We start from the raw sequence: 72,089 nt of genomic DNA on the forward strand, positions 1-72,089 counted from the left end.
AAAAAGGGGAAAATTCTGAACAGAAGGGAGTGCAAGGGATAATGCTATAAAAAAATTACCTATGCATATGTACTGTCAAAATGTTATAATTGTAAAATTAATAATAAAAATAATAAAGAAAAAAAAAAAGAACATCCCAGCCACTTGGTGCATAGACATTCCTCATTCAGGGACATCTGACTTGTATGTTTCATTGAAACTTTGAGACAAGTTTACTGTTTCTAAATGGGCCTAAGAAGTATCACTTGTTCTCTCGTAGACTCCTATCCCAGCCGGTCCCTATAACTAGGGATGCTATTCCTGGTACATGAAACCTGCCCTACATTTTGGAGGGTGTTATTAGGGCCAATGGACCTGACTCTGTTTGGGAATCAAATGGGGCTCGGACCCAGGATGATGAAAACGGGAGCCTTAGCTTGAGATACCTTAGCAGGATAGGGGGTTGGGGCTCCTTCCTATCCAATTTAGGATGTTTCCTTGTTGTGGTCTGGTCCAGGTTGTGTTTCAGCCCTGTTTAAACTAAATTCAAGTACAGGGCATTTTCCCAGGGCTGGGACGATCAATGCCTCCTTAAAGCAAATTCTAATGATCTGTACGATATTCCATGCTGCTTGCTCTGTCCACTGGAATCCTATGGGTCCTTCAAGGTTGACCTCAAATGTCACCAGCTCCTTCATCTCAATCATCAGCAGTGCTCTCTCCCTGTTTTGAAATTCTAGAGTTCTGGTTGTACCTTTTAGGACCCTTAGTCCACAGCCTGCTGCACTGGACACATTCTGTCTGGTGCCGCGGGCATCTGAGGTTAAGGACTATCTTATATGTCTTTATCTTCTCTACAATTCAGAGAGCAAGCTTTGCTCTGTCCCACCATGGTGCCTTGTTTGCTCATGTAAGCATTTTAACATAATTGATGAGGAAGGATCTCCTTGGAATCCCGCTTTACAGGATAAACCTTTCCTGATCCTCCTTAATTCTGGTCTTTCCCCTCTATCAATTCCTATTTAACCATATCTAACCTACTTATTCATGTGTTTGTGACTCTTCCCCTTTAGATTGTGAGTTCCTTATGGGCAGGAATTATGCCTTTCTTTGTATCCTCAGTCTGGCAAAGAGAAAGCATTGAATATATTTATTAATTGGCCCATTGCCTGCTGGACAGTCAGTTAGATCAGGGCTTAAATGTCCTTGGACACTTGTAAATGTGAACTTGAACAAATCACCCAATTTCTCTGAACTTCAGTTTCTTCTTTTATAAAATGGGGAATATAATAGTACCACCCTTGTATACAGTTGTGAGGATCAAATGAGATAATATATCTACTTTGCAAATCCTTAATGTAGCTATTATTATTTTATATGGTAGTAATAAGTATGTAGTATGGGGGGGGGTGTATATCACATTGGAAAGAGTACTGACTTTGTAGTCAGAGATCTTGGGTTCAAACTTCATCTCTGCTTTTTTATCTTGGGCAAGTCATTTAAACTCTGCATTCACACTTTTTTTCTCTGTAAAATTAGGGATTTGAATCAGGTAATACTTCCAACTCTAAATCCTATAAAGACTATGACTTTTTGAAGGGAGAAATTGTCTTATTTATTTATTTCTGGAAACCACCCACTTCCACCCTCAAGGAACTAGCACTAGTCCTCAAATAGAGAAGGTGCTTAATAAAGTTTTCCTCAGGGGCAGCTAGGTGGGGCAGTGGATAGAGCATCAGCCTTGAATTCAGGAGGACCCAAGTTCAAATCTGGTCTCAGACACTTAACACTTCCTAGCTGTGTGACCCTGGGCAAGTCACTTAACCCCAGCCTCCAAAAAAAAAAAAAAAAAAAAAAAAAGATAAAGTTTTCCTCATTGGATTTAGTAGTTATCTAACCTAGACTTGTTGAACTGAAATGAATTTATTTAAAGTAAATACCAGACATATAACATCACTGTCCCTTCCTCCCCCTCCCAGCTTTGATCTGCATACTGAGCACACACACATACACATACATACCCCTTACAATTTAAAAAAAATCTTTATAGAAAATACAATATTTACATAGTACAATATCTCTGGAAGTTCCAGAATATTCTTCCTACTTTTCAATCTTCTCCTAACCATGACTCTTAGACCATGTAGTTAGAACACCCCAGAGGTCAGTCACAATAATCTCCACACTAACCACAATGCTGAGGTATTTAATTGCTGGAAGAGGAAGTTCTGGGAACAACCACTGCTGGCTCTGGTACTTGTCCTGGTGCAGGACTGAACTGGTGCTAGCTGGATACACTGACCAATTCTCTTCCTACCATCCACTCCTGGTAGAATGTAAGCTCCTTGAGAGCAAGGACTAAATTTTTTGGTCATCACATTTCTGCAGCTTAGCACATTTGTGACTGCTCAGTCGATTCAGTCCAGCTCTTCGTGACCCAGTGCACCTTCCTGTCCATGAGGTTTTCTGGACAAAGACACTGGAGTGGTTTGCCATTTCATTCCCCAGTGGATAAGGCAAATAGAGATTAAGTGATTCGCTCAGTGTCATGCATCTAGTAAGTGTCTGAAGCCACATTTGACCTCAGATCTTCCTGACTCCAGGCTCAGTGCTCTATCCACCGAGCCGTCTAGCTGCCTAGCTGAGCACAACTTTCCTAAATGTTTTCTTCCATAGAACTGAATTTACCAGTTACTCAATAAGATGCCAAGTCTAGTCTCTCCCTTCAGCCTCCAGCTGATGGAGCTGGCAAAATTCAAAAGGCAGAAGAGGAATAAAATGGAAAATGGATAAAATAGATAATTGGGAGTTGATTACATGTCCTCATTATCTACAGGTAATAATGTCATACTTATTGCTGTTTCCATTGTACATAGGGAGTAGCTTTTTCTACTTAGTATCCCAAAATACAGACAAAACCTAGTGGGAAGTCCTAAAAATCCTCTGACATTGGGCCTGGATTATTTGTACCGGAAAATCACTTAATTCCTCTGCACTTCAGTTTCCTTCTCTACAAAATGAGAATAATAATAGCAGCTAACTTACAGGTGGTTGTGAAGAACAAATGAGATAATTTGTGTACTTCAGAGCACTCCCTAAATGCTAATTATCATAAGAAGTAATTAGGTGCTCCCTATTATATCTCATCTGGAAAACTAGTACCTTCTCACCATGGGGCTAGTGCAGAAGACTAAGAAGCCCTGGGTTTGAATTAGTCCTGTCATTTACTCAGCTGTGTGAGAACTAGGACAAGGTGCTTCACCTTCCCGATCTGATTCCTCTCTAAAATGATGGATTTGATCCAATTTAATGCTCCATTACAGATGTACTCCAATATTCTATGTTCTAAGCTCCCCTTTTCCTTGGACATTCTACAATCAAAAAGCTCTTTGGGCTTCTATTCAGTAATGGTCTACATTGAAGAAACATTTCACAATCAAAGGAAATTCAAAGATTCCCTAAACTAAGTGTGTATCACTGTTGATTAATACCGCTCCAAACCTCATCTAAGAAACTTTTATGTAGATGTTGCCCTCACGTTCACAGTCTGCCATGTTAGGGGCGAAGGGCTGCTTTGGGCTCAGGTCACCCCCAGGGCTAGGCTTTAAATGAAGGGATCGTTTCCATTTCTCTGAGGTGGAGCCAGATGGATCTTTACAGTCCTGAGGACATCGGGGCACACAGATTTCTAGAGAAGACTCTTCCTCCAAATGGCTCTCCCCTAGGAACTCCACAGAAGGGGTCCTCTGCACCCCACTCTCTGAACTCTCCATCATTTCAGAGGGAAAAAAACTCGTGGCTTTTATAAAAGGATGAGGCAATATTTCTAGGACCTCAACCACACAGTTGCATTCTGTGTGCTGGGAAATGCCCAAGGGTGTGTAACTCCCATCTGTACTTGAACATCTCTTTAGGTGTCCACATAGATGGCATGTCAAGGTGGAATAGACTATACCATTGCTGAAGTCTAATTTGGAACAGACTGAGGACTCTGCAGGAGGGTCCCCACGCTTCTTGGCGCCCGGGGTCTCTCTCTCTGTGGTCTCCTGGGGCCTATTGGTCTTGGGGAGGCTGGAGGGCATGGGACTGTGCTGGCTTTTCTGAGGAAGAGCTTCTCCCAAATCCAGGCCAAAGGTGAACAGTGGAAGCGGGGGCACTTTCTCTAGCTCTTGGCAAGAAGTGTTTTCTGATGGCCTGGACCCCTCTTTTTCTTTTCCAGATTCAGACTCACCACTAGAGCTTTCTGCAGAGGTTTCTTTCCTAGAATCATTTAGGAGACTCACAAAGGACCGATAGCCAGATTCTTTGGGAAGATTAAAGCTAGCTGCCTTATAATTCTGGTCATTGCCTTGCTTTACAGCATTGTCAAAACAGCGGTAGCCTGATGTAGCTAAAATGGTGGGGCAAGGGACAGCTCCTTCTTGTCTGAGAACCCTCTGTCTTAGGATTTCTTCCCAGCTCTCTCCGTCTGACTGAAGCAAAGAAGATGGCTCATTGACACAGGAGGAAGGGATGTTAGAGCCCTCTGAGCAGCTTCCCTCACTCTGCAGCTCAGGATCTCCTGAAGTCATCTGTTCCTGTGAGTGGTCGGATGAGACTAAGGGAGGGCTCGGCTCTTCCTCAGTCCTGGGCACGGACTGGGCCAGGAGGCTGCTGAAGCTTCGATAGGCAGGGTTGTCATCAACGACTTGAAGTACCTCTGAAATGGATGTGTTTGCTAAGCCTGAGGCTGACCCAGGGCCCTGAGTTTGAGAAGATGAAGGAAACTGCCACTGCTCTTGCCGGGGCTCAGGAGCCTGTCCAGACTCAGGAGAAGCGGTCTCAGGAGAAGTGGTCTCCGTGCGAGGATTCTCGCAGGCAGTTCCAGAGCTCTTAGAAGTGTGTGGACCACTCAGGGAACTGTTCTGGAAAATGGGTGAACCCAGCCTGGTAGGGCTGTCCCAGCAGTGGCCTGGGTCTTTGCTTTCCTTAGGTGGTGACTTGGTTCCATCTGTGAAGTCCTTGTATTTCCCAGCTGGCTCGTCAAAAGAAGGCATAAAAGTCTCCTCTCCTAGGAGATCAAGGAACAGCGTGTGGACAAACCTGGCTGCAAGTGCTTCTTTGTTCTGTATGAAACTGCTCGCACTGTTCTCTGCAGATGGGCAGAGGGTTCCTTCATCATCAGCATCCACCTTCTCACTTTCCACCTCAGCCTCATAAAGCTCTAAGGACTGCACCACATTGATCTGCTCTGGCAGTAAGACAGCTCTGCAGGCTTCCATTGGCCAGCCTTCTCGTTTGCTGGGGAGAGGGAGATGGGGGTCCTCTTCTTTCCCTGCTGAGTTGTGGCTGAGCAAACAGGGAAACAACTTGGAAAGGCATGTTTTCCAATGCCTAATTTTTTTCGAGAGGAAAAAAAAAAAAAGATGAGTTAATAGGGACTTGTCCACTTCTAATCACTGTATATGTGTGCAACTACGTCCTATTTGTATAGTAGTATAGATTTATTTTGATTTATTTATTTATTTTTGCTGAGAAATTGGGAATAAGTGACTTGCCCAGGGTCACACAGCCAAGAAGTGTTAAGTGTCTGAGGTCAAATTTGAACTCAGGTTCTCCTGACTTCAGGGCTGGTGCTCTATCTCCTGCACCACCTAGCTGTCCCTATAGATTTTTCAAAGTGCATTTCTCATAGCCTAGTGATTAAGGCTAGACAAGAGTTCTGGGCAGCATGAGATGGCTGAATTTGAAGTCAAAAGTCCTGGGTTCTTATTTTCCCAAAGAAACTTATTGGACTGGGCCTGTTGCCTGATTACTATTAGCCTGTAGTTGAGCTAATATACTTACAGGAAATTTTTCTTTTCTTTTGTTTTAGGCAGTTTCCTCCATGTTGAAAGCTAGAAGAGAAGGAACAACAGAAGAGACATAGTCAATCTTGGCAAAGCCGGGGCCAACATTTCCCATTCATTTATAAACAAGTTCAGTGAATTGAAGATGGAGAATTGCTTCCCTGGATTAGAAACCGCATATGTACTTTCCTTTTAGTGTCAAGGGCAACGCCACCTTTCCAGTCTCCCAGATTCACAGCCGCCCTTCGTTCTTGACTCCTTACCTTCTCTCATCCCATCCCAGATATGTACTCAACTGCCAAATCTTGTCATTTCAGTCTCCATGACATCTTTTGCTTATAGCTTTTTCTCTTTACTCTACAGCCACCAGTCCAGTTCTAGTCCTAATTGCTTCTCATCTAGACAAGTCCAATAGCTTAATTTTCTGAGTGTGGGTCCTCTCTTCCTAATGATTATCATTCACACTTTAGTAGACGGTCTGTGGCTAAACCAGTTTATCATCTGCTGGCCAACCTTCTGATGAACTCTTCTGAGCTGCAGTAAGCTTATTCTCCAATGGCAGGTACACAGTTTGGTGCTAAGCATGTATTCAGAGCCTTTTTAGCCTGGTACCACCTGCTGGGCTTCCTGCTCCAAACTTGTCTACGCCCATGGCCTTATCAGCAGGAGCCCTGCCTAGATTTTGACTCACATTCTCTTGGAATCCTGATTTGGATCCCACACCGAGCTCAAATGATGGTGAACTAGCACATGAAGGCCATAGATAAAGGGTTAAACCACTGGACTACCTTTAAAGAATCCTAAATCATCTCCACACTATTATGAAATATCAGAAGACAACTCATTGTTTTAGTTTTAAATCAGTTGCTTAGTACTGTCTGACTCTTCATGACCTTATAGATGAAGCATGATCTTTTATCCTCTACGATCTCTTAAAGTCTGTCCAAATGTATGTTTTGTTGTTTCCATGAGACTACCTACCCATCCTCTGCTGTCCCCTTTTCCTTTTTGCCTTCAATCTTTCTCAACATCACAGTCTTTTCCAATGAGTCCTATCTTTTCATTATGTGGCCAAAATATTTAAGTTTCAACTTCAGTATTTGACTTATAGTCAATAACCCAATTTAATTTCTTTTTCCTCAGATAAATACATTCCTAAACTTATTCTTAATTGTCTATTTACATATTCTTCTATTTTCTTCATAGTTATATTCATGTGGACATCCAGACAAGCCAGGACATTTCAGTATTATACTCTAAAACTTAACTTTAATACCTCTTTCTGTGGCTCACTTTAGTAATTTCCCTGGGAATTTGATTTCTAAATTCATTTTAGCAATCCTCTAAGCTACTTAGGTCAACCCCACCACGGGCCTTACCTCTACTTCTCTCCAAGATCATGAATGCCCTTGTCAGCAGCTTCAGGAAGCAACTTCAGAACTATAGCCTCCTCCCAACTAACTAAGCTCTCCCTCAGTCAGTACTTCATAAAAAGATAACCAATAAACAACAATTACAGTGATATTTTTTATCCTCTATATTTTCCAATCAGTTATGGAAGTACAACTAAGTGATCTGTCATAAAAGGGTGTTTATGAAAAAGTTTGCTGTTCCCTTCTTGTATTTCATCAGTGACACCCTCCAGATGTATATAGATCATTCTCATAAAAACTTAATGGAGATAAGAAAGTAGGTACATGGATCAGTAATTACTGATGTATTTTAGTATTGGCTTAAACAAAACATACTAAGAGGAAGGTAAAATAAATCTATTGAAGAAGAAGTTAAGTTATAAACATATTCTAAAATACTGCTATCTTTGTATTACTACCCAAAATGCTTTTACAGAGAAAAGACGGAGGCGAAGTGGCCAGTGATGGGATGTCTTCAGAGTCACTTACCTGCTGGTTCTGAATAATGATGGCAGTTAAGTGACTGTGGGCTGGGTTGGGGATCTGATCCCACCACACTTTCTTAATCCTGTAAGATAAGAAGTTTCAAGTGTTTGTTGGTCATGTGATTCAGATAGTTTGACCTGAGAGGAGGGGAAGATCCCTAAGAAAAACTGGTGCAGTTAGGGCAGAGAAAGACATAAGGAATCAAGGAGAGAAGGACTCTGATCTCTTCTCATCTGGTCATTCTTCCCACAGTAAATCCTCAAGTGACAAGCTTTGTAATCCTGGGTGGGGGCATTACAGATTCATGGGATTTAAAGATGGATTTGCCCAAGATCACAAAATCACAAAGCCAAATGTGAACCCAACTGAAGTCCCAACTCAGCACTCTTTCCACTACACCATGCTACATAAGGGACTTTGGAGATCATCCAGTTCCAATCTTATAAAATACCTACTCATTTTACCACACAGAAAATAGAAAATCAGGAGGAAATAACGTATCAGGGATTGGCAGGGTTATGACTAGAACTTGGGTCCCCTGAAGTTTAATCTCATGTTCTTTATATTTTTCTAGGCTAAAGAAATATTTAATTTAAGGAGAAATAGCAGGACATTTGACAGAGATTCAGTTACTCCATAAGAGTTCAGTTCTGATCAAATAAACATAAAATTTTTTTGCATAATAATAACTCCTATTTATATAGTGTTTTAAGGTTTAAATACTTTCCCCAAAACAACTTATAGCCAACAGAGCAGAGATCATTCTCTCCATTTTTCGCAGATAAAAAAACTGAGGCTAAAGGAAGTGATATGACTTAACCAATATCACCTGTCTTTTATATGTTGGAGTTGGAACTAGAATCCAAGATTGTGTACTTTAACAAGACATTTTTTTCTATTATCATCATAATCCTAACTTCAACTGATCTTAGATACAACTTTTTTAGGTCATTCATTTGCCAAAGTAGAAAGGGATTGTCTTGACTGAGTGGAAATTCAACCTTGTACATTATATAATTCAAACCCAGAAACAAGTGTTGGAGATATTATTATGGGTCCTAATGAACTAAAAATAAGTTGGACCTTGATGGAGGAAGGCCTTAATTATAATGTTCTAAGGAAATCATTTTTAATTCTAGAGGAATTGGGAGCCACTGAAGATTTTTGAGCAGGGAAGTGAGATGGTCAAACACAGTAGACCTTAGGAAATTACTTCAGTCTCTTTGTGAAGTATTGGAGTATAGCAGGAGAGAGAGTAGAGATTAAGAGATGAGTTAGAAGGCTACTTTAAACCTAACCTAAGAGGCTAGAGACTGTAGAGGGGAGAGACAAGGGAGAGATGACAGAGGCAGAATGCACAGCCTAAGTAACCATCATCACATACCTTAGCCTAATATGGTTCCTATTTGCCCTACTAAAATGTCTTCTGACTAAACTAATATAAAGAAATCCACTTCTCCCACAAAACCATACTTACTTGATGACACTGAAATAGCACAGCAAATTGACAAGCAGGATCAGGATGCAGAAAATGGGCACTCCCAATTCCAAGCGATGCAGAAAAGATTGTTCATACTCTAGGAAGCAAAGAAACCAGTACAAAGTTACATTTTGCTATAGATTTTCAGCTGGGAATCTTTTGAAATAGTTCAATTCAACAAACATTTATTAAATGCCAGGTGCTGGGCTTAAGTACTGGGAATACAAAAACAGACAAAAAAGGCATTCCTATCCTTAAAGACCTTACAATCTATCATCTATAATTCACAACTAATTTTTTGAGTGCTTACACATGTGAATGAAAGAATGGATGGATGAATGTATTTAAAAGAAAAAAAAATTAAGTGCTTAATTTGTGGCTAGAAGAAGTGTGGTATAATGGATTAGGAACTAGTCTCAAAACAAGAAGGACCTTGGTTGTTTGACTCTGGGAAAGTCATTTAACCTTTCTCTTAGATCATAAATTGCAGAGAACGTGTCAAACTATGAGTGTAGGGAATTTCTTTACCCAGGATTCCTCTATCCAATAAAATCACAGGTCCAATCCCTATCCCTATTATGTGCCAAGCACCATGATAGGTACAAAGACAAAAACAAGAAAATCCTTGTCCTGGGGAGAGAGAGCATTTCCGTAAATAGACATAAACAAAATATGAACAAGCAACACAAAATAATCTTGGTGGAGGGGAAAGGAGCTGAAAAGGTTAGGAAAATCCTTCTGTATGTGGTGGTGGTGGTGGGGAACCTGCTGTGCTTTGAAGGAAGCAAGAAATTCATGATGTAGAGATAAAGAAGGAGAACACTGCAGACAAGGGGCACAACTTAGGCAAAGAACGAGTGATTGAGAATACCATGTACAAGGGTAGCAAATGGTCCACTTTTATTAGACCATAAAATAAAAGTTCCTGGGTGGTATTGTGGGAAGAACTTTAAACTGGGAATCAGTGGCTTTGCTACTTCGTATCTGCATAACATTAGGCAAGTCACTTCAGCTCTGGGTCAGAATTTCTTTCTCTGTAAAATCAGAGAATGGAACCAGATGATAACTTCTAAGATTTCTTTTAGCTCAACAACCAACTTTGGTGCCTTGGGAAAGAAGGATTTCCCTGAAGGTGCTCTTTTTAAAAATCATTGGGCAACCGTGGGAGCCCCTTGACCCTTTATAGCAGCTCAACTGATTACAGAACATTAGCACCTTCAAAGTCACCCAAACATTTGGATTTTAACTACTCACCATTAAACCACTCGACGGTGGGGCTCCAGTCACTCCATTGTCCATCATAGGTTAGCGGGTTTGAAACCTTTGACCTTACTCGAGCAGTGTAGGTACTTTTATTTTCCAGGTGGTAAGCAAGGATGGTCAGGTTGCGTTCTGTAAGGCTCTTTATTTTTTTGGGAGGCTGGAAGTAAACATAAGCCATCAGAAGACTATCTTGGTTTTGCCTTATTCCTGCAGGAAACGACTATACTCATTCTATGACAAGGTCAAGGAAAATGATTCCTTCTATGGTTACAGGGGACTTGTGTGTAGCAGCAATCCTGATTGAGGGATATGGAAGAAACATCACTAAGTGGTAGGAGAAAGATACAGGAAAAAAAAAAGACCAAAGGATTATATGGTTAAAGCTGAAAGGGACCTTAGAATTCATCTAGTCTAATCCCTTCATTTTTGTTAGAGTCCCTGCAGTTGTCTGACTCTTTATGACCCCATTTGGGATTTTCTAGACTAAGATACTAGAGATTTGCCATTTCCTTTTCCATCTCATTTTACAGATGAGGAAACTGAGACAAAAAGGTTTTGCGATTTGCCCAGGGCTACATAGCTTGTAAGTATCTGAGGCTGGATTTAAACTCAGGAAGATGAATCTTCTTGACTCCAAGCCTGGAACTGTGCACTATGGTCCTAGAGTTCCAGCTAATAAGTATCCAAAGCAAAGGACTAGAACTTAGTTCTTCCTCTCTCTAAATCCATTACTCTCTCTAGTGTGTCACTTAGCTTTGTCTTAGGTAGCTGTTTCCTTCATGTAAGGTGAGGGGAAAGAAGAAAGATATTTCTTCATTTTCTACCTAGCTATGGAAATTCCTGAACTTCTTTTGGGAATTCTTTGACAATGCTCTTGAATCAGGTACCTCCCAAGCACCTTATGTAGACTGTCTTTCCCCACTAGGTTATAAACTTCTTGGGAGCAGGGACTTCTTCCTTCCCCACACATTTGTATCTCTAAGCATTTAGCAGAGTTTTCCTCAGTAAACATGATAAATTTTAGATCCATAGAGTACTGTACATTATAGACTTGCTGGCAAACTTCCATTAAAAATCTTCATGAACATGGATGTTGTAGAAAGAACAATAGGTTTAGAGTTAGGAGACCAGGGCTTGAATCCCATATTGCTGTGCAGTTTCAATGTGACCTATGTACAAATCACTTAGACCTCAATTTTCTCATCTGTAAATTTAGAGGGTCACAGGACCATTGATTTGGAGCTGGAGGACATGGGAAGTTAGATGGCATTATGATCTCTTTACAAGGAAGCTGTGCTTTTAAGAAGTAACTAGCCTAAGATAAGTAGAAGTTAGCAAAACCAGAATTCCATTCAGGTCACTGTGTTCAATGTTTTTTCCTAAACCTTTAAGATTCCTCCCAGTTCTAAATCTTCTGACCTTATCATTTGTACACTGCTTGTTTATATTGCAATTCTGTTAACTTTTTTTTGTATTTCTGTAGGTTAGAAATCACTATAGGATTATAGGACTATAGGATAATGAATTGCTCCCTAGTGGCAAAGAGCAGTAAAATAAAGATATTTTAAGACCAGAAAGGGAGAAAAAAATGTAATATGTATAATTTGCTTTTCTTTCTCTAGATTTCATCATGATTTGTGATGGTGTTATTATATCATTTTGTTTTTTATACACTCTTTCTTTGTAAGCTAACCATCATCTTAACATTTATAATGTCTGCAAAATCTCATTTAATTATTACAACAAACACTCTTGGGGAAAAGATACTATTCATCATTTTTATAGATGAAGAAACTGAGGCAGGGGTTAAGTGACTGGCCCATGGCCACACATCTGGTCTGAGATCATATTTGAAGTTGGGCCTTCCTGGCTGCAGGTCCAGCGCTGTAATCCCTATGCCATCTAATGACCTCAGTATTGTCTTGGGATTCTGACTGTATTTTGATTAAAATTTAAACTTAAGATTTTTCAGAGTCTTCTTTCCTGAATTATTTCAGAATATTGCTAAAGGAGCTCCTTTGCATAAAGTTCCTGTTTGTTGCTACAGACAGCGGGTACCTGTGGTTCACAGGGTGTGGCCAATGTATGGTGGGGAGTGGATTTTAGCAAAGCAGGGAGGCAAGGCAACAGCTGTGGCCACTCACTCTGCAGCCAGAGCCAGCACCATTCCCACCCACCCTGATGCTGTCTTAAGTAAACAGATGTAAAGAGAAAGAGGAGCAGAGTAGTTATTTGTATAAATTCCTGTAAAGCAGTCACACAAGGGTCAGGAAATTTGGAGCTTCCCTTCCTCAATAAGAGAGCCAAGCTCCAGGGACCTGGGGTGTGGATGTGGGTCTGGGTTCTCCTCCTGAGGGATATGCCCGCCCTTCAGGGCACTTTTTGTGCCTGTGACAGTGCTGTCACTCTGTCCTAAGTTCCTAATTTCTGTGATGACTTAGGACCTCAGGCTCAAAGGAGTTTGTTCTTTCAGGGCACTATTTCTGACACCAGATCTTTTCCTACAGGGAGTAATTGGTAGGGCTTAATAACACAACAGTGAAGAGAGCTCACTAGTGACAAAAGACTAGAATAATGAGATTTGGGGATCCTGCTGCCACAATCCACATAAAGGAGTAGGAAGCATTTTGTATTTAAAAAAGAATCATCCACTTAAAATAAAAGAGGAAACTAAAACAGACTTTATTTATTTTGTAAATAGCAATAAGGGATTTTTTCTTTTTCTGTTACTTTTTATTGAAGGAAATTTTTTTTTTTAATGGAACAAGATTAAGGGGGCTATTTTTGTTCTTTTTTAAAAAGCAAAGAGAATTGCGTGTCAGGGATATGCTACAGCCAGGGAACTCTGTCTGCTCCTCCTTCACACACTAACTCCAATCTACTTTTTTGGACCATCTCTCACATGCTTACAAGCACGCAGGCCCGAGTCCCAAAGGACTGGCTCTAAGCTGCCAGATATAATAAAAGCCACTGCAATAGAGGCAACAGATTGAGGGTTTTTTTTCTTGTTACCCATTTCCTATTGCTTTGCTCTGCATTCCTCAGTCCCTATAAATCACCCACTTGGTACCTTGATAACAGTTTGCTTCGATTCCTACACTCTTCATCATTTGCATCCTTCTGAACCCTGCTTGTCTGCCTTACAGATACTCTAACTTTTGTTTCTCCATGAATGTGCACTATTTGGGGGATCCTGCTTCTTGCCTACAGACCTGCCACTATGAACAATAGAGGAGAGATGAGAGTTGACAGACTGTTGAAAAGTAACAATAAAGTAGAGAAGAGGAAGAAGAAAAATCATAGTAGAAATGAGTTAACGTGCAGAGATGGAGATTACCTTTGTGAAAAGATCTGGATTCCATTTCCTTCTCCACTACTTTACTTTCTGGTCAATTCCCTTTTCCAAGTTTAACTTTCTCCATTTGCAAAATGAGGGGATAGGACTAGGTAATTTCTAAGATGCCCTTCTAACTCTTAATCTTATAAGCCATGCTTTTGTCCAGGATATCCTCCATGCCTGGAATAGTCTCCTTCCTTCCAGTTTCTTGAAACTCCAAGTTTCCTTTAAAGCTCCCTTCAAGTACTTTTTTGATCCTCATCTACAATTACTCCTCATATATTCTGCAATATCAATGAAGAAAATGTCTCATGAGTTTTACTACAAATTTGATATTTATTATTTTTATTATAAATACTTATTATCAATTTGATATTGAAATAAAAACCACAATGAGTCAAAAGATGATTTTCTCAGAGTGCAGTGTTCTCAATCAGCCATTGATAGGAAATATGTCATTATTTAGTAAGCAGTATTTGGTATGCTCCCATCAATAACACCCTACTCAAAGCAGAATCACAGCTCAGAAAAAATGTTTAGTAGAGCCTTCTGATCAGCCATAGTCAGACACACTATATCATGATCCCAAGGTGATGTCATTTTGGTCCTCTGAAAATGAAAGACAACCAACCAACTAAGCAATATTTATGCATTATATAAAACAAAACAAAAAAAATGGCTATTCATTAAAACAGAGCTGTTTATACAAAGAAAAATAGAATAGTTGTTAAAGGAAAATGTCTCTTACTTGCTACAGGAAATAGATAAGGGAATTATCTTCTGAATAGAACTAGATTCACTAAATCAAAGAGAGTTGCCTGCCAGTTCAGACAAGGGAGGACAATCCAAGGACGCTGAAATCTTACTTTAGCAACTAAGTCTTTTTTGTACCAATAAAAGGAAGAAAGAAGACACTGAAGGACACTATCTGATGTTTATGAGGGGTCACATTCAGCAAAATGGCTGAGACAGAACGAGATGGAATCAGTTATATTTTCCACAAAAAACAAATTCCCTTTCAGCAAATGTGAGCATCTTAAGAGCAGGGACTATTTAGTTGTTTTTTTTTTTTTTTTTTTTAATCTTTTTTAGCCTCTTAAAGAACCTTGGGAACATGAAAAGTACCTACTCAGAAGATATCTTTTTGGGTTTTGGAGGCATTTGGGGTTAAATGCCCAGGGATACACAGTTCATAAGATTTAGCTTGAACTCATGTCTTCTTAACTCCAAGGCTAGTACTTTATTCACTATAGCACCTAGATGCTCAGAAGACAATCATTTCTAAGTAATGTGGCAAGTGGCAGTTTGGAAAAACTGGTTTCACAGAAGTGTTAGGGCTGTAAGAGATATGGAGGTGTTCCAAGGGAAACTAAAGGTCAGAAGGGAAAGTAATTTGGCCAGGGTTGAAGCATCTTTGTGAGTAGAGATTGTTTCATTCTTTGTATTTGCATTCCCAATGCCTAGCATAATTTCTGGTGTATAGTAGATGCTTTAAAAAATGCTTATTGATTGATAATTAGCCAGTGCTTGTGTCAAACTAGAATATATTTTCTGACATTTAGTCTAATGATCTTTTCATTGAATAGACATCAACATGATTAATAATATATATGCGATCCTTAGTGGTAGAAAAAGCACTAGAAAAAGGAATCTAGATTCAGATCCTGACTTCAAATCTTATTCACTGTATATCTTTGGCCAAGTCAGTTCTCTCTGAACATCCATTTCTATATCCATAAAACAGAAATAATATTTGCAGTAGAGAACATGGCACAACAGATAAAGCATTGGATTGGGAGCCATGAAAACCTGAGTTCAAATTCAACCTCTGAATTGCACATATTTAATCTATATGGGATTACTTACTGTATAAGGAAGTGGAGAAGAGAGGGAAAGAGGCAGAAAAATTTGGAAACATAAGGTTTCGCAAAAGTGAATATTGTAAATTATCTGCATGTATTAGAAAAATAAAAAGCTATTCAAATGTTAAAAAAAAAAAAAAGAAGACAAAATAAAATACTTAAAATGAAAAATATACACAACAAATTCAACCTCTGACACTAATTGTTGTGATTGAGCAATTTGCTTTCCCTCTATAAACCTCAGGACTGCTGCAATAATTCTGTAAAATATTTTAGCAAAATTGAAGAAGGATGTAGAGCTCAATAATCCTATGGACCACTTCTCTGGGTTGTGAAGAAAACACTTCTTATACTTATAGATTTAAATAAATGTGGGTCAGAGCAGCTAGATGGAACATTGCATAGAACACTGGCCCTGAAGTCAGAAGACCTGAATTCAAAAGACATTTAACACTTCCTAGTAGTATGAACCTATGTAAGTAACAACTCCAAATGCCTGCCAAAAAAAAGGAAGAAAGGAAAGAAAAGAAAGAAAGAAAGAAAGAAAGAAAGAAAGAAAGAAAGAAAGAAAGAAAGAAAGAAAGAAAGAAAGAAAGAAAGAAAGGAAGGAAGGAAGGAAGGAAGGAAGGAAGGAAGGAAGGAAGGAAGGAAGGAAGGAAGGAAGAAAGAAAAGAAGGAAGGAAGGAAGGAAGGAAGGAAGGAAGGAAGAAAAAAAGAAAGGAAGGAAGGAAGAAAAGAAGGAAGGAAGAAAAAAGAAAGGAAGGAAGGAAGGAAGGAAGAAAGAAAAGAAGGAAGGAAGGAAGGAAGAAAAAAAGAAAGGAAGGAAGGAAGGAAGAGAGACACAGAGAAAGAGAGAGAGGGAAAGAGAGAAGAAGAGAGGGAGAGAGGGAGAGAGGGAAGGAGAGAAGGAGCGAGGGAAGAAGGAAGGAAGAAAAAGAAATGGTGAATCAGTTTCACATATTAAGGTGGATGTGGACATCCAGGTCAGATAAGAAAAAAAAGAGAAAAGATGAAAAACCAGAGCAAATGAACAATGAAGGGCTCTATGTATTTTTCACACTTCCTGTGGAAAATAGAAGTCCATCTCTTTGTCTGGTTTCCAATCTTCTTTTGGGGAGAACCTATCTGAAGAGTTAAGAATGCTTTAGGGTCTCTGCAGAATAGAACATTAGAGACTAAACAGGCATCTCACCTGAGCTCAGCTAACCCTTGACCAGTTAAAGAGACTTCAGGCAAAGAACAGGCCATGTTTTCCATCATTCTTTGTCTAGTAAAGACTTAGAAGCACACTGCAATCCCTGAAGTGCAGGACTATAGATAATATTATTTCAGTTAAATAATATCTTGAATTCTTTAAGATCCTAGAAGTTCTAAATACAGGGAACGAAAATGGATCATAGAATTTGGTGCCAGAAGGGATATTGGGGATCATTTAGGCCCAATTACTTTTTTTTTTTCCTCGTTTAACACAATACTTTTTGTTGGTGAAACTGAATCAGCACATGGAACCTATGGGGACTTGCAGATGTAATAATAGTAATTGCTTTTTGTTGAGTTCTTTGCAAGTTCAAGGAGAGATGGGAAGGAAAGAGCCTATTTATACAGAGCCTTTTATGTACATGGCACGATGTTAAGCACTTTATAAATCTCAGAAGAACCCTGTGGCATAAGTGCTAGTGTTATCTTCATTTTACAGTTGAGGAAACTGAGGCAAACAGGGTTAAGTCACTTTTCTAGGATCCCATAATTAGGAAGAGTCTCAGGAATCCAGATCTTCCTAATCCAGGTTTGATGCTCTTTATCTATTGAATCACTTAGCTACCTCTGACCAGTGTTTTGGTCTGACAAGTTTTAAGATGAATGCCTATGTGTAATTGGCAAGTTCTTTCTAATTTGTACCACACTACGTATGCTAGGTAAATGAAATTTATGTTAAAATTATTTACACATTTTCTTTTATCAACAACTTAACACCCAACATTTTATAATACATCTACTAAAACTTCATTTTACTAATCTCTTCATTTTATTGATGACAAAACTGAAGAATGCTTTCCCAATGGATTTGCCCCAGGTCTTGTAGCTAGACTTGAACTTAAGTCTTCTGATTCTTAGGCCAGTAATTTCCCCACTATCCTAAAGATGACCTTGATTCTGAAAAGCTGACCCAATATGGATGTCTCTGGAAGCCCTTGAGATGTTATATGCCACTTGTCCAAAAGAATGTATCTGGGCAGGAATAATGCCTAAAGTTTCAGGGTAACTTACGGCTGTAGTATCTTTTTTTTTCTGAATCTCAACCATATATTGGAGTTCCTCAATCAGGAAGTGATCTGGAGGGTAATTGTTGTCCCAAGTCAGGAAGAAGGCATCTTTTGAAGTTCCTTGAGAGTAGATAAGATTTCTTGGCGCTCTTGGTTTTACTGTCAGGAAAATGATGCTCATTAATTAACTCTATCCACTAGATCAGTAAGAGTGGGGATGGGGGGCCCCAAGAGAGCATAGTCAGAAGGAGCATCAGGGATTCTGCCTTCCCAAGGGCTCTAAGCTGGGTTCAGTAAAATGTTACTGGCCACATTGTCACTGAGAAGCTTTACAAATCTCCATAAATGTGGGTCAGAAATCTCCTCCATTCTGTATTTTAAACTCTACCTTTAACCTTTCTGACTGAACAGCTCATTATCAATCATGCTTCAGCTGGTTACCAGTTCCTCAATTATATTGGTGGAGATTTTCAGAGATTACAGAGAAGTGCCCTAATACTTCCACTTGTCTGTTTCCTCATTCACATACTCTACAGCTAGAAGTACCTTGGAGAAAAAGTACCACTAAAGACTAAATAAGGTATTTGATCCTAAGATTCAGAAGTTGGAAGGGTCCTTGGAAATCACCTACTCTAACTCCCTAATTTTATGGATGAGGAAGCTGATGCCTTAACAAGGGAAGTAACTGATCCATTTAGTGACCAAAGAGTGGGATTTGTCACCAAATCTAGTGTTCTTTTCCTTCACTCAGAGGACTTAGAATCATAGTGCTGTAAAAGATCTTAAATGCCATTTTGTCTAGCTGCCTCATTTTACAGATCAGGAAACTGAGGACCAGAGATGTTAGCTAGGATTAAAACCCAGGCACAAATCTACCTGTATCCCTTTAATCACAAAGAAACAGAAAGAAGCTGTTTGTATCAAAATGAGAAAACTATGCGAATCAACCATTTTTCCACATCTGCTCCAAAGTGGAAAATGTCCTTTGTTCACAGTCATATTTCCTTATAAATAGAATCTTAGCCTAATAATCTCCAAATTTTGTTAGAAAATAAGAGCGTGCACAAACGCCAAGCATTTCAAGAACACTCACAAGGAATTCATATTTGGGCTGGTTTTCCTCCTGGTCCAGAGAACAGTTTTTGACTCAATGGCTCTGGGTCCTATTTTCTAATCTTTTCCATCATATCATCAATCATTCAAAGAAAGCAAATTTAGAGATCATCTTGACCATCATCCATTCCCACCCCCCCAGATTAAAGTGCCTAGGAAGGGTGTCTAGGCCAAAGCAGGTGATTTAAAGAACAAAAGGAAGGAAGGGAATTATCCATTCCAGGATATTCCATTATCCAGGGCTTGCCCTCACCTCCCTCCCCATCTATAATCACCATTTCGAGAAGGCAAGAAGTTTTGTTCTTCCCACAGAACCTGTGTATCAGACTGAATCTTCAGGAAGTATTCATCTGCATTTACAAAGCTGTCCACGTTGCTTTGACATACACACTCCAGGGGTAAGGTGGCTTCTCTGTCTCTCTTGTTCTCAGGAATACATCTCTGAGATCTGTAAATCACATGAAGTAGTCAGGTCATCTTAAATCATCTGGGTACAGACTGCTGCAAGAAAGAGAATCAGCCTCCTCCCTGACCTTGCAGGAAGCAAGACAATATGGCCCAGTGAGAAGAGTAGGGGCCAAGTTCACATCCTGCTGAGGATGCTTATAGCCTGTGTGATCTTGGACAAATCCCTTGACCTCCCTGGATCTTAGTTTCTTCATCTGTCAAACAAGTGTAAGTTTTTTTGGGGGGTTCTGATTCTATGGTCCTGTGATCTATAACCCCCTCGTTTTATGGAAAGTTAAAAAAAAAGAAAGCAATGCTTCCTGAGATAATGGACTTTCCCAAGACAAACAATTTGCAAAGGGCATTCAAGAATAAAATCCAGGACCTCACATGTGTTTCCCTAATGTGAGTCATATTCCTATGTCCATAATCCCACCAGTTACTTATGCTGAGTTATTTAAAGCAATTTCCTGCTGAGGAAGTCAAAAAGGAGGGTGAATCTATTTAGTCAACTCTAGCTGCTCTTCACATTCCACTTGGGCCATATTCTTCTCATCTACTTCGCCACTGTGAGTTTACTCCCTGTCCTTCCTCCCTTCCTACCCGTTCCTCCCACTGCTTTCCAGTTCTAACCAAACCTAACGCCATAACCAAATCTAAACTTGTCACAGCTAATAGAAAGGGCCTGTTAATCAATTCCCCCAAGGGGCTCCTTTGACTCCCCAACTCAAGGCATTCCCTTCTCTGGTCTTCACTCTTCGATGTATATTGTCTTCACATATTAGAATCCAAATTCCTTTAGAATAGGTACAGTCTTGCTTTTGCATGTATGTGTATTACTAGCACTTAGCACAATGTTTGGGACACCTTAAGCCTTAATAAATGTTATCTCATTTATTTATTCATTCACTCACTCTGGCTATTTCCCACATGCTGAAAATAAGTATATTAGAGTTTATTTAGGGTATGTATAAAGTCTGTGTCTTCCATCTATGTCATTTGGGCTGCCTTGTGGAAATGACAAAGATTGGGGCATTCTTATTTAGTTACTAAAAGAGTTTATCAGAGTTTGACATAACTTAAGTAAGCGTTAACTGAAAGCTGATAGCATCCTTCATGCCTTCCCTCATTCCAGTTCCTTCAAGCCCTTAGCCTTTGGGTGTTTTCAGTTAAGACTTTTGTCTTCTCTGATACAATGTGCCATGATAAAAGACTGCTTTCTACATTATTGGTTTGTTTTGGGGGCAGCCAGATGGCACAGTAGACAGAGCTGGCCTGGAGTTAGGAAGCCCATGTGGTATCGGAAACCAGCTGAGTGACCCTGGGCAAGACCCTTAGGACCTTTGTTTGTCTTAAGTTTACTCAACTATAAAATGAGAATAATAACAGTAAGAACCTCACAGAGTTATTGTAAAGACAATATGATATAATATTTGTAGAGCACTTTGCTTAGTGCCTGGTATACAGTAGGAGCTTAATAAATCTTGTCCCTCATCCCTTTAGTGAAAGCTCTCTCAGTCCCTAACGAGCTGGAATGATGTAGGGCAGGGTATTACATTAGTGACAATTAGCCTTTAATTGAGCTCAACAATAACCCCAGGTGTGTCTGGTCAACACCTCTGTTTGAAGAGTAAACAAAGAAAGCTTTATAGTTTATGTGAAAACATATATGTAATCTTTCCACTAAGAACTCTAATTGAAGCAGAGTTGTTCAGTGTAAAGACCTCTGTGAAAAGACCCAACAGACTTGAGTTCAAATTCCACATTGGATACTTACTATTTGTGTGACCTCAGTTTCCCCATCTAATAAAAGATGGAATTGGGCCAGATTGCCTTGGAGGCCCCTTCCAACCCTAGCTTTATGGCACTCATACACAAAAAGGCAATGATGCATCCCAGAGAAAAAACTATTCTCTGTTGCAGAAGCAATATTCAACACATCAACACGTTCTGAACAAACAGATTTTTGACCCAGAAATATGTGCCTATCTGCCTTTGCCAGAATGTGGATGTCTGTTCTTGTTACAATTATTCTTGCAATCACTGCCACAGGCTATATCACCATTAGTACAATGAGTCTACATTGGGAGTCAGAAGATATGTGATTGAGTCTCAACAGGACTACAAAAATCTAGTTATATGATCTTGAGCAAATTATTTAATTCTTCTGGGCCACAGGTCCCTAATGTGTAAAAATTAAGGAGGTCACCCTTAAATGCTTTCAAAGCACTTTTCTTGACTAAATGATTGATAAGTTTCCTTTCAATTCAATTCAACATTTATTAAGCACAAACATAGACAAGGCTGAATCTTATGAGGCACTTGGAATTCAGACAGAATCCCTGCCTTTAAACTACTTATAGTCTAATGGAGAGATATGGAATGTCCACAAATAAACAAAATGAGACAGAATGTAACAGATGTAAACAAAAGCCAGGTGGGGGAGGTAGGTGGCTAACTGGATAAAGCACCAGCCCTGAAGTCAGGAGGACTTGAATTCAAATCTAACTTCAGACACTTAACACGTCTTAGCTGTGTGACCCTGGGCAAGTCATTTAACCCATTTGCCTCAGGGAAAAAAAAAAAGCCAGGTAAAGCCTTACAAAAAGCCTTATAAAAATTCAGAGATATACATTTCAACCTGACACGTGTGTTTGTGTGTGTGTGTTGTGCACGTGCGTGTGTGTATGGGAAGATCACAAAAGACTCCATATAGCAGGTGGCATCTCATTTGACCCTTGAAGGAAGAAGAGACTTCAAAAAAGTGGTGATAGGGAAAGGAAGCAAAGACACAGCAACCAAAGAGGACAGAATGAGAATGGGAAAAGGAGAATGCTCCAATAAGGGATTAGAATGAAATAAGGTTGAAAAGCTGTTGGCAGGAATTGGACCAATCCATTTCATGGTGTTGTTGCCATTGATAGTCATGGAATCCAAATACTTGGGTTTTAGTCTTTGGTAGCTTTACGAAAACAGTACAGACATTTAATAAACTTTGAATTTCAGATTCTTGACCTTGGGAAATGTTCACCTCTTCAGGAAATAAAGAGGTTGGATTAGATGGTATGTAGGTTCCCTTTCAGCTCTAGAGCTATAGTTCTGTGATTCCCACAGGTCCTATATCTATTACTATGTGTCTGATACACAGCAATCTTCTAAAAATGGGAATGTTGTGGTTGAGTCTTCTCTGACTCTTTGTGACCCCATTTGGGATTTTCTTGGCAAAAATACTGGAGTAGTTTGCTATTTCTTTCTCCAGCTCTTTTTACAGATGGGGAAACTGAGGCAAACAGGGTTAAGTGGCTTGCACAGAGTCACACACTAGTAAGTGTCTGAGGCCAGATTTGAACTCAGGGAAATGAGTTTTTCTGACTCTAGGCCCTTAAGTTACCCTTGCAGCCCTAAATATGAGAATACTTCTTACATTACATTACAGGTGTTTTGCAAACTTTAAAGCACTACAAAAAATGTGAACTGTTATTATTATTGTTGTTGTTGTCCCATCAAAAAAATCATGTATAAAATAGCTGTAAACACTCCTACCATTAAGGAGGTGAGAGTCCCACTGTAATCTGTCCATTTTCTGGGCACTGGAGGATACTAACAAGTTGAAGAGCATCCAGGAGGGGGTGCCGTGGATGGTCAATGGCCTAAAAGTCATGCTGTATACTCTTTCATACACTGGCCAATGGGGTAGCTGTGTCACCTGGTTTTGTTTAATTTTTTTCTATTATTATAAAGGGGGCTGGGGATTTTATGGGGTATAAATTTATTAAGAAATGGATATTTAAAAATGGCAACACTCGCCAGTATCTCTGCTGAGAAAACCCCAAATCGGATCATGAAGAATCAGACATGATTGAAAAAACAAACAACTGAACTATCTTTAAAAAAATCAAGAATTCATTAAAATTTTCACTGGAAAAATTATAACAACAAAAAAGATCATGTCATTTGACTATTGGTTAAATGAGCTAGGGGGAGACATGACAGTTATTGTCCCATATTTAAAGGGCTCTCAGGTTCAAAAGTGATTTCTTCGTGGTTCCAAAGGGCAGAAGTAAGAGAAACAGAAGGGAGGTGTGAAGAGGAAGTTTAGACTGGATGGATGGAAACCCCTGGCCTAAGGATTAGAGCTTCCTGGCCACCATTTTCAAATTATACTATCTAACTCTCTGCAGCCAGGGAGGACTCTATCTTGAACTTGTCCCTGGAACCATCTTGGGCTTAGCAAAGTGAGTTTTTGGTATGTCTTTCCCAGAACTAGGCTTATCTCTCACTTTGGGCCACCATTTCTAAACCATGACTTCCCTCTGGCCATCCTCCTGATCCACCATTTGTCCTCCTCTCACTAGAACTTTGCTCTTAGAACTACCCTAGGGCTCCTAATTCATTTCCCTTTCTCTCTCCCCACTCCATAGTATAGCTACCTTCCCCCATATTAGCTCCTTAAGGAGAGGGACTATTCCCAATTCTTAGCATGATGCCCGACACATAGTAAATACTAAATCAGTGCTTTCTTCATCCCTATCCCCAAACTGCTGTCCAAAAATAGAATGTCTCAAAAAGAAGAAGCTTTCCCCTCATAAAGGGAATTCTTATTTAGTTATGGATTAGACTGGATGGTCTCCAAGGTCCCTGACAGCTCTGCTTATCATCTCACTGAGGGTCATTAGCTGTTCTGAGATTGTTCTGTTCACCCCTTTTTCCTCTCTTTTGGAACAGTGCAGACTTCACATAGTGGGAGTAAGCTAGGACTAAATGTTGAAAGCCAGGAGCTTTCAGAGATGAGTTTGTACAGAGCATAATGCAAAGCAGGGAAGAGGGGTCTGAGAAGATACCAAATAAGCTCTGTGTAAGCTGGATCTCATAGAGAAGTGTGGGAGTAGAGGCAAGGAACAATATGAAGGGAGGATAGCATGGGGCTCTGTCAAATTTAAAGCTCTTTAATTAAGTCTCAGCTATTATTACCGGTAGGTCATAGACCTAGAGATGAACTGGCCTTCAAAGGCCATCAACCCTAACACTTTCATTTCCTGGATTTGGTCTGCAGGAGCTGTTGGCAAACCAAAAATCTCATTTTTGTAGGCCCTCAGCTAAGAATAGATTTTACATTTTAAAATATAATAAACTTTATCTTAAAATATGAAAACCATCTTTAGCTCTGAATCCATAGGAAAACAGTCATAGTTTGCTGATCCCAAATTACAAAAATGACAAGAAAAGAGACTCTTCTAGAGTCACAGGAGGGATAACTGATAGAAATGTATTACACCTTTTTTGTATTTGGATTGGTATTACTTTAATCATCCCTACTAGACTGGGGCAGGGGCCTTGTCTTATTTAAATTCTTACTCCCTTAGCTCCTAGCAAAGGGTCTGAATAAGAAATTAAAATTTCCTATTAGAATTGTAAGCTCACTCAAATCTAACAGGCCTGAGCTTCTAAATTATGGGAATTTGACTGTACCATGAACTCTACGTTATGGAATGAGTCAAAACACCAGATGGTCACTATTTTATGATATATGAAGTGAGTCAAAATACTAAATGGTCACATGCCAGACTTCTTGGCTGAAAGCCCTCTTTGTCTAAGAGGGGTATATAAGATTAAGAGTCCTACATCTCCACTGAGTCTCATCCGTGGGGAGGACGCTTCGCCCGGAAAAATCTTTACACAATTCAAGTTGATTGAGGCTGAAACGGGACTCCCAGCCATTTGAGTTTTTGAGGTTCCCTTGAATTGGTGATGTATTCTCTTCCTCTATCTGCTATAATTGTCATGTTGTTAATTGTTCTTATTTCTATTTGTTTGTTTGTGTAAATCTAAATTGTCTGTACCTTGTCTTGTTTGATTAAAACTTTTATACTTTTACTTTTTAACTGAGCTTGAGAGCGTCATTTATAAGAGTGAATCCGAACTTTTCTTTAAAATCATAATATAGGGTCACAAACATAGCAGCTGTTTAATAAATGCTGAATGTTGAATGTTGTTGAGCTGTCTCTGGGTTCACTTACATTGAATTGTCGTTCTTCCGTTCATAATACAGCCAGATTTCAGAACTGCAGTTGGTGGGTCTGTTCATCTTCCATTCACAGCTAATCAGTGTCTCATAGTCACAGTAACAGTTGACACTCAAGACCTTCACGTCTGCCCTTGCTAAAAAGAATAAGAAAAATCTCCATTAACTGAGAGACTTGAACAAAAGAAAGATATACCTTTGAGGGCCTGCCAGGGATTTATCCAAACAGATAATTTGTTTTCTAGAGCAAATTTTATAAAATGTCAGAGGCTAGAAAAAGAACTTAGAACTTAGAATAAAGAATATACCATCTACAATTATCCTATTAGTTATGGGAGTTAGAAGAAAGCTTCAAATACTAAATGAAGAGCTAAACAGGCCTTTGGAACCTAAAACAGAAATTGTTAGAATTGGAAGAGACTTTAGAGGCTATCCATTCCAACCCTCTCATTTTACAATGGAGAAACTGAGGTTGAAAGAGGGAAAATAACTAACCCAAGAAAACCCAGCTGACCAATGTAAGATCCAGGAAAAGAATGTTTTTTGACAACCAAACCAGTGTCTTCCCAGTACATGAAGAGATGTAATTCTTCTAATTTAGGAAATCCTGGTCAGACTCTTTTAGTCTTTTCTTAAATTAAACAAAATCTTAGACCAAAGAAATAAACAAAGTAAAAAAAAAAAAAAAAACCCACCCAAAAAACCCTAATGATGGGAAACCAGAATCCATTTTTAGATCCCTTAAACATCTATGTAAATTAGCAGAAGCCCACAGGCCTGCACCTAGGGGAAGGGGAAGAAAGTTGGACTAGATCAAAGAAAAACTGGTTTATAGGCAAATAGGAATTTTAATGAAAAATGAATATAAAATGTTAAGTGAAAAAAAATAGTCAAAATTATTTAACTAGGACTTCTTAACCTAGGAGCTCTGAACTTTTTTTTTTTTTTTTTTTTTTTTAAGATTTTGGTAACTATAATTCAGTATAATTAGTTTCCTTTGTAATCCAACATATTTTACTTTATGCATTATAGAAATATTACTTTTGGAAAAGGCTCCCTAGGTTTTTTTCTAGGCTGTCAATGGGATGCATAATTAAAAAGAAAAATAAAATCATCCAATCCAACCCACTCATTTCACAGGCAAGAATACTGAAGCTCAGAGAGAGGATGAGACCTGCCCAACTTGCCCAACTGGCAACATAAACAGTTGGTAGCAGGACTGGAGTTAGAGCTCGGGCCTTCCTGCCTCTGTTTCTATCAGACTACACTGTCTCCCACATTGAAGATACAATCTGTACCCCGGTTCTGACCTTTGGCACTCCCACTTTTAAGACTTCTAAACCACAACTTTGGGAATTATTGGTATCCCATGGAGGTGGCCAGCTCTCTTTGGGGACCCATTGACAAGGATGCCAAAGAACATCTACTGAAAGAAATCAGGCTGTGGTCTCCTCTGCAAAACTCATGAAAATAAAGAAAAGTGACTGAGACCCATCAAAAATGGATCTTTTCTTGAAAGATATTCATGAACAATAACATCCTACATGCATGTCACTATAAGGTTTACAAAGTGCTTCTCTCAGAACCATCCTAGTTAGCTTTGCAAAAACTGCCTTCTTCATTTTGTAGATACCAAAAGACTCAGAGACTTGCTCAAGAGTAAATGACTATTATGTTGAGACCAGGACATGATCCTGGGTATCTCTAGGGCACAAGTCCAGAACTCTTCCCAACCATACCAAGCTGCTTCAAAATAAGGCACCCAACTTGTTCTGTTAAATGAGAACAATGACTAAAAGATGACAAATTGAGGCTTGATATCAGGAATGAAATTTTTTATTTTGATATGCAATGGAAATATACAGTGTGAATTCGAATTATTCAACCACATCATAGGACATATCATTCGCACTAATAGGGAGCTAACTGTAATTGGTCTCCTTTGGAATCTTATGCATTGCTCTATGTGTTTGAAAACATTATTCTGAACAAGGGATAGAGGCAATTACAGAAGATAAAACAGATAACTAATGACATGAAACTGAAAAGCTTCTGCAGACAAAATTAATGTACTTAGTATAAGAAGGGAGCACAGATGGGGAAAAATCTTTGCATCAAGTTTTCTGATATAGGTTTAGTGTTCAAGAAATATTAACATATGAATATATATGGTATCTCAAAACATTTTAGACCCTGTATAAGTTTAAAATTCATTCTTTAATAAATAGACAGTCAAATGGTATAAACAAAAGAAGAATTGCAAATTTTAAGTTACTATATGAAAAAATGCTCCAAATCTCTAATAGGACAGGGGCTTTGTCTTATTCTGAACAGAAATGAGTATCTAATAATAGAAATGAGAATCAAAACAACTCTGATGTTTCATTTCATACCCTGCAAATCGGCAAAGATGACAAAAGATGAGAATTGTTAATATGGGAAAAGTTGTAGGAAGATAGATACACTGTTGCATTTCTGGTAGAGTTGTGAATCAGTATAATCATTTTCCAAGACAACTTGGAATTGTACAATAAGGTAACTAAAATGTCCTTAAGCTTTAACCTGGAGATTTTATTATTAGACTTATACTCCAAGGAGGCTATTGATAAGAATAATGTTCCCACAGGCCCCAGAATATTTATAGCAGGTCTTTTTATGATACCAAAGAATTAGCAATAAAGTAGATGCCAATGACTTTGGAACTGGTAAAATAAATTGTGGTTCATGAATGTGTTAGAATATAACTGTTAAGATGGCAACAGTAGTAATGTTATATAATTATCAATTCTGATGGACATGACTCTTTCCAACAATGAGATGATTAAGGCCCATTTCAGTGATCTTGTGATAAAGAGAACCACCCACAGAGAGAGAACTGTGGGAACTGAGTGTGGATCACAACATAGCATTTTCACTTTTTTTGTTGTTGTTCGCTTGCTTTTTGTTTTCTTTCCCTTTTGATCTGATTTTTCTTATGCAGCAAGATAATTGTATAAATATGTTTACATATATTGGATTTAACATATATTTTAACATGTATAACATATATTGGATTGCTTGTCATGTAGGGGAGGGATGGGGGGAAGAAGGGGAAATTTGGAACACAAGGTTATGCAAGGGCCAGTGTTGAAAAATTATCCGTCCATGTTTTGAAAATAAAAAAAAGTTTAATAAAAGAATGTAAGTGTAAGATATGGATTGAATGGCCACTGAGGTCTATTCCAACTCTCAAATTCTTTGATTTTTGTGAAATAAATTTTTTTTTTTGAGGGAAGAGTGATATCCCCTAGAAGAGGTTCAAACTTCATTGAATGCCTGTAAAACTGTGTTGAAGCACCTGCCATAATGCCTCACACAAGTGGGCACCTCAGATGCCTCTATCACTTCTTACCTGGGTATAGTCCATGAACCCATGTAGAATTGTTCTTTCTGTCCTGGTACCCAGAGGCAGTTAAGTGGTACAAGGCATTGCATGCCCAATTTAGAGCTAGACAACAAAACCTAGTCTGAATTCTGCCTCAGACACTTTTTACCTGTAGGATACAGTTCAAATCACTTAACCTTGTGGGCCCTTAGTTTCTTCATCAGTAAAATAAGTGGGATTGGGCTATATGGTCCCAAAGTCCCTTCTAGTCCTAGGTCCAATATCCTGTGAACTTCTCTAGGTTTTAATTTCCTAATTTGTAAATGAAAGAGTTGAATGAAATTGTTACTCTTGTTGTAGATATATTAGCTTGGATTAAATAACATTAACAACTTACTGGGCCATCCTGCCCACAACAGGAAGAAGCTCCACCAGGCAAACACCAGAGCAGAGAGAGGCAGTCCCATGGGATGTTCTTTTAGGTGACTATCAGATCTGCACCTGTCAAGATAAAATAATACTCCCATTAACACCTGGACTGTCCAGGACAGTACATGCCCTGAATCAAAAGGACAAAGCAAATAGAGGGGAGCTGTTCGAATGCGAGGAGAGAGGAAGAAGAAAGTGGAGAACATAATTAAAGGCATCATGCAAAGTGACATTTTGGCTGTCTAAAAGGTGATGAAATATGAGAAATAAATACCCAAGCTCTTCACCTTTATCTCTCAGCACATTTTTAGACAAGTGAGGGGAATAGTGCATAAAGTCACTATTCTCTGACTAAATTGACAACGAACACAGCTACATTTTGGGTGGATGGGTGGTAAATAGTAAAAAAGCAGATAGATTAGAAAGTTTATGGTACGTTTTACAAAGAACACAAGGTTGTGTTAGAGGTTATAAAACAGAATTTTTAAAACTATGTTTGTTCTGTATCCAGAAAGTTCATTAACATCATGTAGACAGTCTGTGAAATATTTAGAATCATTAAATCCTAAAAGTGAAAGGGAACTTGGGAAGGGGGGAAAGAAAGCCAGTTAATTTAATTGCTCATTTTTACAGATGAAGAAACAAAAATCCAAAGAGTTCATTTTAGTAGTAGGGATAGGGTTGGGGCTAGGATCCAGGCTCCCTGACTCAATCTGGATACCCTTCTCCCTCTAGGCCTAGCTAATGAACACGAACTTCATTTGAACGTCTCTGGCTACACTAAGGGAAGATTTACTGGAGATGTGATATTTGTCTTCAAATATTTAGAAGAGTGATTAGGCTATTTGCTGCTTAGTCCCTTAGGGGAGACCTTGGACCAATGAGTTGGAAGTTACAGGGAGGCAGGTTAATTTGATAGAAGGAAATGCTTTATAAGTTTCCCAGCACTCAATGATTATCAGCTACAGATCTGGCAGGTATACTTAGACAGGGCTCCTCCTCTTTCAGTAAATAAGATAAGAAATTTCTTTGACTAGTCAATTCTTTCATAAGGAATCTATTTACCTGGTCCTGAGGCAACTGGGTGGTGCAATGGATAGAGTGCTGTACTTGAAGTCAAGAGAGCATGAGCAAAATTCTATCTCAGATACTTACTTATGTGACACTGGGCAATTGCTTCAGATTCCCTGACTGTAAAGTGGGATAAGAATAGTGGGTTCTTTGCAGAGTAATTGTAAGAATCAAGTGAGATAATTTTTGGTTGTGTGTGTGTGCTGGTGCATGTGTGTGTTTTAAGGCATTTAGCACATATACTTATTTTCTTCCCTTTACCTCCTCTACTTATTGTTTTTTTTTTTTTTTAACTTTTTTTTTTTTTTTTGGTCTGCATCTAACATTGGCTTAAGTATTACTTTTCCAAAATAGTTCACATATCATCCAGGGTTATTAGCCTTTTTTTATTTCATGGATTTTTTTTAGCTATCTGGTGAAATCAATGGACCTCTTTATCAAAATAATGTTCTTAAACGAATAAAATAAAATACTTAAGATTACAAAGAAAGTCAATTATGTTGAAAATAGTTAAAATTTTTTCTTTAAAAAGTTCAGGATAGCTAAATATGGAAATTTGTTACATGACTACATGAGTATATCAAATTGCTTCCCTTCTTGAAAGCAGAAGGGAGGGAGAGAATTTAGAACTCAAAATTTAAAAGAAAAAAATATTATTTTACATGGAATTGGGGGAAAATTAAAAAAATTAAAAAAACATTCAAGGACTCAAAGTTAAAAACCCTTACTGAGTAGACAGTAGAGGAAGGAAGGAGTTTTATTAGGGCACAAAAATTGAGAATTGGGGGACAAAAGTGAGGAATGTAATCCTACAGATTGGTTGGGAAGGGGATGGATTCCTCACCAGTAGTTGGGAGGAATGGGATATACCCTCAGCTCATAATCCTTTAAGGGGGATAAGCTGAGGTGACTCAACTGTACCCATATTAGACTATTGTTTATACTATGTTGCCTTGGGACAGCTAGGTGGTGTCAAAGATAGCATACTGAAATTAGAGACACTAAGAACTGACTGAATTCTGCCTCATAAGCTTACTAGCTTTGTAACCTTCAAAATAACTCACTTTAACAATCTGGGGTCTTGGTTTCCTCATTTGAAAAATGAGGTTTGGTGGACCTAATTGCTTCTAAGTTTCCTTCCAGCTCAACATTTGTTAACTTATGAACCAACCCCTCACAGTCCTCAGCACCTGTCCCAGCCCAAAACATAATTTTTCTTAGTTAGAAGTTGGGATTCCAAAATGCTGATCTTAAGAGCCAATTTTTCTTTACTAGGACTAATTAGGTCCATTTACAACTCTAGGATTCTTGGATTACTCTCACTCATTTTCTTCAGCTTCTATTACATAGGAAACACTTACTAAATGCTTGTTAATAGAATGGAACCAGCCCTTATATCCTCCATTACTTAGTCCATTCAAAGGCTATAAAGGGCCACAGGCCTACTGGTTGAGGAATAATTTGATGGATAACTCTCTGCCTTCCATTCCTTTTACTAGCTGACTATCCATTTTGGCTCCCATTGAGGAATAATCAGATACAATGAAGCTTTGATTAAGGGGGAGAAAGGTAGGACTCGTTTCTTTAAAAATGGCTCAGAGAATCTAAAGAACTACCAAAAATTTGACCTCATTGCCATTCATAATGCAGTACAACTCAACAAATATTTATTGAGTGATTTCTGTGCTTGCAGGAGATACAAAGATTAGATAAATCATGGTCTCTACAATCAAAGAAGGCAATCTAGAAGGGTGATAGAAACTGAGATAACTATAGTAGTTACTATTACAGGATAAGATCATTAGGTTAGAAGGAGGGAGAGGGCTTCCTGAAAGAAAAGGCATGTGGTTTCAACTTCAAAGGATACCTCAGAATTTAAAGGGGAAGGAAAGATAGTTTAGGTTTTGGTAATTGCCTCAACTTCTAATTCTCCTTTTCTTTTCATAGTTAATCCTTTGCTAAGTTTTGTGTTGTCTCAAGCTTCTCTCTATTCTAATCTATCCTTTATGAAGTTTGTCAAATTAATCTTCCTAAAGCACAAGTCTCTGATCATGTAACACCCTCACTCGATAAATCCCAGTGACTCTCTCAATCTTTTTCTCGGCTTTTAAAATCTGCCTCCAACCTACCTTTTCAGGATTATGACACAGTGCTCCCTTTTATGTCACTCCTGGAATGCATTCCCTCTACCTCAACTCATAGAATGTTTAATTTCCTTCAAAATTCAGTTCAACTGTTGCAGCCTACAGGGAGCCTGTTGTGATTCCCCACCCCACTTCCAGTTCTTAGTGCCCTTACTCTAGAAGAAATTTTTCCTTTTTTGTTGTTCAGTTTTTCGGACTTGTCCAACTCTTTGTGACAACATTTGGGGTTTTCTTGGCAAAGATACTGAAGTGGTTTGCCATTTCCTTCTATAGCTCATTTTACAGACAAAGAAGCTGAGGTAGACAAGGTTAAGTGATCTGTCCAGGGTCACACCCTAGTAAGTGTCTAAGGCTGGATTTGAATCCAGAAGCTGAGTTATTTCCCTTATTAGAATGTAAATTCTAATGAGGGCAAGGATTGTCTTTGCAGCTCTGTTTTCTAATAAAATACCTGGCACAGAGTAAACATTTAGTAAATAACTGCAGAATGAGTGAATGAACAGAAGTTTGTATATAGAAATGATATTCCATAGCATGTTGTCTATCTACATCCTGATACAGGAGTTCTAAAACTAAGCTCTATAAATGTATTTGTTTTTGATAAACATTTTGATAATATAACAGGTTTCATTTGTAATCCTCTGTATTTTATTTCATGCATTTAAAACATTATTCTGAGAAGAGGTCGCTAGGCTTCCCCAGATTGGTCAAGGGGTCCAGGACATACAAAGAAGTTAAGGACACCTGCTTTAATGTTTCCCCAAAATGTGGTATTTGTATCTTATTTTTAAGGATATAGTATTGAACTGAGGCTTTTAATTTAAAAAAAAAAATTAAGTTTAAAAATTTTTTAAATTGTTTTTAAATTTTAAAATTGTTTTAGTTTCTCTAATTTGATCAATGAAAATAGTGTCTTAATATTTGCCTAAAAAAATTCCTCTGGAGCACATCCTAATGAAATTGATGATTGTGGAGGGCTTCTTTAAGGTTCTGAAGCATACAATAAGAAAACCAGCAGATTCAGAATTTGGATTTAAGTTTGAAAGCCTTACTAGCTGAGAGAGAGAGAGAGAGTGTGTGTGTGTGTGTGTGTGTGTGTGTGTTTTCAGGTGAGAAACAGGAGCACTTGTAACTTTCCACATTAAAGTAAAAGTGAGAGAGGTAGGAAGGACAGCAGCAGTAGCAGCTGCGGTGCCAGAGATGACAGCATCTCAAAGAGATGGTGGCAGGACTGATAAGTCACTGGAAACAACACATTTCACTAACTTATCAGTTTGCTAGTTTGGGGACCAAAGTGAATCATCTTTGCCTCGGAGGCAGGCAGGAATGGCTTGGTTACAAAAGTTCATTCTGGGGAGGGGGAAAAGGTGGCTTACCAGAATTGTGATGAGCAACAGTACTTTGTAAATGGTATTCCAAGAAACACAAAAGTATTTGGCAAGGCTCCACCCACAGAAACTCATGAAGCAATGAGAAAGAGAAGCCAACCCCCACCCAGCACCATATGCTTTCAGGGAAGAAAGCAAAGCACATTTTATTTTATCTTGGATCATTTCCTTTCTAAAAATGAGCCCTTGGGAGAGGCCGCTCCTGAAGACAATGGAATTGGATTAATTAAGAAGCATTCAGCAACAGGCAATGGATTGGCCTAATGATATAGGTTTGGGAATTTAGAAAAAGAATCTTGGAGATTTATACAACACAACCATTTTACACAAAGGGGAACTTGAGATCTAGAAAAGTCATGAATCAAGATTCAAATTCCTCTAAATTCTGAGCTCTTTCCATTAATCTGATCCCTGTGGAAGGAAGACCATGATTCTTCAGTTTTAGTCTTTTAGGGACCATTTCAGATCTACTCTAAAGGAAGTTTACCTTTTGGTTCTTAGAACTTACAGCTCCATGTATGGGAATCTTTGAGGAGAAGCTTGGGCTATGACCCATTAATCTTGTTGCTAGAAACCACTTCCTTTCCACATGTTTGCTTACATTCAAATAGTAGGGTGAAACATGAGCAGGAGAACCCTAGAATGGTGGGAAACAGCCTTGCAGATAAAGTAATGTATAGAGGAAAAGCAGAAGACCTAGTCCAAGTCTTGCACATAATAGGTGCTTAATAAAGGGTTTTGGAATTCAGTTGAAGAAACAAAGATTATTAACTTTATTTAAAAGTGTGAACACTTGATTTTAAAATTGAGATCAGAAATGATAATTTTTAAAAAAAATCTAATCTTTGGGCACAGAAAGAAAATATTTAAAGATCCCATTAAGCATTTATGATTTCAAGCTTCCAATAAAATAGGGGAAAAAAAAAAAAGATATGTGAATGAATTGTTGATATCCTAATTCACATTTCTTTAGAATTTTCAGGTTTACAAAGCACTATGAGGTAGGAAATATAAAAATTATTAGCCCCATTTTACAGGTGAGAAAACTGAAGCCTAAGAATTTAAATGTCTATGTATCAGCAACGTATTATAAATACATTTACATATATTGGATTTAACATATATTTCAACATATATAATATATATTGGATTACTTATCATCTAGGGGAGGGATGAGGGGAAGGAGGAGAAAATTTGGAACACAAGCCTATGCAAGGATCAAAACTGAAAAATTATCATGCATGTGTCTTGCAAATAAAAAGCTTTAACTTTAATATTTAATAAAATAATAATTTTAATAATTTAAAATAATTTGATTTAATCCTAATGATTTAAATTTAATAATAATATAATTAATAATAATTTTTAAAAGAGAATTTGGATGCTATACCACTTGGTGCATGTTTCTTTAGGATTTATATTACTCCATTGTCTGATACCTTTTGGCAAAATAGTTTCCTCCCTTATTTTTTTGAATTATGTGTTTTTGTTTTTGCTTTGTTTGAGAAAGAAAAAAAAGAATAAAATGAAAAAAGTATGCACTGATCTGCAAAAAAAAAAAAAAGTCTATGCATCAATGGCAAGCAAGAAGAATTAGAAATCTTATTATAAAGGAAGCAAATTTGACTTTATTGATATCATTGAGAATTAGTGGGATCAAATCCATGAGTGTATTATGGCATTGAGCATGTATACCTTATTCAAAAGAAGTAGTCGAGGCAAAAATAGCATTCTAAATAAAAAGGTCTACTTATGTGAAGAAATCCAGTAACCAGAGAGGGAAGCAATCTGATGGAGAATATTTGGATTGAGACTTTTTAGATTTTAAGGTATCCTCTAATTCATTTAAAAATAATTAATGCTACCAAAATGAGACTTCATATCTTCTTGAATGAATAGCATTAAAGATAGGAAAATGCTACAAATTCAGCAGTCAGTAGCACTGTTTGATGTGCTTTCTTCAGACTTTGTGAACTGGTTTTAGTTATTTTGTCCTGGCTAGCAATGATGCTGGAATGCACTATCACATCAGAAATAACCAGAGATTCAACTATCACATCAGCCTCATTTTCTTTTCTAGAAATATCTTTCCAATACAACTTACTCTTTTCTAGTAACTTCTGATCAGTCTGTGTGGAAAATGGGCTTTCCTGCAGCTACCAGTTTCACAACAGCTATAGATAACATGTGTGCCTGCTACAAGAGACCATTCCTGGCATGATCTGTTGAAGGAACAGGTTTTGAGGAATCTGGCAAGTCAGGATTCAGTGACCTTCAGGTAGCATGGAATATAGATCTGATCCCTGGCTTCCTTTGAAAACTTAAAAGCATCAACTATAAGCTAAAGAGCCTCTGGTTTGGAGTTTGGAGAGATGAAGACTGATTCAACATTTTCCAACTGAACATCAACTAGACACCAATGGAATCAATAATAGCATAACAAGGAGTTGAATTTTGGTTTGGTTTTAACACAGCCATACATCTGTCAATGAAGAGTGTTAGAGCCAAAAGATTTCCAGTGTTCACATCAGCTTGGATGGAAGTAACATCTCCAAATTGATAGCTAAAAGCCTTAGTGCTCCAATCATCAGTCATCAGTTGCAAAGTGAATTTCAGCCCTTTTTGTGAGGAGAGTGAAGAAATGAATGGAGTCTGGATCAGCGGCACAGCTTTCTGCTTATATTACTCCTCCTCAGATAAGAGACTTAATTAAAATCACAACTGGACTGCTTCATAGGGTTTAGGAGTTGTCAGCAGGAGTTAGGTTATAATAGAGTATTAACTCAATAGAACATTCCTTACTAACCATAAAATAAAATTATCCTCACAAAATTCTTGTCAAAAATAGTTCAACAAATATGATTTTATCAATGAACATGAAACTCAAAAAAAAAAAAAAAGAATTTTATTTTGCTACTGCTCTCTGAAGATCACTAGGTCTTTCCATCTGACATAGAACTGGTCTCCTATATGTTTTGTTCATCCCACCCTTCCATATTAAATAGTAAGTTATCTTACCTTCTATTTGTATCCCCAGCATCTAGCACAATGCTTTGCACAAAGTAAGCATTAATAAATGCTTACTCACTCATAGAGGAACAAAGAAAATCTAGTCATCGGGGTATATTATGGGTCACTGGGGCAGAAAGAAGAAATAGATGAAGTATGTATGGATTTCAAGCCTAACACAGGGGATATTATGTAAGAAAAATGGGCAATTTCAGTTATTCAGATATCTATTGGTGTTCTTTTCAAAGGGAGAGCAACTAATATTTTGTTGTTGTTGTTGTTGCCTTAGTAATCATTTTACTTAGTAAGCAAGGTGGAAAGCAGGCAAGGAGAAATTCTAGTCTGGGTGTGATTCTCAGTAAATTGGAAAAACTGGTTTCTGGGAGTGGAAATGTTGGTAACCCTAGGGGTAGGGAGTGAGAGGTGGGGGGGTGACTACTCCCTCAAAGTTTGTGATAAAGGAGAGGAAATATGAATACAGTCTGAATACAGATTTTGGAGAGATGGATTTTGGTTTGCCATGGGATGAAAGAAGCCTTAGAATGAAATCTAGATACAAAAAGATACAAAAAAAAGGGAAAACTGCAGTGTGTCACAATTGACCACAATTGCTTTGCTTGGCCCCAGTAGGCAGAAAAGGGAACAATTTGTGGAAGCTGTGCCATGGATAATCTAGATTTTTCTTAAATTCTCTTCAGGTAGCTCCCACTCCCTGTTCCCAATTTACTTATCACTTTCATTGCAGTGATGTGCTTAAGTATGTAAAGCTAATTTTGATTACTTCATTCCTTCAATCCCCAAACTCTACTGATTTTTTTTATTTTGAAATATCTCTTGTATGCATCTATCTTTTCCCTTTCACTAACTTAGTACAGATCTTCCAAGCTGAACGATTGCAAAGGTCTCTTAATCTGGTGTCCTCTTTAGAGGCTTTCTTTTCCCATCCATACTGCATATCACTGTCTTGCCTTTTTTTCTTTCTTTCTTTCTTCCTTCCTTCCTTTTCCTCCTTCTTTCCCTCTCTAACACATAGCAACAAATCAGGGATTGATTGTTTTGTTGAGTTTTAGATCTTAAAAAGTGATGGACAAAATGGTAAGAATGCAAACTGAAATTAGGAAATGTTTGGCATACATTCCTGATCCCTCTTCACTTTACTTCACTCCTTTTTTCACTCCTTCCTTCCTTCCTTCCTCCCTCCTTTCCTCCTTCCTTTCTCTCTCTCTCTCTCTCTCTCTCTCTCTCTCTCTCTCTCTCTCTCTCTCTCTCTCTCTCGTGGTTAAGTGACTTCTCTAGGACCCTACAGCTAGCAAGTGTCAAGTGTCTAAGGCCATATTTCAACTCCAGGGCTGACGCTCTATTGTACCAACTAGCTGCTCTGCTTTTCTTTAAAAAATGTTTTCAGGGGCAGCCCTGAAGTCAGGAAGACCTGAGTTCAAATTTGATATCAGTTGTGTGACTCTGGGCAACTCACTTAATCCCAATTGCCTCAGGAGAAAAAAAGTTTTAATTTCCACTGTCTTGCTAAAGAAAAAAAAAAGTCTTCAGTGATTTTTTTTTCCTTCTTAATGAGTGAAATTTTAACTGCATTGTCTGCCTCCTGATTACAATCCAGCTACCTTTTCAATATTACCTGCATCCCAGTCCTTATCTAAAAAAATCCTTTGATAACAGTAAGCATTAATCAGGGGGTTGCTGGAATCATCTTGATCCTGTCTAAGAGAGATTGTTAAATTTTCAGTGTAAACATTTATAGGAAATTAATAAATGGTAACAAGTCAGGGATTGAGGGTTTTGTTGGGTTTTAGATCCAACAAAGTGATAGAAAAAATGTGTAAGAATTCAGATTACACTTAAAAGTGTTAGATATACATTCCTGATCCTTCTTCACTTCCACTTTAGTTGTTAAACTTTTACCAACCCACTACTTCCTTTAAGAATGAGAGTTACATTGAAACAAACTTTCTCTCTGTTTTAGTTAGAACAGTGTCTGGTCCTCAGCACAGCTGTCCCTATTCTGTCTTAACTTTCACTATTAGCATTCTTTTCACCTGGAACATCCTTTCTTAACTCTCTTTCAAGACCAGCTCAAAGTTCCCTCTTCTATAAAGCCTTCTCGGATTATTCTAATTCTCAAGGATATCCTTCTCTTTGAACCTTTCTAATATTTAGAGTGTTCAACATAAATGCTTTATACGTGATCATGCTTTATTTGCTTTTGCTTTGCATTTTCTCTTCCTAATTAGAGCATAACTTCCTTCCAGAGCAGGAACAACCTGACAAGGGAGAAGCATGGTATGAGAACAGAATGAAAACCAGACTTAAAACCAAAATGCAATTTACCTCATTTCAACAAACATTCTTTTTTTTTAATTGCAATCCTTTTTTTAAAATTATATTTATATATTTTTGACCGTATATATGCATGAGTAATTTTTTAAAATAACATTATCCCTTGTATTAATTTTTCCACATTATCCCCTCTCTCCCTCTACTCCCTCCCCTTGATGACAGGCAATCCCATACATTTTACATGTGTTACAATATAACCTAGATACAATATATGTGTGTAAAAACCATTTTCTTGTTGCACATTAAGTATTAGATTCCGAAGGTATAAGTAACCTGGGTAGATAGACAGTAATGCTAACAATTTACATTCACTTCCCAGTGTTCCTTCTCTAGTTGTTTCTGTCCATCATTGATCAACTGGAAGTGAGTTGGATCTTCTTTATCAACAAACATTCTAAAGCACCTATCATGTGCTAGGCACTGTGCTAGAAGATATAGAAACAACAATGAAATAGTTCTTTCTCTTAAGGAGGTGCTGAGTCACTAACTTGTTAGATGATCCAGAATAAGGTAACTTTACCTTTATGAGTATCATTTTCATCAATTGTCAGATCAGTACAATAATCCTTACTCTACCTCTGTAATAAGATTTTTTTTCTTTTTTTTTTTTTAAATCATGGTCAAAAGATATCATGGAATCACTTGTGCTTTGTAAATGACAAAGTGTACAAACATATATGGGACTGTTATTTTCCAAAGGGCCTTTGATTTTTTTTCCATCCTTGAAGTCTTCCATCCTCAGAACTATACAAATAGAACTCCCTGATCCCAAAAAAGGTTCTCTAAATAAAGACCTTTCTCAAACTTTCATAGGCCTTATTAGTGTAAAGGTTTAAATAGGAGAGACTTTTTTTTGTTTGTTTCCTGTTTCTTTCTCCTTATTTTTTTCCTTTTTTTGGTATGATTTTTCTTGCATAACATGACAAATATGGAAATATGTTTAAAAGTATTATACGTATATAACCTATATCAGATCACTTGCTGTCTTGAGTGGGGGAGGTAAAGAAGGGAAGGAGAAAAAAAATTTGAAACATAAAATCTAAAAAAAAAGAATGTTGAAAATTATCTTTACATATATTTAGAAAAATAAAATAGTATTCAGGGGGGGAAAAAGAGACTTCCTAATTGGAAGTTTGGAAAGAATCTATGTTTTCCTACTGAGGGGACTCCCCTTGTAAGAAATTCTCCCTATGACTTAACAGGTAACTCATGAGGAGTTGTTGAGGCCCCCAGAGGTTAAGTGACTTGCCAGGATCATTAATCTGCTAAATCTCAAAGACTGGATTGGATCCTAGTACTTGGAGACTCAAAGCCCAGCATGTTCTTCACTGGGTGACACTATTTATAAAATTAAGCTTGTACTAATATAAACCTAGACTTCCTGAATTGTAGTTATCAGTGTTTATCTTAACTTCCAGTTAGACTAAATTCCTAAAGGATAAGCAGGGTATATGTCTTATCAAAATGTTGCGTATTCCTCAGAACTTAACATAGTCCTTTACACACAACAGGGGTTTATTAAATGTTTTATAAATGAGTAAACAGCATGAAAATGGATATTTGTGGAGACTATACACTGTACTAATGTGACCACAGGCATATTTCCTTACCTCTAAAATAGAGGAGGGAAAACAGAGAGAAGGGAGGAAAGCTAAACTAAATAATCTCAAAAATCCCTTTCAGCTCTAAAACCCATAACATTAGAACCATAAGGTACCTAATAACTACATATGGTCAAAAAAATTATAGATCATTCACTAAAATGTCTACTTATTGATGGACAACAAAAGCATGTCTTTGGTAGGAAATTCAACTGACAGACTCCCTCTCATGACTCCAAAGCATCAAAGGAGAGGGCCTTTGTGTGCTACTGGGGTGGAGAAAATCCATCATCCAGTGACCAGTCAAGAAGAATTTACTATGTACCACATACTCTGTCAAGCACTAGATACACAAAGAAAGGCCAAAAAAACAGTCTCTGCTCTCAAGGAGCTCACAGTCTGAGGCAGGAAGACAACATGAAAACAACCATATACAAACAAGATATAGACAGACTAAACTGGAGATGATCTTAGAGAGAAGGCACTAAGAAAAAGGCAAAATGAGAAAGGCTTCTTTTAGTTTACTCTGAAACTTGAAGGAAGCCAGAAGGCAGAGATGAGGAGAGTGAGAGTTCCAGGAATGAGACATAACAGTGAAAATGCACAGAATTGAAAGATAAGCCTCTCTTGTGAGAGGAGCAGCAAGGTGACAAGTGTGACTAGATTGCAGAATAAAGGAGGTGAGGTGTAAAAAGACTAGAAGGTAGAAGGGGGGGGGGCAAGGTAATGAAGGGCTTTACAAGCCAAAGAGAGGATCTTAATTCTATCTTATATCCTTAATTTTATCCTAGCTGCAGTGTTGAGTGCCAACTTAGGTAGATCAGTCTTAGCTGCTCTTGACCTCAGGACAATCTTCCAGTGATTCAGTGACCTAACCACAGTTTAGTTTGGTAGTCTAGGTCATACTTTCCATGTCAGAATTTTAGGTAGCCATACCTCTCTAAAAAGCACTAAACAAAAGAAAACTCTAAACAAGACTAAACTTTCTCCCCAGTAGTAGTAGAGACCCAGTACTTTTCAAAACCAACTGACCTTGGGAATGACTGAGTTACCTAAGAATGCAGCTTTTGGGAATGATTTATATAACCTTCAAGAATGAATGTGAAAGAAAAGGAAATGGGCTGATATCTTTATTCCACCAAGTTATCCTTCAAGGATGTTTGATTTGTCATTCAAAAGTCTGGGTTGCTATCCTGCACATGGACTCAAACAATAAGCATTTCTTACTTACATGAAAGAAGAAAGGAGGTCATTGTTAGCCCCCGATACCATACTTCTCACCAATCATTGTTGACCCCAAATGCAATATGTCATTTAACCTACTCTGTTCTTTGTTCTGTACTTCCCATTTCCACCTCTAACAGTTTTCTCTATAAATTTACCTGTTTGCTTCTTGCTCTTTGCTATCTTCCTCTTTTGGAATTCATTTGGCTCACTTTAATTAACATTTTAATTATAATAAAACTCCACCTCTTGACTTAAAACATTGTTTAAGCCTTTAAATAAATTCTTTTGAGACACCTATGACCCTGGTCCAGAATTCCAAAATTCTAGTGTCTCCCTGAATCCCAACACACTCTCCACCAACTTTTTTGACTTTGATGGAGAAGATTGGAGCAGAAAATAAAGATGATTGAAAGAAAAGGGGGTTGACTAAGGGGAAGGTAAAGCAGAGAATGAGAATAGGAAGCTTGAAAGTGCACTGAGGAGAAACTCCTCTTTCCTTGGAAACTGGAGGTAGAACAAAAAGATTATTTTCTGGAGAACTTACATAGGGCAAGCGCTCACATGGTGGTCAGAAAAAGCAATATAAGGACACTCTCAAGGTCTCAAGAACTTTAGAATTGATTGCATGGCATGGAAGACACTAGCACAGTACTATCCAGCATGATGTGTCCTCATCAGAGAAGGTGCTGGGCTCCATGAACAAAGCAGAATTAAATTAGCTCAGAAGAAATGCAAGATGCACAAATTTAGAGTCCATTCCAAATGTTCATAGGGACTACTTGTGTCCAACCTATGGCAGAGCATTCCAAGCTCCTATTGGTCAAATCAGCCACAGTCATACACAAAGTAATTCGACTTCAACACAGTAATGTCATTTTGGTCTTCTTTGGGTATGAAAGATAACAACCATTAGTAGGTTGTGTACCTGTCTGAGTCAATTAAGCTCTCTGAAATCTACTTTCCTTTAAATGTGAGCAATAATATTTATACAACTAACTTAACATGGGTTATTGTAAGGAAACTGTCTTGGAAAATGTAAAGTACATCATAAAGGAAAGATGGTGTGTAACAGTATGGAAAAAATGCTGAATTTCAATTAAGTTCTAGGTTCAAATCCTAGCACTGTCATTCACTTAAAATTTCAGACCCCACTGTCCTCTCTAGTTAAATGAAGAGACTGGACTTCTTGGCTTCTGGGACCCTTTCCACCTCTAAATTGTTGAACCTATGATGACCTATTATCATAGCATGATTAATTGCATATTAGAGCCCCCTTTCATAGAGTGCTTCACTTTTTACAAGCCCTTGCCTTCACAATACTCTTTGAAGTAAATTTATGATGATTTACATTTTTATTCATTTTTAAAATGCCAGAAAGAAGAACAGCATTCCTCATTCTGACCTATCCTATTCACAATTGAAAGGGGATAAGATCTAATCTCAACTTTCAACTACCTAGTTGTTTGACTATGCAAGTTACTTAGCTTCTCTGAAACTCAGATCCCTAGTCTGCAAAGCAGAGACAATAATACTTGAACTACCAATCTTACTGGTCTTCTTTCAGGCTCTCATAAGTTAAAGCACAGATTGTTTGGTGGATAAATGAAGCACTAGACCCAGTTGAAAAATGATCAAAAGATAATGAACAGACAATTTTCATATGAAGAAATGAAAGCTATCTATAGGCATATAAAGAAGGGTTCTAAATCACCTTTGATTAGAAAAATGCAAATTAAAATAACTCTGAGAGATACCTATCAGATTGGCTATGATGACAAGAAGAGATAATGATAAATGTTGGAGAGGACATGGGGAAATTGGGGCACTAATACACTTTTGGTGGATTTGTGAGCCTAGCCAACCAATCTGGAGAATGATTTAGGAGTATACTCAAAAGGCAACCAAACTCTGCATACCTTTTGATCTACTACTAGATCTGCATCCTAAAGAGAGCATAAAAAAGCGGAAAAGATCTATGTACAAAAAATATTTATAGCAGCCTTTTTTTATGGTGGCAAAATATTAGAAATTAGAGGGATGCTCATAATATATACTATTAGTATATACATATATATACTAATAGTATATATTATTATATACACATATAATATACATATATATATTAGTATATATTATGTATATATTAGTACATATAGTAATAAGAAATGATGGAACAGACAGATTTCAGAAAAACCTGGAACTGATGCAAAGTGAAGTTGAACAGAACCAGGAAAGCATTGTACACAGTATCAGCAACATTGTGTGATCAATCATGAATGATTCAGTTCTTCTCAGCAACACAATGATACAAGACAAGGATGAAGGATTCAAAAAGGAAAATGCTATCGGTATCTAGATAAAGAACTGATGGACTCAATACAGATTGAAGGTATTTTTTTTTCACTTAACTTTCCCTTTCTCATGTTTTTTTTTCCTTGTGATTTGTTTCCTATTTCACAGCTATGACTAATATGGAAATATTTTTTACATAATAGCATATGTATAAATTATATCAAACTGCCTACCATTTTCAGAAAAAGAGGAGGGAGGAATGGAGGAAGAAATATTTGGAATTCAAAATCTTGTAAAAATGAATGCTAAAAATCATCTTGATGGGTAATTGGGGAAAAAATGAAATACTATTAAAATTGTAAAACATAGATAAATGTGAGCTAATAAAAATGTTAAAAACATCAGTTAGCTTTGATGTCTATTATCCTGGTGAGATATGTATTAAGTTGATATGATTTTTCACAGACCTTCCTCTGCTCTGACCCAATTTTCCTTAACACATCGCTACTGCTAGTTTGCAGTTCAGTTTTTCTGTGAACATATACTAGTCTTTCCTAGAAATGGACGGTTTCAAAAAATAAGAGAAGTTACATCAGTATTAATTTACTTATTTATATTCTATCTTTTTGTTGAAGAAGCAGGTTTACCAACGTTTTATTATGTTATAGTTAGTTACTCTGGTTATCATTGTTACATTAGATGGTCAACAATAGAACATTTTAAAACTAAAACTTAGAAAACTTGAATCCTTCCTACTCTTTGACTAAACTTGTATGAAGTCAGATTGCAAGTCAAAAAGCCTAGATGCTCTTTATTTGCCAGAACCTCAGTGAATTCTGAGGTCAAGTCTAAGTGCTTTCACTACTTTATACAAAGCTTCTCTCCAGAAGACCCAGTGGATTTTACTGGTTGCCAAGGGGGTTGAATTAGGGGACCTGAATTGGAATTGTGGTTCTACAATTTACTATGACTAAGAGTGAGTTACTTCTCTTTGGGGTGAAAAAACCCAGGGTTGAGGGAGGGAAAGGAAGAGGGAGGTGGTTGGATTTGGTGATCTTTAAATTCATCTAATTCTATGAATCTATGCTTTCTAGAGATAGTTCCACAGATTTCAAAGCAACATGGTGTTTTCCTGTAAAGGACACAATGTCTGTTGTCCTGTCAAAACAGTACAACTTGTCCAGCACTAAGTATAACACAGATGTCTTCCATTCATAAGAATGAATGAGGACCTTAGATATAAAGATTTAGGCTACATTGGGCCATCTGATATTTACATAAATTACTGCTATTTACATTCAATCTGAGTCAATCAGGACACTAGTAATGACCAAACGGGCTTGGCTTAGGACCTATTGGTTGCTTAAAATCAGATTGATTTGGGTTTAAAACTTGGTCTTTAAGAAAGAAATCTAGCCAGAAAACACCAAGATATCTTGGAAAGGTTCAGAAGTGAAAAGGAGAAAAACTGGCCAGGAATTGGTCAGTTAAAAGACCCTCCTTTCCTTCCTTCATCCCTTCCTTTCCATCTTTCTTTCTTTCCTTCCTTCTCTTTCCTCTTTCTATTTTCTATCTTCCCTCCCTTCCTTCTTTTCTCCTTCCCTTCCTCCCTCTTTTCCTTCCTCTGTCCACATAGGATATCATACCTTTACCTACAGAATACAACTAGTAATAAGATCTGGACTTTCTGACTCCAAATCCAGAACATTTTCCATCATGTCATGGCACCTCTGACTTGGAATGTGGCTTTACACAAATTTAGTCAATTAATCAATACAAATTTATTAAGGGTCTATGTGCCAGGTATCATGCTAGGCATTTAGATATACAAAAACAAAAATAAAATAGTTACTGACTTAAAGAATTTATGTTCTATTTAGGAGAAATGGATCCAGTCAGTCCTAGTCAATCAACTAATACTTATTAAGTGCCTATGAAGTGCTAGACACTGATCCAAGAGCTGGAGATACAAAGAAAGACCAAAAAACAAAACAAAACAAAAAATCCAACTATTTTCAACAGCTTCAGAGTCTAATGGGAAAGACAATATGCAAATAATTATGTAAAAACAGGACACATACAGGATAAACTGAGGTTCTCAGGAAAAGCACAGCGACTGGAGGATTAGGAAAGGCTTTTTACAGAAAATGGGTCTTTAGTAGAGCACTTACAATTCTGTTATCTGCTGAAATCCAATTAGTTATATGGCCCAAATTCAGAGTTTCAGTTTGCTAATTAAATCAGTCTGCTACTTTACAATTTACTTTGATTTTAATTGTGCTATAAAATGCATTGGGCCTTCTGGACAGAAGCTTTGTATAAAGTAGTAAAAGCATTGGTCTTGACCTTATAACTCACTGAAGTTAAGCCAAATTAAGAGAAGCATGTTGCCAATATTAGTTCATTTTTGTGTTGCAAAATTACTCCCCAGAAATGTACTTTTTAAACTATTATCATAGCAAGACAAAAAAAAAAAAACAAACATAAAAACAAAACAAAACAAAACCCCAACAAGAAGCAAAAAACAAACAAACAAAAAAAACACAACAAAACAAAAAAAAAAAAAAAAAACCCCAAAAAACAAACTGGGAACACATTATCAAGTGATACCATTAATAGGACAACATGTTAAGGAGATCAGAGAGAAAGGATCTAAATACCCCAAATAGCAGCTCTTATTATTTGGTGACAAAGAAAAAGAAAGTAAAGGGGTGCTCCTCAACTGGAAAATAGCTGAACAAAGTTTGGCATATGGATGTAATGGAATACTATCGTGATGTAAGAAGCTGGGAACTGATATGGAGTGGGGTAAGCAGAACCAGAACGATTTATACAATACAACAACACGACTAAAATGAACAAACTTTGAAAGACTTAAGAACTCTGATCATGATTCCAAATATGATTGATTCCCAGTGACTAATGATAGAGAATATTATCTCTTCTCCTGTCTCCTGCCAGTGAGGTGACAGACTAAATATTTTTGGACACAGCCAATATGTGAATGTGTTTAGCTTAACTACATATATTAGTTACAAGGATTTGGTTTTTTCCCTCCTTTCCCCCCCCCCCCCCCAAGAGGAGATAGGTGGGAAAAAAATGTTTAACTGGAAAAAAAAAATCTAATGTTTTAACATGGGTGGGAGGGGGGGAGAGGGAATGATGCCCAAGCCACTTTGTGAGATTTCTATGAATCTAGGAAACTTCATCTCGCTTTTTTTCTAAAGGTTTTCTAGAAGATTATGGAGGCATGACACACAATTGAGGCACGACATTCTGTGCCATAACTTAAAGTCATTTTCACTTCAGATTGTGTAATCCGGGACAATCCTAATTTTGTTGCTTACAAATTGGTCAATCCAGAGCAATCACTTCCTCTCTCTTGATCTCAAAGGCTTCCTTTGGCAGTCCATGAGTCTGTGCCACTGGCAGTGCTAGCCTTTACCTCAGTTATTACTATTTATAGATCAGTCTCTGGAAGGCTTGTCCCTTTTTGAGCACTAAGCACACGTGGGTAAGAGCGCTTCTGAAAAAGTCCCGGGTAAATGCCCAATTGACGTCCTAGGTCTGTGCTTTGGGTCCTAGGAATAAGATACTGTTGCTGTGCCACACGCACTCCCAGAGAGAGGGATGCCGAGGGGATAATGGGAAGAGGGTTGATTATGGGGTCGCAACGGCTAGCGTCAGAGAAGTGCCTCGGACTCGTCGGGCACACCTTCTACCATGCACTCTGGAGAATCACAGGTGCCAAGCGCGATCACACATTTTGGGGCAGATTATCCCCTTCCCAATTCCTTCCCCTCCAGCCCGCCTTCCTGGGACAGCTCCCTGCCCAATACTCTTCGTGGCTCCTTTAGAATAAGGGTTTAAGTACAGGGCATTGACGCCTGTGCCCTTCTCCCAAGGGGGCAACAGAGAACTAAAATCTTGTTTCCCAACAATTCTAAAGACCTATGGAGAAACAAAACAAAAAGCAAAACGAGTCTCATCCTTTCCTCTACCATTCCCCACGGCCAAGGTTCCCCAAGACTCACCTCTATCAAAGCTCACTCGGGATCCCCAAAGCTGGACTTTGCGGCCAGCCCATGATCTCTTCCAAACAGCCAGGGCACAGCCGGTGCGGGAAACCCAAGGAGCTGGGAAAATTTCTTCATCTGTTACGTTTCGGTCCCCTGCTCCTTTCCCCCCATAAATACCTTTTCACCCCCTTCTTAAAACAACAGAAGCCGGCTCTTCCTCCTTCCCCCCAACTCCACCGCAGCTCCCGGGGAGCACATTTGCATGCCCAGCCTACTCAGTTACCTCGGACAAATGAACTGGCCGAGTCCACCCCCTCCCGGTTTCGGCTCATCCGGCTTCCCAGCAGTGACGTGGCCTCCCCCGCTCCGAGCCCCAGCCAAGGACCGGAGAGCACTAGCTTCCCGCTTTTCTCTTCCTCTTTTCCAAAGCTCTCTGGACTCTATTACGGTCGGGGGCGGAGGTGGGGTTGGGGAGACGGGGGTGGGATCGAGGAGGAGGCGGGGCAGAAGCTTTGTGGGTGCGGCTCTGCCTTTTCCACCCCCTTCACCCGACAGGTGCTCTTTTCTCCGACACGCTCCTCGGGATAGTGGGGTTTAAAGTTGGAATGGACCTTAGGACAACACTTGTTCTAGACAGACTTGGTGGCTCCAGGGTCCGAACGCTAAATTTCCTAAGGCAGGAGTAGTCGAGTTCACGTTCTGCCTCAAACCCTTTGCAAACTAAGCGAGCCTAAACAAGCTACTTAACCTTTCTCAGCCTCAGTTTCCTCACCTGTAAAGTTGGAATAAAAATAGCAACCACCTCATAGCAAATTGTTGGGAGTCAAAGAGAAAATAGATATGCAAAACGTTTTGCAAATCTTGAAGCTAAATGCTAACCCTTCATCTCCTCCCCCTCCCCGTTTTGTTTTTCTTAAACAAAAGAGGAAATTAAGCTTTACCTAAGAAGTCATACCCACAACAAATCCACAAGATTTATTAAGTGGGAATAATGTTGGATACTGGAAATACAAAAACCAAAAACAGCCCCTGTCCTGGAGTTATATTGAAAGAAAGAAACACAAACGTAGGCATAAAATGGAAACAAAATAATTTCGGGGCGGGGGCAACTAAAGGGGGTAGAGCATGGGCTAATAATAATAGCTCTCATCTATGGAACACTTTAAGTTTTACAAAGCACTTTACAAACATTATATCATTTTATCCTATTATTTTTATTTGAAAGAGGAGGAAACAAAGACAAGCAGGTCCAGTCCCTAGCCCAGGATTACACTGCTAGGAAGTGTCCATTGCTCCATCTAGCTGTCTAAGTGGGAGGTGAGAGCATCACAGACATGGGAGACAACCTGTGCAAAACACACAGCTCTAAGATGTGGCATTCCTAGTTTGGAGAACAGATGGAACAATATGGCAACTGATTAGATATGAAGGGTGAGAGAAAAGGATTAATCAAGCAACTGAAAAAGCATTTATTAAGTGTAAAGTCAGTTTGACCATTTTGGAAATGAGAGTGCATGAAGTCAATAATGTAAAACTGAAAAACCGGAAAGACTCCTAAACTAGATTTTTTAAAAGCAGTCTGACGTAGTGGAAAGGGCATTGTACTTAGAATAAGGAGACCATCATAGATTAAAATCCTGGCTTAGATAGCTTCTGTCATAAGGCAAACTACTGTTTCCCTGCCCATAAAGTAAGGATGATACTTCTATCTTTTGCCTTGCTCCCGAGTCTTGTGAGGAAAAAATATTTAATAAACTACTATTAGGTTTATAGGATTACTCTGTTTTTTAAAACTTTATGTTTCCTTTTCCCCTCGAAGTGTCCATCATTTCAAATGCAGCCTGATCCAAAATGCAAAATCCCAACTCTCCAATCTTTCAATCCACACTAAAGAGCTCAGAGAAACAAGGGATGGGCACAGATAGGATTGATATTATGTATGTCAGGAAGTACCTTCCTCTTTTGTGCACTCATTCCTGAATATACCAGCTGGAAATCCCTTCTGTCTTCCCTTGCAGAGTCAGAGCCTCCACACTGCATGACTAGCCTCTGCTTTCCCTCTCTTCACCTAATGAATTAATACTAATACTTTAAAGGCCAACATGATGTAATGAAAATGACACTGACTTGGGAATAAGAAAATTCTAACCTTCTCTGGGTCTTTTTCTTCACTTGAAAAATTAAAAGGTTGGGAGAGATGATTTCTAAAATTCTTTTGAGCTTTAAACCTAGAATACAATTCAAATTTCACCGCTTTCATTAAATTTCCCCTGGTTTCTAAAGGTTTTAATAATAGCCATGGATTTGTACCTCTCATGCATTCTTATGTATTATTTTCTGTTACTGTTATCTAAGCATTTATCATGTTTTCCTGTTACACTGACCACAAGCATGTATGTTATCTCATCTCATCTCAATCTTTATCTCATTTCCCCATCCTCGTCTGAATTCTATTTGTGATCACTTGCTTCTAGGCCAAGTGAATTCTGGTTCCTAACTCTTTATCTGCTTCTACTTGCTTTTCTTCATTATTCTTGACTGTTTATCTTAGTTGCTAGACTCTTGGAGGAAGGACAATTCATTTATAGTGCAGAGAAGCCACAATCTTTCTCCAGTTCTCTGGTTGCCGATAGGCAGATAAAAATCTGGAGAATCAGAACATTTGGGAAAATGAGGCACTGAGGAGGCATGTTTTAGATATTGCCTGTGGCTTCTGTGGCTTGACCTCATGGATAATGGCCCAAATTCTTTCTGTTATTCTGGGAATTTTGTGTAGACTTATCCAAAAAGATTTTTGGATCGTTCCCCACCTTACTCATCCCCTTGTCCCTCCTCTAGGATTTCATTTGAGGTCCTTAACAAAAACATAATTAGAAATGAAATGCATAACACAATATTATTAAAAGTGAAAAAATACAGCAATAAATAGAGTGTGGGCATCTCCTACCAACTTGAATTTGCTCTTCAGATCAGAGCCCAATATTCTTTCATGACAAGTCATGAAATTCAACAAATTTCAATTAATTTGCCAACATTCAAGGAGTCTACTCCCTTCAGAGAGGAAGAAGGTGCTCAGAGGCAGCCAAGACAGATGTGAAGAGTTCTGTCTGCTGTTCTTCCTTGCTTACCTCTCCTCAGAACGACGCTTTCTTCCAATAGCTGCTGATTGATAGCAGACAGGTTGGTCTAGATATTTTTCTCTTCACTTGTCTCCTACCCTTGTCTTTAGCTTAGACAACCCTAAAAGCAGTCCTATTTCCAGCTTCCAATCTATATCAAGCTCGATGAATCTTAATTCATCCTAATGGAATCTTAATTGTTTTATAAACAATTATAACAACTGTATTTGACAGGCAATACAAGTATGATTGTCTCTATTTTACAGATAAAGAAAATGAGGTATAGAGAAAGTTTAAGTAACTTGCCATAAGTTATACAGCTAGTAAGATCAGACCAGGATTTAACCCTCCTTTCCAGGCACCAGGGTTAGTGCTTCTTCTAATATATATGGTATTGCTTTCTTTTAGCCAGTCTTCGAGGATACTAAGAATGATTTTTGCTGTCAAGGTAGGGACACAGACTTCTTATGTTTTTGATTATTTTCAATAACCTATTTGAGGGTAGCTAAATGATGCAGTGGATAGAGCACCAGCCCTGAAGTCAGGAGGAACTGAGTTCAAATTTGACCTTGGATACTTAACATCTCCTAGCTGTGTAACCCTGGGCAATTGCCTAATTAAAAAAGAAATTACCTATTTGAGAAACACAGGGCGTGTTCTAGGTCATGAGTAGAACCTATATTATCTCCATTTTTTTAGTGGAGTGCTCTGAAGCCCAGGGAGGGACAATAACTTGCTTAAGATCACAGACCAGCTTGTAGGTAGTAGCAACTTCTTATTCCAAATTCAGTGCTCTAAGAACTAATTATACATTGCTCAGTTCTATCAGGTTCTTAATTGGTGTTTTTTAGTGAATGGAAATGCTAGCAATAAGAGGAGAATAAATGATATGATTATTTTCCCCTAAATCCTGATCACTTTCTTTTGTTTTGTTGCTGCTGTTGTTCAGTCATTTCAATCACATTCAATTTTCACGACTCCCTTTGGGGTTATGTTGTCTAAGATCCTGAAGTGGTTTGCCATTTCCTATTTCAGTTCATTTTATAGATGAGAAAACTGAGGCACACAGATTTAAGTGACTTACCCAAGGTCACACAGCTAGGAAGTGTCTGAGGTCATATTTGAACTTAGGAAAATGAGTCTTCTGGACTCCAGGGCTGCTGGCACTCTATCCTCTATGCAATCTATCTTCCTTTAGAATCATATATATACATATATATATATATATATATATATATATATATATATACACACACACACACACACACACATATATATATATATATATAATATATAGTTGTTATTTATATTAATGCATTATAAAATGAATGCTCACAAGATCCTCAATTCAGGACATTGCATAATTCTCTATAATAATATGATACCAACAAAGAGCTGTACCTCAGGAAAAGACTGGTATGGATGGTTTGTAACCAGTATCCTTGAAAGGAGTATTCACACTGAATAGATCACAGATTCATTGAAGGTATTTGGGGACTGATAATAATAACCAACATTTCTATAGCACTTTGAAGTTTAAAAAGCACATTCTTTACAATAATGTAATGTAATTCCAAATCACAAATAATGTAAATAATAATGAGAGAAGCAAGTGGTCTAAATTATTATGTTGGTCCATTTTACAGAAGAGAAAGTTAAGGTCCAGAGAATGATTCACCATAGCATATGGCATTTCAGGACTAGGATTCTAATCCAGATATTCTAGTATCCTCCCTGATATACTACACCTCCTCAAATAATGAGACAAGCTTAGACTATGATTCTCCTATAATCACATAGCTACAAAATGTCTGAAGGAAGACCTGAGCCCAGATTAGCTGACTCAAAGGCCACTTCTCTTTCCATTGTGTCACACCATCTTTCCTGAATTTGAAAAAAGAATGATTTACATTTTGGGCTCAAAATGCTTTAGAAGTATTTCCACTATTAGAAACATATTTCTACAAGGGAGGCTTTCCCCTCATTTTCTTTTCAATCCTTCTCAGCTAAAAATTCATGTTCTATCATCAAAATGATAGTGGAAGCTTCTGAGGCAAATCTTATACACACATATAGGGACAGCTTGTAGATATTGTAGACGTGTTTTTATAGTAACAATAGCATCTAACCACAAATATGAGGAAGTGAGGAGGGTGACAAAGCTTAGGGAAAAAAAAGTTAAAAGTCCAAAACATAAGAAAATTTCCCCAAAATATGAGGATAGAGTTAGATAGTCTCAGTTCTATCATCTGTAAAATGAGGGGTTGTCTTATATTTTTCTCTAAGATACATTCTCCTTTCCCATCTGATAGTCTGTGTTTTAAGGTTCCAGCTCTAACATCCTATGTTGCTCACACCTGTTTTTTGTTCCTACTGTATTATCAGATGTCACAGGAAAATTAAAACTATTTAAAAGGTTATATTGAATGTGAAAAATAAATGATTGTTAAAGGAAAAAAATTTAAATTAAGAAAAATGTGTACATGTGGCATAGAAACATGGCAAAAGAAAGGGCAAATACCACGAATAAACCATTCTTTTAATACTTATTAAGCAGCCCCTGGGTGCTGACACCAGGAATCTAATCAATCTAACAAAAGTCATCAGCTCCCTCTAAAGATTAAAATTTGGCATAGGCTACCAGGGAACTCTCACCTTGTATAGTTTTTTCTCTTTTCATGCACTGCATTCAAATCTAGATAACTTCAGCCTAAGTCTAATATCCTTGAAAGTCTAAAGGCACTCAAGACAGAAGTAGATTTTAACAGTTTTACTAACAATGAAGAAAAATGATAAAAGACAGAATTAAGTCTAACAAGTAAAAGAATTAAATTTATACCTAGACAATCTAAATGAGAATTTTGGCTTTGCCACTTACCTTTGTGACCTTGGACAAATCACGGATTAAATTCTGTGGTTCACAGTTTCTATTTTGAGAAAGGATGGGGTTATGTTCAGTCAGGGATGTCAAATACTTATTGTGAGACTGGGGGTTGAACTTGATTAAAATGTCATTCTGAAATATTTAACAAAAATAAACAAAAATACAATAATACACATATAATACTACATTATTATTTAATGTTCTCTCTTTCTATTTGAGTTTGACACCACTTTGCTAGATAGATGATCTCTTATGTCCCATCCAGCTTTCAAATTCTATGCTTCTAAGTATAGAGCTATAAGGCTGATGAGGACAGATAGTTAATGTACTGGAAGGTGAACCAATCAGAGAAATCTATAGATTACCAATCCAGTTCTGGATCACAAAAACACTTTATCCCCCCCTGTAATCTAATCTAATCAAAGGCTTAATAGCATAACCTTTCTTTTTTCCCCCAACATACACCTGCTGTTCAATATTTGCTCTTTAAAAAGGATACAGTGAGAAATGTGCTTCTGTCTCATCACTACCTTTGAGCCCAAGTCTTGTTCTGGTTCTGGGAAATGAAGCGGTGCATACATATAACCACAATGCAGGAAATTGTTTCCAAAACTACAAACCAATTCAGAGTTGCCCAAGAGGGTTAGGGTCGGTGCAAGTGTTTACACAAATGGAGCCTTTTTTCAAATTTACCAATCTATTATATAAATATGATAATGCATCCTATATTAAGAAAACAATAAAAATAACCTAATTATGTCAATAGATATAGATGATTTTGACAAAATAATAGTCATTATTGTTTTAAGAAAATTTTAAAGCTTAGGAATAAATGGAAGTTTCCTTAATATAGTCTCTAAGAGCTAATATTAATGTAGCTAATATTATATATATTATGTGCAGAATTAGTATTACATATAGTGTGGGGGGGGAAAGCCTTTCCAATAAGAGCAGGGGTAAAACAATGATTTCCATTGTCACTATCAATTAGTTGATCTAAACTAATTATTGTTAGCTATATCAATAAGACAATAAAAAAATTGAAGGAATAAACATAGGAAGAAAGGACATAAAATTACGCCTTTCATAAATGATATGATAGTTTACTTAGAAAGCCTTAGACATTCAAGTAAAAAATTGATAACATCAATAATCAGGATGCAAAATAGATTCTCATATATCATCAGTTAGAAGAGATTGACAGATTCTAATCAAAATGTATAAAATGTTAGGGAGTTCATCTAATAAGAGAGCCATAGAAATTATAAGAATACAAGTACAAAAACATTATTTAAAGAATTAAGACAGAATTAAATAACTGGAAGGATATTAATTGACCACTGTTAGGCTGTGCCAGTATAATGACAAATAATAATTCTATTTTGTTAGAGTCCAGCTCCAGTGAAAACGAAGAGAGTGAAACTGAAATGAATATACGAGGTCAGGCAGAAGATATGCTTTGCAATCTCCATTTATTAATCTGAGAGCCAGAGTTTATATACTCTTTAGATTAGTGTAACATTAATACTAGCTATCTCCAGGTGATACCATATATGTTCCAGGGTTAATGCATGAACCATACTGTGACATTTTAGTTCCATCCTAACTGGCAATAATAAGATAACTATCATAACAGGGTTGTAAATAACAGTAACTATTAATAACTATTAGTAACCAATCAAAACAGAGTTGTAAATAGTATAGTTGTGATACCTTGTTCTTGTCATATGCATTAACCTAAATTTATCTAGAGTATGTCTTTCATTAATTGTTAAGGAGATGATGAGCCAATGCCTCAAGTTGAGCTCTCAAAGAGAGCAGGTCCCAAGCATACTTGGACTGGATTCCTCCCATTCATGGATCCACTCAATACTAGTCCTCTACACTATTTCATTATTATTTTTATTTTTTTTGATTAATTTATTTTATTTAAGAAACAGAATAAAAAATAAAAAAAAAAACAGAGAAGGAATATAAAACAAATTAAAATGAGAACAGAACATTTTTCAAGTGCCCAGGAGAATATCATAGAGGATTCAAAATATGTAACAATAAATTATGAGTTCAAGAAAGTATATATATATATATATGTTAGTAGAAGATATTATATTCATGAGTGCCCATCTTTTCTTTACTTCCTTGGAAATTGTTCTTTTGTTCTCTGCTGTGCACCTTTCTTACTTTATTCTTTTTTTTCCCCTTTTATTCCCTTCACCACACTCAAGCAAGCTATAGTTAAGAGAGGATATATTAATTGAAAGTCCTGAAAATCTGCAAGTTTGTTGAATATTCATTTTTTCTCATTCAATATTATAGATAATTTTGCTGGATATATTTTTGGTTGCAGACCTAGTCCTTCTGATACTTGGTAGATATAATTCTAAGATATATGGTCTTTTATTGCAGCTGCTGATAAGTTCTATACAATTCTTTCTAATTGTAGCTCCAAGATATTTAAATTATTTTTTCTTGTTTCTTGCAAAATTTTCTCTTTTCAAAATTTGGCAGTAATATTCTTTAGTGTTTTCCACAAAGGAGCTATTTGAAATAAGGATAAGTGGATTTTTTTCTATTTCTACTTTCCCTTCATGTTCTATCACTCCAGGACAATTTTGGATTATTTCTTGTATTATTGTGTCATGGTTCTTATTTTGGTCACAACTTTCAGGCATTCCACATTCCAATTATTCTTATATTTTCTCTTCTTGATCTGCTCTCCAGATGTTTTTCTTCTACGATGTTTCATAATTCTGTTTTATTTTTTTCATTCTTTATAATCTGTTTTGTTATTTCTTGGGTCTCTCATAATTTCACTGACTTCCTCTTGCCCAATACTAATTTCAAAAAATTCTTTGAGACTCTGTATCTCCTTTTCTATTTAGTTAATTTTTTTTCATAATCTTATTTTTCTTGGATGGTTTTTATTTTTTTTCTTCAATGTCTCTCATTTGATTTTAAAATTCTTTTTATAAATTCTCTCTGGATAGGGAGGCATTTTCTGCTTCTCTTTGGGGCAAAACCTTTTTTTACTTTAGTGTTCTCTTTTGAAGATGAATCCTGGTCTTCCCTGTCCCCATAATAAGTTTCAATGGTGGAATTCTTTGCTAGTTCATTTTTTAAAAAATAAGAGATATTAGTGTAAGCACCTCTAATTGTGGGGTGAGGGGATGGTGCCTTAAACTTCATTTCAACTCTCCCCTCTAATCTGAAACTCTAAACCAAGAGCTCCACCCTCCAGCAGCAGTGACCCTACCCCACTGCCTCTGCAGTGCTGGTTCCTTCTTGACCAGAGCACTATTCCTGCCCCACAGTTGGGCCTGGCATTCTTGATCAAGGTTCATTCAGTCTTCTGGGATTCAGACCCCGAATCCACACACTGTCCAGGAAGTGAAAGTTTCTGTGGTTCCTGCTGAGGCTCCAGCCACACCAGCTAGCCCCAGAACTCCCCACTTGGTGTTTCTTGGGAGTTAGCCTGAAGATGTTTGTATTTCACACAGATTAATCCTGGTCCTGGGTCTTTCTTTAGATGTTCTCAAGTATACCTGGAGACCCTTCTTCTGCCCCAAGTCTTTTTGATTTTTTCACCAGTCTAAATTCTCCCTGTGGTGCAAATTTGTTCTATTTGTGGGGAAAATCTGGAGAACTTGAAATCTACCAACCTACTCTGGCATCTTCCCAGAATCCTCCCATCAATTCTATCTCTATTGTTTAATTTATTCAGAATCTTGCCACTCAAACTACCTAAGAATTATTTTATGGACCTAGTAAAAAAAAAGTAACAAAATTCATGAGTGAAAATAAAATATCAAGAATCTCAAGGCAAATAATGAAAAACAGTTTGGAAAAAAAAGGGAGATCTAGCTGTAGTGTTCTCTTGTTTGGTTTTCTTGGGGTCTCTGGGAGCGGCTTTCCTTTCAGTTCAGTAATCACCATACGAACAGCCAGGTGTTAAAGTCCTATCTCCTTCACTTGGGGCTCGGCTAATTTTCTGGAGGCCTTCTGGTGTCTTGGTTCCAGAGGAGAAGTGAAGGAGGAAAGCCTGTCTCCAAAGTGGTGTGAGATGAAGTGAATGAATCTCTCTGAGTCCAAAGGTTTGTGCTTCAGCCTCCAGCCATCACATAGGTAGAAGATGGAATGAATCTGACTCAGTCTCCAAGAGCTTCTAGTGTGCTTGTCTTCTCTAGCTCTCTATGAATGAATCTAGTTGAGGCTCCTAGCTTATATGCTCTACACTGAATATAAACCAATCATTGTATCACTAGGAAACCATTATTTATTGTAAGATTAAATCAATCATACTGAACCATGCTAAACTAGATAACCATTGTCTCATCAATTCCACCGACTTAGTACCTCGTAAGAATCCTTTGTTTCAAGTTCAGAAGTTCTGGCCCATAACACCTAGCAGTATCAAATGTCCAATTATACTACAAAGCAGTAATCATCAAAACTATTTGGCTTAAAAAACAGAGCAATTGATCAGTAGAACAGGTTAGGAACACAACACAAAAGAAACATACATATCATAGCAGTGTTTGATAAACCTTAAGATTCCAACTACTTTGGTAAGGACTATTCAACTGAAGCTGTTAGCAAAACCATTAAGTTCCATAGCAGATAATAAATTTAGACCAGGCTATAACAAGATATAGCACAACATGCTCCAAATAGATATATTGTATTATAAACAAATTAGAGAAGAATGGAAGGAGATAGCTTTTTCAACTGTGGATAGAAAAAGAGTCTATGATCAAATAAGGAATAGAGAGGACCACAAGAGATAAGTTGGACACTTTTGCTTACATAAAGTTGAGAAACTTGAACCAACAAAATCAATGTAACTAATATCTGGAGGAAAACAGTTAAAAGGGATTAAAAAATTTTTTTGCAGCAAATTTTTCTGATATCCAAGATATATAAAGAACTGATTGAACTACATAAGAATAAGTATCATTCCCCCATTTAAAAAAAAAAATTAGTCAAAGGATATGAATAGGCAACTTTTTTTTTTTTTTTTTTTTTTTTTTTCCTGAGGCAGTTGGGGTTAAGTGACTTGCCCAGGCTCACTCAGCTAGGAAGGGTTAAGTGTCTGAGGCCTGATTTGAATTCAGGTCCTCCTGACTTCAGAGCTAGTGCTCTATCCACAACACCACCTAACTGCCCCTAATGGGCAACTTTTAAAAGAAGAAAAGCAGTCTGTCAGTAACCAGATGACAAAATTATTTTTAAAATTTTTATTTTTATTTAAATTATTAACTTTAATTTATTTAATTTAATTATTTACTTTAAATTATTTAAATTATTAACTTTAAATTTTTTTTTAAATTTTTACTTTTAAATTATTAGCATATGAAACAAAAATTAAAATAACAATAAAGGTTCTATTCCATACCTATGAGATAAGTAAAGATGACAAAAATAGAAAGTGACTATTATTGAAGGGACTGCCGGAGATAAAATAATGTACTATCAGTAGAACTGTGAATTGGTTCAGTGTTTCTGGAAAGCAATACTATGCTGCATAAGTCATTAAACTGTGTATAATATATTCTTCCCCAATAGAATGTAAGCTCTTTGAGGGCCTAGATTGTTTTATTTTTACCTTTCTATTTCTTAGCACCTAGGAGGATGAATAGATCTTTCATTATACATATGCAGGATAGAAATGGATAAACACACTTGACAGAACTTCTTTGATAAAGATTAGGAATCTATAATTTTTATGTTCATGAATTCATGTCAAGTCTGCCTGTATCTACCAGATTCCTCTCCTCCCTTTGGAGGAATTGGCCCTCTCTAATGAGGCTACAAGTTTGTAAATTAATGTTTACTTTCTGTATATCTTGATTACATCATAACTTTTCTTAGCCTTAGTTTTCTCATTTGCAAAGTGAAGATTACAATAGCTTTAAACTGATGATGTTGTTGCTTGCTCATTTCAATTGTGTTTGACTCTTTGTGACCCTATTTGGGGTTTCCTTGGCATATATATGGGAATGTTTTGTCATTTCCTTCTCAGCTCATTTTACAAATGAGGAACTGAAGCAAACAGGGTTAAGTGACTTGCCAAAGATCACATAGCTATTAAAAATCTGAGGTCAGATTTGAACTCAGAAAGAAACTTCACACCCAGCACTTTATCTTCTGTGCCACCTAGCTGCCCTTTAATCTGATGTACACTTACATATTCAAACAAGTTGTTGATACTGAAAAATTAAACATAGAAAAAGGTAAATATATTGACTTTGCTTGTCCCATTTTACCATCATTATATCACCAGAAATTTAACTGTTGCAACATGGTTCCATTATGGAGAGAAAGAAAGAATCGAGAAACCTTGTTTGTTAATAAACATTTGCTCTTTTTGCCAAGTAGAAAACAGCAAGAAAGGGCTGTTAGGATATGAAGATGTATAAAATCTCATTAAAAAAAAAAAAACAATCCAGAGGAGAATGGCAGTGAGTAGTCTTATCACATAAAACAATAAAAATAGTGGAGGCAAAATTCTTAATTCTATTCAAAACTTGACATGATAACCAACTTAAATTATCTCAAGAACACTGATAGATGAAGCTGAAAATAGGACAATAAGTTGATGGAAGATTGACAGATCAGCCAGTGTTTCTTAATTACCTATTTTAAAACTTCTAAATAAGCAAAATAAATAGTTAGAGGTAAAACAATTAAATGGAGAACATTTTTGACAGTAAATTTCTTTGTTAAAGCTAATATGTACACTATATAAAGGAATATGCCCATATCTCCATAAAAAGATATAATTGAAGTCTCAAACAAAAGCCCACATGTTATATACTCATCAAGGTAATTAAATTCTTTTTTCCCCCTTTTTTAACATTTGAAAAAATTAAAAAAAAATTCTAACATTGACTTTCATATGACTGATTTTTTTCCCCCTCTGCTCCTTCCCTCCCTTCTTCCCAAGATAACAATCAATGTCATATAGATTATATATGTACAATCATATTAAACATATTTCCACATTACTCATGTTGTGAAATAGAAATTAGAACAACAGGGAAAAACTATGAGAAAAAAAGTGAAAATAGTATGCTTCAGTCTACATTCAAACTCCATAATTCTTTCTCTGGATGTGGATAGCATTTTCCGTCATGAGTCTTCTGGAATTGTCTTGGAACATTGTATTGCTGAGAAGAGCTAAGTTTATCAAAGTTGGTCATCACACAATGTTGCTTCTTCTCCTTCTTCTTCTCCTTCTTCTTCTCCTTCTTCTCCTTCTTCTTCTCCTTCTTCTCCTTCTTCTTCTCCTTCTTCTTCTTCCTTCTTCTTCTTCTTCTTCTTCTTCTTCTTCTTCTTCTTCTTCTTCTTCTTCTTCTTCTTCTTCTTCTTCTTCTTCTTCTTCTTCTTCTTTCTTCTTCTTCTTCCTCTTCCTCTCCTCCTCCTCCTCCTTCCTCCTCCTTCCTCCTCCTCTTCCTTCCTCCTCCTCCTCTTCTCCTCCTCCTCCTCCTTCCTCCTCCTCCTCCTTCCTCCTCCTCCTCCTCCTCCTCCTTCCTCCTCCTCCTCCTCCTCCTCCTCCTCCTCCTCCTCCTCCTCCTTCTCCTCCTCCTCCTCCTTCTCCTCCTCCTCCTCCTATTCATTCCCTTCCAACTATTCATTCCCTTCCAACCTGTTGTACCACTGTCTTACCACTCTTTTGTTTGTGCATTTGCAATCAAGGCCTGGGAAGAGTGGGGAAGTAAGTAGCAGACAAGAATCTAAAAAGCCAGTGGCTACCTCATCTGTGCCTTTACCTATCATTTCCCTTGGTTTGGCTGTGTGTGGTTCTGATGAATGTAGTCAGAAATGAATATGTGTCACATTTCCTAAGTGCCTCTTGCTGCTCCAGAGTCAAAATACAGATTTCTTCTAAGGATACAACTGAGTAGTGATGATATATTCTGCCTCACTTGTAATTTTGCACAAATGAGGTTAATTCCACATCACTGAAGAAGACTGCCCAGGTACAGTTTCATATTTCACTCTAAGCAGGTCTGGCAAATTCCAGTCATGAGGAAAATCCCTGGATGGGGGTAAGGGTAAACTCTGACCAGGACCAGGAATGCAAGGTTCCAACTAAAGAGCGAATAAATGTGAACCAAAAAATCGGCTTGATATTAAAGGTGAATTGAACACCAGTGCCATTTAGTTCAAGTTCTATGTTGGAGAGCCTAACCTTAGAAAACTATGGGGATAGATAAGAGCTCTGTTCATAACCAGAGGAAGATAATGGAGTTTAAAAAACCCACTCCTTTTGATGAGAGTTAGGTAAGGGGTACCTAGATGAAATTAGGGTTAATTGAGGTCTAGTGACAAGTTTGGGGTACAGGGAGTCAAATAGAGCTCCCCTGCAACCCCTTTGGTTTCCGCACAAGGATACAGAGTTAAATGAGATCTAGCAGCAGCGCAGAGTCCCCTGTAAAGGAATTTACAGACCCAAAAACCTAGATTAATAAAAGAGATTTATTTGGGGTTGGGAAGTAAGGTAAAGGTAGAAAGACACCAGGGCCAGAGCTGACACTAGGCGGACAGGAACCCTTGGCATGGCCACTATAAGGATGCCATGTTTGGGGCTCCTGCAAAGAGTGGGCTCCAAGGTTCCCCTTTTTATAATAGGGGCTTTTGGTAATCTTGAAGGTAGGTGGAGTCCCAGGCTCTTGGCTGGTTTGGCCAGGGTTAGAATTGGATAGAATTCAATGGGTTTTTAGATAAGGAACTGTTTGTGCTGGGGGTGGGGTTGGGAAAATCTGAGCTGATCATTAGAGTGGGGACTGGTTCAGCCCAAGTTAACTCAGATCCGGTGAGGGCTAGGAAAGCCCGGATATCTCCCATTGGGATTCATTGGGCTGGGAATTAGAAAGGAATCTTTAACCCTATCACTTTTCAGTAAGAAATGTCAAATGGTAACAAGCATAAAAAAAGAGTTCTTAGAAGAACTTAAAAAGGACTTTAAAAATCAAATAAGAGAGGTTAAAGAAAAATTTTAAAAAATAAAGCAAACCAAGAAAATCAAGAAAAGTAGAGAATAAAGTCAGTGAACTGGAAATAAAGAACCAAAAATTTAAGGAAGAAAATACTATACATATTTCTATTTGTTATCTCTTTCTCTAAAGTTGGGTAGTATCTTCCATCATAAATCCAAGACTCTCTATGTTTTTCTAAATAAACCAGCTCAATATTTTCTACCTCAAAAATATTGTTCTTCCAAATGAACTTTATTATTTTTTCTAACTCAGTAAAATGATTTTTCAGTAATTTAATTAGAATGACATTGAATAAATGTATTATTTGGGTTAAATTGTCATTTTAAAAATTATATTAGCTTTGCCTCCCATGAACAATAAATATTACTTCAGTTATTTACATCTGACTTTATTTGCATAAAAATGTTTTATATTTATGTTCATATATTTCTGGTGGTGGTTTTAGCAAGTATACTCTCAAGTATTTTATACTACCTAGTTATTTTAAATGGTCTAAAAGAGTATTTAATAATATTGCTAACAGTGTAATTTTAGTATTTTTTCTCTTTTGATTAAATCTATTTTAACTTTGACTTTGTCTGAAATCATGATTACTACCCCTGCTTTTTTAACAATAAATTCTTCTCCTGCCATTTATTTAATCCTTGCATCTATCATTTTTATGGTATTTTCTGAAGACAACATGTTTTGTAATTCAAATTTTTAATCTGCTATCCATTTCCATTTTATGGGTTAAGTCATCCATTCACTTTCTAAGCTATAATTACTTATTGTGTATTTTTCTCCTTCCTATTTTTTCTCAGTATCCTTCTCATCCTATTTACCCTATTCCTCATCACACCTCTGCTTTGTCCTTGCCACTTCTGGTTTTCTGGTACTCCATCTCATAGACTTTTTGAGAAAACTTCATCTGGCTCACTCAGTATGATCTTACATATGTGTTTGTATGTGTATACATGTATATATGTGTATGTTTATAGATATTTATGATGTGTGTGTATTAAATTGTAGCATTTTTTAAGATGGGAGAAGGTGGGGAGAGAAAAAATAAAAATTGCATAACAAAGAACGAAAGAAAATCTACAAGAAAACAAATAAAAGCTGGCTAACTTTGAAAACTGTGTAATATTTATAATATAGGTTTTCTTGAAATGGAAATTTTTTGTTTTACATTGAAATCTCTTGATGAGATATGAGAAAGTTGCAATGCCTGAGAAAGGCTACCTGACTTTGGGAATACCAAAAACAATGCTAGCCAATTGGTTGGTTAGTAAACTATAGAACTCACTATCCTATTCCTGTCACTCCACGCCTGTATCTCTAAATCATAATATATGAGCATACCAACCTAACCTTATTTTCTCTTTTCTATAAAATTATCTCCTTGATTCTGACTCTTGACTATTTTTGCCCCTTAACTTGGAGACTGAGTGTATGAATTCTTTTGCCAGATCCATGAAACTGACCAAGGGGAACCCTACTCTTGTTGGGGTGTCTTTCTCCTAACACTCTCATGTTCTACTGTGTACATGGCAATATTCTTTTTTTTTTTTAATTGTATTTTCTGGTTTTGTATTTAAGTTAAAATGAATTTTTAAAATTTACAAAATAAAATTCTATGTTAGGATGAATTAAAGTACTTGAAAATCATCCAACAGTTAGCATAAATGTTTGAGTTTGCCCTGATACAGCAATGATATGCAACAAGAATATAGTATCATTAGCTTCTCTAGATACAGCCCTTCTGGACTCTCTGTGGAATTTCATCTGGTTTGTAGGGCAGAGTGCAGTGATTTACGTGATCTCCAGACATTCACCAAGTAGGAGGGGCACTAAATCTATGTGGGTGGAACTTTTTTTTTTTTTGCCTTCAAGTGACCAGGAAACTGCACCCAGTGAGCTAGGAGGCAATCACGTCCCAAATATAGTTTAATGTTGGAAAAGTAATCTGTGTTGCAAGGAAATGGGGGAAATCCTAATCCTAACTGCTAATGAGAGCAGGTTTTCTGTGATGAGATAAAGAATATTTGCCAGGTGGAGATTATGGGCTGAGGGTTCTGAGCATGCCAGGAAGTTAATTGTTTGACTGACTCAACCTGATTCCCCAAGGTTTTATTTGTTTGTTATTTCTGGTTCCTTGTGTTTACCACTACAAACTTAATATTAATGTTCTGTTGTTGACATAAGTACTATTACTGAGATTTTTTCTGGCTCCATAGGGCTATGGGCATATCAGGTAGATAGGTATCTTTAGAACAAAACATTGGCAACATGAAGGTTTGTTTCATGATATTCCCTTGCCCCAAACTGTGCTTTTGCGGTTCTAATTGCTTGTGTGACTCCATCCCTTCACTGTGTCAGTAGTGCTATGGGATCAAACATAGGAACATCCCATCATTTGGATAAGAAAGCTCAGGAAATCATGAATTAAAGAAAAAAGGTCAACTTGGGACAATCATCTAATTTGAGACCTAGGAAAATGATCAAATGAATTGAAGTTAACAACATGTCACTAGCCTATCATATGAAGTGGTATAAATTAGTTGACATCATTTATAGCAAAATTACTGCTGCAGCAACTTTGGAAATATAAAAATGATGGCTCTTTGCCATGACTATTATTCATTTGCCTAATGGATGATAACTATTTTGCAATGAATTCAATAACACATAGTAGAAAGTCCTCTGAACTTAAACTCAGGAGCCCCAAGAAATTTCCTTTCCAATCTGTCTTTTCTATAGATGCCAAAATGATATTTCTAAAACATAGAAGGTTGTTAAGGTTCAAAGTAATGAGGGAAAGGAAAGGGGGAACCCCATTTCTCGGCGCATAGATAATCCCATGAGGCGCAGTGTCCCCTGTAAAATGAATTTACAGGCCCAAAAACCTAGATTGATAAATAAAAGGTTTGTTGTAGGAATTTGGAAGTAAAGGGCCAAAGGTGGCCGTTGGCGGGCAGGGACCCTTACATGCCTGGAAGGATACCATATGTTGGCTGGGAGGGCTCCTGCAATGAGGGCGTTCCGGCTCATTTCTTTTATACCCAAAAGATGGTGGACGGTGCCCCTAAGTTCTGGGAGGGCTTTTCAGTTAGCTCAGATCAGGTGAGGGCTGGGGGAAGCTGAGCTGAGAGTGGGGGGGCTGGGCCCAGATATTCAAAGGGTGCCTTTGACCAGGATTTGTGAATCAAGGTTAGTCATGGGTTGGGCAATTAGGAATCTTAAAGGGACCCCAACTCTCATCAAAAGGAGATCCCCAAAAGGCTGGAGTTTCAGACCAGTGTTGCAAGGTGTCTCAAAAGAATTTGAAGGCTCTACCCATCTCCAAGTTAAGGGGCAAAGTTTATTATAATTGTAATACCAAGTGAAGCTAGCTAAGTTCCAAAAAAAAATTTAGCAAAAAGCCAGGAGCTTAAATTTATAGGAAAAAGTTAGAGGCCAGAAGCTTTATGTTACTTATTTGCTAATTTTATGGCTTACAGATAGGTTTGGGGGTGGTCTATTCACTATTATCTCAGGAACTTTGTTATCACTAACCAACAGATTATTTGTTTTGTAGTTGATTGTCTATAGTACTATAGATGCTCCTATGACTATAGTACTCTTAAAGCTAGCACAGGGTTATCACTTGTCTTTCCTAAAAGCTAGGGGAAGAAATATATAATTATATTACTATAGTATTCCTAAGGCTAGGAGACCTCAGGATTATTGACAAACAGATTGTTAGAACAATAGCCTTTCTAAAGCCAGGGGACCTCAGGATTATTACATTTCCCCTAGAAGTTGCACTCCATCAATATGACTATATCATTTCCCTACTCAAAAAACCTTTAATGATTTCCTATTGATTCTAGGACAAAATCTTCAGCCTGGCATTCAAAGGGCTCTACAATATGACTAGTTGTTATAGTAGAAGTCAGGAAGATAAGTTTTCCTGAGTTCAAATTCAGTCTCAGACACTTGCTAGCTATGTGAGCCTGGGCAAGTCACTTAATCCTGTCTGCCTTGGTTCTTTCTTAGAGGACATCAGGAGCATGAGGTCTTGACTTGCATGTGAACTGAATTTATGTGAGATACAATAGCACAAAGTCATCAGCTTTGATCTTTCCTCTAGAGTCATCAAAGGCCAGTGGCAAGACAAAATGTCAAGACAACTAATGGCCTAGGATATAATAGGTGACCTTGGCCTTTTAAAATGAAGGTCTTTCTCAGGTCTCTGTTTGTCTGAGGTCATATCTATTCAATAACTAAAGGCTAGTTAAGAACTGAGACAAAAGATAGCTCCATTTATCATCCCAAAGATAGCAGTTTGGGAGTGGGAAGACTCTCCACGTTTCTAAACAGAATAGAAAGCAGTTGCTACTACACTAATTCTAACTCATCAGTACCTAAACAAGGTGCCATAAAAGCTTGGGCCGGGACTATTACCAGCTATTCAGTGAAAGTCAAAGTGATTTGGGTTTAAAAGCGAATCAAGTAGCTTCATTTAAAATAGTAGACATTTTTAAAAATCTACTTTTCAGAGCAATATTTCAAGAAATCAATAATGAAAACTGTGCAACTAGAGTAAATTGTCTCAGCTTTTTAAAAAGGTACCCACGTTTCTCAATCCAGAAGGCAATTACTGCTACTCAGATAACATACTAAAAACAATTAATACAAAACCTTCTCCTAAGAACCAGATTCACTCTTTCCCCCAAATAAGATACAGCATAAATTTAGACCATGATTCTAGTGAGAAACAGGTGTAAGAGATCTGTGTGGAGATCTCATGCAGAACTCTTATTATTGTTGTTGTTTGTCCTTTGTTCTTGAAGAGAACCAGTGACATCACATTAGCTTGATGTCTTGACTTGCACATAAGTTGGATTTCAGTGAGGCAGAGCTACAGAAAGTTCTCAGCCTAGCTCATTCCTCTAGTTGTCAGAGTCTGGTGGCAAGACAAAGGTCTACACCAGTGAGTCGTTCTCAAACTTTGTTCTCAGTATCTTTATACTATTAAAAATTGTTGGGTATCTGAATAAAGAGTTTTTGTTTGTTTGGTTATATTTATAGATATTTATCATATTAGAAATAAAAACTAATTTTGAATTTGTAGATCCTCTGAAAGGATTTCAGAAACTCCCAGGATTTTCTGGATCATACCCTGAGAATCACTGGTCTAGACAACTATTGATGGCCCCTCCTTTGTAAGGAGGAGAAGGAAATGGAAAACCATTCTAGTATCTTTACCCTGAAAGCAAGTCAAATATGATTGAACAACAAACAACAAACAATATGACTGTCACCACTACAATCCATTCTCCACTCTGCTGTCAAATTGATCTTCTTAAAATTTAGGTCTGATTATGTATTCTCCTTCCATTCAATAAACTCTAGTGACTCCTTATCTGGCATCAAATACAAAATCTTCTGTTTGGTATTGTTGAGGTAACGGGTATGTGTAGTAGTGTTATCTGGAAAGAATTCAGGACTCAATCTCCAAGAGAAACAGGCGTACCACTGAAATGAAGCATGGAATTTATACAGAGTAACAAGGACCTAGTTGAAACCATGGTTGCCTTATGGAAGAAAGTGGAATTGCACATGAGGTCACACATGATGCATACAGAAAATCTCCCTGTCAAGGGGCAAAATTGCAATGAAGATGATCTTATAATGAGCTCAGGATCACCCTAAGGTAAATCAAGATGGATAATACACAGGCACTGTCCAAGGGGAAGTCCCTTTTGTGATTTAATGGGCAACATCCTATATGGACAATGCATTTATGGATTAAAAAATGTTCGTCTAGGGAAAGAGGTGGTTCCTTCTTGTCTAGTAATTATTGCTAGCACAAGTATTGCTGAAATTACTATCCCTATCCCTTTTACTACATATCTCATGAATTTGTAGAGCTTGTTAAACTTTAAGTGCTATGGAAATAAGTTTTGTAAATCACTGATTATAGAATTTCTGAGTTGAAGGAACCTCAAAGGTCATCTAGTCTAACTCATTCTTTTTGCAGAGGAAAAAGCTGAAGCCCAAAGTTATGGAGTGATTAGCTTTGGGTTACAGTTAGAGTTTCAATTGGGTTTTAGAACTAGGTCTTCTGATTTCCAACCCATCTTTCCAACTAGGATGAGGCAGTGTGATCAGGCCTAATTTCTTTTTTTTTTTTTTTTTTTTTTTTTTAATATGACAAACCAAGATTTATTTATTTATTTATTTTTTAAATTAATAATTTTTATTATATATATATATATTTATAATATTATCCCTTGTATTAATTTTTCCAAATTATCCCCCCTCCCTCTATTCCCTCCCCCTGATGACAGGCAATCCCATACATTTTACATGTGTTACAATATAACCTAGATACAATACATGTGTGTGAATATCATTTTCTTGTTGCACAATAAACATTAGATTCCGAAGGTAAATGCAACCTGGGCAGACAGATATTAGTGCTAACAATTTACATTCACTTCCCAGTGTTTCTTCTCTGGGTGTAGCTACCTCTGTCCATCATTGATCAACTGGAAGTGAGTTGGCTTTTCTTTATGTTGAAGATTTCCACTTCCACCAGAATACATCCTCATACAGTATTGTTGTTGAAGTGTATAGTGACCTTCTGGTTCTGCTCATTTCACTCAGCATCAGTTGACCTAAGTCTCTCCAGGCCTCTCTGTATTCCTCCTGCTGGTTATTTCTTACAGAGCAATAATATTCCATAACCTTCATATACCATAATTTACCCAACCATTCTCCAACTGATGGACATCCATTCATCTTCCAGTTTCTAGCTACAACAAAAAGAGCTGCCACAAACATTTTGGCACATATATGTCTCTTTCTGCTCTTTAGTATTTCTTTGGGATATAAGCCCAGTAGTAGCGCTGCTGGGTCAAAGGGTATGCACAGTTTGATAACTTTTTGGGCATAATTCCAGATTGCTCTCCAGAATGGCTGGATTCTTTCGCAACTCCACCAGCAATGTATTAGTGTCCCAGTTTCCCCACATCCCCTCCAACATTCATCATTATTTGTTCCTGTCATCTTAGCCAATCTGACAGGTGTGTAGTGGTATCTCAGAGTGGTCTTAATTTGCATTTCTCTGATCAGTAGTGATTTGGAACACTCTTTCATGTGAGTGGATATAGTTTCAATTTCTTCATCTGAGAATTGTCTGTTCATATCCTTTGACCATTTATCAATTGGAGAATGGTTCGGTTTCTTATAAATTAGGGTCAGTTCTCTATATATTTTGGAAATGAGATCTTTGTCAGAACCTTTGTTTTTAAAAATATTTTCCCAATTTGTTACTTCCCTTCTAATCTTGTTTGCATTAGTATTGTTTGTACAGAAACTTTTTAGTTTGATGTAATCAAAATCTTCTATTTTGTGATCAATAATGATCTCTAATTCTCCTCTGGTCATAAATTCCTTCCTCCTCCACAAGTCTGAGAGGTAGACTATTCCCTGTTCCTCTAATCTATTTATGATCTCATTCTTTATGCCTAAATCATGGACCCATTTTGATCTTATCTTGGTATATGGTGTTAAATGTGAGTCCATATCTAATTTCTGCCATACTAATTTCCAGTTTTCCCAACAGTTTCTTCCGAATAATGAATTTTTATCCCTAATGTTGGAATCTTTGGGTTTGTCAAAGATTAGATTGCTATAGATGTACCCTTTTTTGTCCTTTGTATCTAATCTATTCCACTGATCTACCGGTCTATTTCTTAGCCAATACCAAATGGTTTTGGTGACTGCTGCTATATAATATAGCTTTAGATCAGGTACACTTAGACCACCTTCCTCTGACTTTTTTTTCATTAGTTCCCTTGCAATTCTCGACCTTTTATTCTTCCATATGAATTTTGTTGTTATTTTTTCTAGGTCATTGAAATAGTTTCTTGGGAGTCTGATTGGTATAGCACTAAATAAATAGATTAGTTTGGGGAGTATTGTCATCTTTATTATATTCGCTCGGCCTATCCAAGAGCACTGAATGTCTTTCCAATTATTTAAATCTGATTTTATTTTTGTGGCAAGTGTTTTGTAATTTTTCTCATATAATTCCTGACTTTTCTTTGGTAGATAGATTCCCAAATACTTTATACTCTCAACATTTGTTTGGAATTTCTCTTTGTATCTCTTGCTGTTGCATTTTGTTAGTGATATATAAGAATGCTGAGGATTTATGTGGATTTATTTTGTATCCTGCCACTTTGCTGAAATTTTGAATTATTTCTAGTAGCTTTTTAGCAGAGTCTTTGGGGTTCTCTAAGTACACCATCATGTCATCTGCAAAAAGTGATAGTTTGATTTCCTCATTTCCTACTCTAATTCCTTGAATCTCTTTCTCGGGTCTTATTGCCGAGGCTAGCGTTTCTAGTACTATATTGAATAGTAATGGTGATACTGGGCAACCTTGTTTCACTCCGATCAGGCCTAATTTCAAAAAGATTTTTTTTTTTAGACCCATCAACCTCATTACGCCAAATTCAAGTTTTTTCAATACTACCTAGAGAAGGTCATTATATGTCACCTGAATTGTTTTCATACACTCTTTAAATCTATGTTTTGATCTCTTTTTCTACTTGATGCTATTTTTTCCCTCTCTATTGCCAAAACAACAAAGACTCATACTTTCTAGTTAATTTTGTGGCTAGAATAATTTCGTGGGAAAGACAGATTCACAACATATTTT

The 72,089-nt window shown here is 37.3% G+C and overlaps 1 protein-coding gene across 1 annotated transcript; it reads right to left on the reverse strand.

Moving 5' to 3' along the window:
- Nucleotides 1-2,003: 2,003 nt before the first annotated feature.
- Nucleotides 2,004-48,802, reverse strand: IL4R (interleukin 4 receptor). Its single transcript, XM_074282785.1, has 10 exons — nt 48,673-48,802; nt 29,255-29,358; nt 25,489-25,630; nt 19,300-19,472; nt 17,916-18,070; nt 10,440-10,605; nt 9,183-9,282; nt 7,709-7,787; nt 5,806-5,855; nt 2,004-5,352 (listed from the first exon to the last, which is right to left on the reverse strand). The coding sequence occupies exons 2-10, from the start codon at nt 29,322-29,324 to the stop codon at nt 3,486-3,488; spliced, it is 2,802 nt and encodes a 933-aa protein (XP_074138886.1). The 5' UTR covers nt 29,325-29,358; nt 48,673-48,802; the 3' UTR covers nt 2,004-3,485.
- Between the last annotated feature and the right edge of the window lie 23,287 nt (nt 48,803-72,089).

The sequence above is a fragment of the Sminthopsis crassicaudata genome, chromosome 1 (assembly GCF_048593235.1).
Source record: "Sminthopsis crassicaudata isolate SCR6 chromosome 1, ASM4859323v1, whole genome shotgun sequence".
Lineage (NCBI taxonomy): Eukaryota > Metazoa > Chordata > Mammalia > Dasyuromorphia > Dasyuridae > Sminthopsis > Sminthopsis crassicaudata.

Coding starts and splice junctions, on each gene's coding strand:
- IL4R (XM_074282785.1), bottom strand. CDS start 29,324: ATGGGACTGCCTCTCTCTGCTCTGGTGTTTGCCTGGTGGAGCTTCTTC. Junction 9,283..10,439: donor CACCGTCGAGTGGTTTAATG/GTGAGTAGTTAA, acceptor TTTGCTTCCTAG/AGTATGAACAATCTTTTCTG. Junction 5,353..5,805: donor AAAGAAAAGAAAAATTTCCT/GTAAGTATATTA, acceptor GAAAAAAATTAG/GCATTGGAAAACATGCCTTT.